Here is a 72,089-nt window from a genome sequence, read left to right as displayed (position 1 = left end):
AGCTGAGGACTGGTTGAGTGGAGTCAGAGATTTCCCTAGGGCAAGCCTAGGATGAGAGTAGCAGAGATCAGTAGTAGTAGAAGCGACTTGGTGGAGTCAAGGCAGTTCTTGAGGAAAGTATGGATAGATGTGGAAGGTAGTATGGGCCCGTACTACTGAAAGCAGAGGATCCGTACTCGAATCAAGGAAGGCCGAGACAAGACCAGGAAGCTAGTTGTAGCATCAATGATCCCTCGAGATATTTCAGTTTTCTGATGTCATTGTGATGTGTTTCAGAATGGTGGTTTTGCGTTCGAGACCAGCAGCCGGCAGTGGAGGTGCCGGGGAGGGATCAGGTTCAGGCTCGGGGGACGAGCGTATGGATGAGCAGACCCGAGAGTTTCTTTCTTCAGAGATTACTCGTATCATTATAGAGCAGACTCCTGTGATCTTCGGTTCGATCAAGGAGGGTATCCAAGAGCTGATGGATGAGAGGTTGGGCACTTTCCGTGCCGAGGTGGCGGCCATGACGGGTTCGCGCACACTTACTTTCAGGGAGTTCCGGACATGTGGGGCTTCAGACTATCATGGGGCGCGGGACCCCGTAGCGAATACGAGATGGTTGGCGGATGTTGTAACGCCTGTGTTTCGGGCTTGCCATTTTTAGCAATGTAATAGTCTAGGTTAACCTTTGTAACCCATTTTGAAGTAATAAGATTGTATTATTTGAGTATTTTGTGTTTTGTGCTTAATTGCTTAATTATGTGGTTTGATTAATTAAGAATAAAAATAAGCGTGAAAATTTAAGTGTAAAATGAACTTAATATCTTTGAATAATGCTGTAGTAGTTGAAACGAGGTTTCCGAATATATATAGAACGCCCAAATCTGACTTCGTATGAGGAAGTTATGATTTATCGAAGTTCCGGCTTAGCGGTATACAACCTGTTTTACTCGATTTGAGATCGAGCGGTTGTTAGCCGAAGCAATCTAAATGAGAATCGAAGATCTCATTGTTGGTATCGAAACGATAAAAAGTTAGGCGAGAACGGACGTCAAACGAAGAAGTTATGAATTTATAACGAAAGTTTCTGTCCCGGCCTATTAAAAATAATTAATAAAAATAAATTCAAAATTAGCCGACGGAGTCTAAACGAAAGTCGTAGAGCGTAGTCTCACCTTCGCGTGGATATAAAGAACGTCGAAAACAGAGTTCGTATGAAGAAGTTATGAATTTCCGAAGTTTATTAATCATTTTGTATTTATTTTTAATTCAAAATTCGGAAGCATTATCCGAACGAGTCATTGATCTGATCCGAGGTACGCGCCGCGTACTCGAGTACGCCCCGCGTACTCCGAGGGTGTCGACATCGCAGCAAGTGGCTTCGGATGACGCATGCGCTTACGATCATTGGAGCAGTACGCGCTGCGTACAGGCGTACGCCCCGCGTAATTGAGGCTTCCAGCCTCTATATAAAGGATCCGAAGACAGCCTTCTTTGTTGTTCAATTTCTTCTCTTCTCTCTAGTCTTTTGCATCGTTTTTCGTGCCGAAGCTATCCCGAAGTCCCGGTATCATACTCTAGCCCCGAGGCAAGTCCCGAGATCCCGAAGATCCCGAAAAGTGCGGTTCCCGAGTCGAAGCTCTGCCCGCGAGAAGTTCGATTTTCGAGGAGATCTTCCAGATCTGCTGAGGAATACTACTTCTATAAGCCGTAGTGCTGTCCGATCATCTTCTGATCAAGTGAGTGTGTAGTTATTTATTCTAATACAATAATACGAAGTATTTTAGATAAAAATACGTGCTATGTGTATATATTTGGTTGTGTTATGTGTGAATGAGTATTCACTCTCTTCTATCTTACAGATCTGCTTATTTCTATACGAGATATGTGTTATGTGTGTGTGCCTCATCTGTTATGTGATATATGTGTTGATTAAAGCATGCTATACAGGTTTTCTTTAAACTATGTATACAAATGTATATTTTTATCTACTAATATGTTGGGTAGAACATGGGTAGACAGTTGGTGTGTAATAAACAGATGAGAGGCCTCGTTGTTGTTTGATTGAGTCATCTAGCGGAGTTTAGATGACGACCACTGGCTATTCTAGACAGTCTTGTGGAAACATTAGCAGGTTCGCCACCTGTAGGTGTTAATGAACTTGGGTGTTCATTCGCTGTACTCCATCCCCCTCATGGTTGCCTTATTTGACTTATATTGCTGAGGTACCCCCGAAGCATGTGTTGTCGCCCCGATGAAATATTCTTAGACTAGGTCCCTTATGTTAGTTGTTTTTAGGGACATTAAAGTGAGAATAACGGGAATGGGTAATTGGGTTATTGTTGGTTGGTGAAAATTAAATATGATATTTATTGTGGGTTGAAAACCCTATATGCTCACCAGGCTCCCAAGCCTGACCCACTCAGTTTTAAATTGTATTACAGGTAGTGGCGGAAGGGCATGAGATGGATGAACCATCAAGTTGTTTTGTTTACAAGTCTGCATATGTTTATATTTGTTATATGACTTGTAATGTATTCGTTTATGCTTATTGGTCTGTATCGGAACATGACACCCCGAGTTTTGATTATAATGAAAATACATTTATTTTATGAAATGCTTCGGTAAACAATGTTTTATCATGTTTTGTTTTTGGGAACAAATTCCGCAACTCTTTCAAATCAAAAGGATTTACTCTGAAAATATTTAAAAGCATAAATGAAAATCGGTCTTTTCTGGCCGAGATTTCGGGGATGTCACAGTTGGTATCAGAGCATTAGTTTAAGCGAACTAGGAATTTGTTGGATTTCTAGACTTAAACTTAGAATGCTAAGTGAAGTTTTGAGATGCGTGTCTGTTATGTTTTAGACACGAGCACTAGTTTATTTTAGGAAAGTTGCCTAAAATGCTTTATGTGCTAAATGTTATATGTTGCCATATATGATATTATGTGTTCGGATCTATGGTCTGTTGCCGACCGGATCTAGAAACCTTATGTGTGTAGGATTCTAAGCGTACGTCTACGATATTAGAACTAGCATGTAAACGTTTCAGAGCGATAAGGATGATTTGAATATCTATCATGATTGAGGATCTAATTTCACCTTATTCGGTGTGTAGATCAAAATGGTGAGAACAAGAAGTGGAGTTGGAAATGCTGACGAAAACAGGAATCAACCACCAGTGATTGAGCCAATACCTATCGTAGCAGCAGCACCTGAGCCAATAACCATGGCTGGTGTGCAATTGATGATTCAGACGATGTTGGATCGTCAGATGGATGAAACTAGACGGTTGCTTCAACAAAATCGTGAAGAAATGTCGATTCGTGTGGAAGAGCTTGAACTGAATGAAGGGCACTCAGAAGGTGGAAACTTCAGTGGGTCTGTTGGTCCAGCCAACCCACCGATAGTTAGGCAAGATAACCATGATGGAAGGAATGATGGAATGGGATGCAAGTACAAGGACTTTTTGACTTGTAAACCATCGACCTTCAATGGAAAGGAGGATCCGATTGGGGTTATGGATTGGATCTCCGAAATGGAGCTAGCCTTCATGACTTGTGGCTGTAGAGGTAAATTACAGACTATCTATGCCGTGCGTCAATTCCGAGGTGGAGCCGTTCGTTGGTGGAACACTCTAGGGAAGACCTTAAGCCCTAATGAGCCACTGCAATTGTCATGGGCAGAGTTCTTGGTGCAGTTCAAGCGCAAGTTCTGCTCGGCTCAAAATCTGTTGGAGTTGGAGAATAAGTTTTTGACATTGACGAAGGGTAGCATGTCAGTTGATGAATACACCAATAACTTCGCCGATAAGATGGAGTTTGCCTTGCGTATCGTTCCAGACGAGCTGACAAAGGTGGATCGGTATGCGAAGGGACTTCCATGGGAGTACGAGGTGCCGGTACGTCAGGCACTTACTCTAGAGGCAGCTATCTGGGCTGCCAAGTCTGTGGAGAACAAGATCAAGGGGAGAACCACCGTCAAGGTTGAGGTTGGTGAGAAAAGGAAGTTTGAAGGAACATCTGGTTCCAGTAAGAAGAGCAAATTCTCGAAATCTGATTCGAAAAAGTTTGGAGGAAAAGGAGGCGAAGCAAAGTGGTGTGATAAGTGTAAGAAAAGGCACTTTGGGAAATGTAGCGAGGATGTGACCTGCTACAAGTGTGGAAAGGTTGGACATTTTGCCAATGAATGTCCGAACAACAAAAGGATGTGTTTTGGGTGTAATGAAGAGGGGCATATTTTGAAAGACTGTCCGAAGAAGAAGGAGGCAGCTAGGCCCAACATTCCACCAAAGTCGAAGGCAAGAGCCTTCCAGATGACACTTGAGGCTGCTAAAGATGAAGCTGATGTCGCTTCAGGTACCTTTCTCGTAAACGAATTACTTGCTCATATATTGTTTGATTCTGGAGCCAACTACTCATTTATTTCGCATGAGTTTGGTAGAAAGCTAGCTTTGCCTGTTGATAGACTAAATAATGCTTTATTAGTCGAAGTAGCTAGTGGCAAGTTTGTACCTGTTAGCCATCGTATGAAAAACGTCTTGATCGACCTTAATGGGAATAAGTTTCTCGAGAAATTATTGCCTATCAAACTTAATGGTTTCGACATCGTGTTGGGAATGGATTGGCTTAGCGCCAATGATGCCGAAATTTTGTGCAAGAAGAAGATAGTTAAAGTAAACCCGCCTGGAAAAGATTCGTTTATGGTGTATGGGGACAAACGCAGAGTGCATTCTGGGATCATTTCTCTAATGAAAGCCAGAAAGTGTTTGACCAAGGGATGTACATCATATTTAGCATTCGTGATTGATGCTAAGAAAGAAAAGAAGGTGATGCAGAGTATTCCAGTGGTGTGTGATTATCCGGAAGTATTTCCCGAAGATCTTCCTGGATTACCACCTGATAGACAAGTGGAGTTCAGAATAGACTTGTTACCAGGGACCACGCCAATAGCAAAAGCACCTTATCGATTAGCACCGACGGAGATGAAGGAGTTAATGATGCAACTTCAGGAGTTGTTGGACAAAGGTTTCATTAGACCTAGTTCATCACCCTGGGGAGCTCCGGTGTTATTTGTAAAGAAGAAAGATGGAAGCATGAGAATGTGCATTGATTACAGAGAGCTGAATAGGGCAACAATAAAGAATAGATATCCGTTGCCGAGGATTGATGACCTATTTGATCAATTGCAAGGTTCGAGCTATTTCTCGAAGATCGATCTTAGGTCAGGATATCATCAGCTGAAGGTAAGAGAGCAAGATATCGAGAAGACTGCATTCAGAACTAGATATGGACACTACGAGTTCTTGGTTATGTCGTTTGGACTAACCAATGATCCAGCAGCGTTCATGGATTTGATGAATAAGGTTTGTAACCCGTTCCTTGATAAATCCGTGATAGTGTTCATAGACGACATTCTGATTTACTCGAAAAGCCAGGAAGAGCATGGCAGACACTTGCGAGAAGAGGTCGTGATGCAGTGGGAGGTCCCAAAGTCTCCATCCGAGATTCGGAGCTTCCTAGGGTTGGCAGGGTATTATTGGAGATTCATTCAGGATTTCTCCAAGATAGCAGTGCCGCTCACCCGACTGACCAAGAAGTCGGTGGTATTTCGTTGGGGGCCTGAGCAGCAGGCAGCGTTCGAGACCCTCAGGCAGAGATTGTGCGAGGCTTCGATTCTTACCTTGCCAGAGGGAGTAGAGGATTTCGTAGTCTACTGTGATGCCTCGATCACAGGTATGGGAGCAGTGTTGATGCAGCGAGGCCATGTGATAGCTTACGCCTCGAGACAGTTGAAGCCTCACGAGGCTAATTATCCTACCCATGATTTAGAGTTGGGGGCGGTTGTGTTTTCCCTCAAGATTTGGAGGCATTACCTTTATGGGGTCCGTTGTACTATCTACACGGATCACAAGAGTTTGAGGTACCTTATGGATCAGCCGAGTCTGAACATGAGGCAGAGGAGATGGTTGGATGTGCTGAAGGATTATGACTGTGAGATCCTTTACCATCCAGGGAAGGCCAACGTGGTGGCCGACGCCCTAAGCCGCAAAGTGTCGGCAGCCCCTATCAGAGATTTGTGTTTGAGGATGACAGTGATCACTCCATTGTTGGAGCGGATCAAGGAGGCTCAGGTTGAGGGCCTCAAGGAGGAGAGGCAAAAGTGCGAGAGGATAGTGGGCAGAGTAGCCTCGTTTGATTATGACAGTCGGGGGTTGCTGACGCTTCACGGGAGGGTATGGGTACCGTACTGGGGAGGAGTACGACAGGTGTTGATGGGCGAGGCTCGTAAGTCTCGATTTTCCATCCACCCAGGGGCGACGAAGATATATCGAGATCTTCGACCCGATTATTGGTGGCCCTGCATAAAGCGGGACGTCGCTTGGTACGTGGAGAGATGCCTGACCTACAGGAAGGTCAAGGCGGAGCACCAGAGGCCTGATGGCAAGATGCAGCCGTTAGACATTCCAGTGTGGAAATGGGAGGACATCACCATGGACTTTATCACCAAGCTTCCCGGGACCGCACGAGGAGTAGACTCGATATGGGTAGTAGTGGATCGGTTGACGAAGAGTGCTCATTTTATTCCGATCCAGGAGAGTATATCGGCAGAGAAGTTAGCCGATATCTATGTGCGTGAGATCGTGGCACGTCATGGAGTGCCGGTATTGGTGGTGTCAAATCGAGATGTCCATTTTACCTCCAGATTTTGGAAGTGGTTCCACGACGAGATGGGTACTCGTATCCATTTCAGCACCGCTTTCCACCCTCAAACGGACGGGCAGAGCGAGAGGACGATTCAGACTCTCGAGGACATGCTCAGGGCATGTGTTTTGGATTTCGGTGGCAGTTGGGATATGTATCTTCCGTTAGCGGAATTTTCGTATAACAACAGTTATCATGCGAGCATTGATCGACCTCCCTTTGAGATGCTTTATGGGAGGAAGTGTAGGACCCCGATTTGTTGGGGCGAGGTCGGCCAGCGAGTCATCGGGAGCACAAAGGTGGTGCTCAAGACGACCGAGTTGATCCAGCAGGTCCGTAGTAGACTGCAGACTGCGCAGAGTCGGCAGAAGAGTTACGCCGATAGGAGGCGTTCAGACTTGGAGTTCCGGGTGGGTGACATGGTCCTTTTGAAGGTCTCACCTTGGAAGGGTGTCATCAGGTTCCGGAAGAGGGGCAAGTTGGGTCCCAGGTTTATCGGTCCTTTCAGGGTTTTGGCCCGGGTGGGTCGGGTTGCTTATCGGTTGGATCTTCCTGAGGAGCTTAATCAGATACACAACACTTTCCATGTGTCTCAGTTGAGGAAGTGTTTGGTGGACGAGTCAGCAGTTGTTCCCCTAGAGGATATTCAGGGTGATAGCAGCCTGAATTATATTGAGAGGCCGGTCGCGGTTCTGGACCGGAAGACAAAGACCCTAAGGAACAAGGAGATTCAGTTAGTGAAGGTGCAGTGGCAGCACCGGAAGGGGTCTGAGTGGACGTGGGAGGCTGAGGAGGAGATAAGGGAGCACTACCCGGAGTTATTTGCAGATTCAGCCGTAGCAGACTTCGAGGACGAATTCTGATACACGTGGGGGAGAATTGTAACGACCCGTCTCCGGTATGAAGATTCCATAGTATTTAATTAGAAGTTTGCAAGAGGGACTCGGCGAGTTCATGGCCTGACTCGCCGAGTAGGGATGCGATTTTATGCACGTGTTAGTCGGCGACTCGGCGAGTCCATATTCGGGACTCGGCGAGTCTGCCTGCCTGGAAGAAACCCTAAATCCCGGGGTTGCTCACTATTTAAACCATCTTATAGCCCCAATCTCGCCTCCTTCACCCTCAGAGAGCTGTGAGAAAACCCTAATCCATCCTTGAGTGATTTAAGTGTTCTTGTGTGAAATTTTGAAGGCTTGAAGAAGAAGAAGAAGAAAGGAACAAGGGGAAGAGGTGTAGAGCAAAGATCCAAGGGCAAACCAGAGTTCATTGAGGTATTCTTCGGATTTCCTCTCGTTTTATGCTTTAAACCTTCATTAGAACCCTTCTAGAAATAGTTTGATGCTTTTCTCAAGCCTTATGATTGTATGGATGCCCTAATAGGTCAAGATATCCTTAGATCTGTTCATTTAGGAGTTGTATAGCCCGGATCTATTGCCTTTTTGAAGATACTTTGCATGAAAACCTTAGATCTAACCTTTATTATGCTTTTTGAGCCATTTTAGCTTCATGGATGCATATGGGCACGTAAAGATAGAATCTTTACGTGCTAATCGAGTTAAGGGAGCCCAGATCTATAAGTTTTATACACTTGATTCAAGCAGAATTGAGTTTAGAGTTGCTGCATGCAAGCGACTCGGCGAGTCGAGTCGCGAGTCCCCGATTTTCCCGTTTTTGAGTGATGCCGAGTGGGACCAGTGAGTGGTAGAGTGGACTCAGCGAGTTTGAGGTCAGACTCAGTGATGGAGGGACTCGGCGAGTTGTTCATACAACTCGGCGAGTCCAAGGCAATCTTCTTAGCTCGAAGAACAACTCGTCGAGTTGTTCATACGACTCGGCGAGTCGGATGCAGATCGCCTGAGTGTTTGATTCGAAAGGGAACTCGTCGAGTTGATGCCATACTCGACGAGTAGCAGCGAGTAGGGTTGAGAAGTGAGAATAGGGACTCGGCGAGTTGGCGGCCCAACTCGGCGAGTCAGGTCAACTGTGGGTTGACTTTGACCAGGAGAGTTGACTTTGACCAAGGGTAAAAGAGTCATTTTACCCCAGTGCAGTGATTAGCATTTGATTGAGTGTGTTATGGATTTGTAGCCGGGGAGATACCGGAGCAACAACAGTTAGCTTCCAGAGCCATACACACAGCAGCCAGTTCACGAGGTGAGTTTCCTTCTAGTAGGAACGGGTCTACGGCCACAATGCCGGCCCGTTTAGTTAGTAGCAGTTCCGGACTTCAGTCCGAAGCAGTAGTTCAGTATGCATGATGTCTACGTGATTCAAGCACGTTGTGTGTTATATGTTTCGGACTACGGTCCGATGCAGTATGCAGTATATGTGTTTATGTTAGTTGATATGTGTTATGCCATGCTATGATGAGTAGTTCCGGACTTCGGTCCGATGCAGTCAGTTCCGGACTTCGGTCCGATGCAGTCAGTTCCGGACTTCGGTCCGATGCAGCTAGTTTCGGACTTCGGTCCGATGCAGTGGGCAAGGCCCAGTATGTGCTTTATATGTATTGTATGGTATGTGGTAGTTTGGGGGAGCTCACTAAGCTTCGTGCTTACAATTTCAGTTTTGGTTTCAGGTACTTTCACAAGTAAAGGGAAGAGCTCGGGATGATGGCATCGCACACACCACAATTTAGTTTTGTCCTAGGAGTTGATTCAACTTTTGATATGTTTGGATACAGTTATGATACATCTTTTTCACAATATTTTATCATGGTTGTTATTATGTGACACTCAGATTTATGGTTTTTGGTTATATTAAAAACGGAATTTTTGGGTAGTATTTTTGGGTCGTTTCACCCCGCGTACTCGTGTACGCCCCGCGTACTCCGAAGATGTCGACGCTCGCAGCAAGTGGCTTCGGATGACGCATGCCATGACGTTTCGGACCTGTACGCCCCTAGCCTCCTATAAATAGGATGCGAGGGCAGCTGACTCTTTTGTTCTTTTTCTCTCTTTTCTCTCCCGTTTTGCATCGTTTTGCGTGCCAGAAATACCCCGAAGCCCCGGTATTATTCTTGAGCCCCGAAGCAAGTCCCGAGATCCCGAAGATCCCGAGAAGTGCGGTTCCCGAGCCGAAGCTCTGCCCGCGAGAAGTTCGATTTTTGTAGAGATCTTCCAGATCTGCTGAGGATTACTACTTCTGCAAGTCGTAGTGCTGTCCGATCATCTTCTGATCAAGTGAGTGTATACTACCTTTCATAAACACGATAATAATACAAGTACGGTTTGAGTGTATTAAGTAAATTATGGTTTATATGTGTGAGGGTGTAGTTACTTTCTTCTAACGCGTAACTATGAAGTATTTTATATGATATACTTGTTATGTGTATATTTTGTGGTTATATGCGTGAATGGATATTCACTTTATTCTATCTCATAGATCTGATTTGTTTTCTATGAAATACGTGTTATGTGGTATGCATCATCTGTTATGTGGAATATATATTGAATGAAAATGATATACAGGTTTTAAACTATGTATGAAAATATATATTCTTATCTACTAATATGTTGGGTAGAACATGGGTAGATAGTTGGTGTGTAATAAATAGATGAGAGGCCTCGATGTAGTTGTTATTGTTGATCTAGTTATTCAGCGGAGTATGGATAACGACCACGGACTCTTTCTAGACAGTCCAGTGGAACGCTAGCAGGTTCATAACCTATAGGTATTGTGAACGATGTGTTCACCAGTGTACTCTACCCCCCTCATGGTTGCCTTTAGGATATCTATTGTTGAGGAAACCCCTTAGCAGTAATGTCCGTCCCGATGAAAATCCTAGATTAGGTCCCTTGAGATAGATGTTGTTTTAGGGACGTAAAGTGAGGATAACGGGAATGGGTAATCGGGATAGTGATTGGTTGGTGAAATTAAATATAACTTATTTATTGTGGGTTAAAAAGCCTATATGTTCACCAGGCTCCCAAGCCTGACCCACTCAGTTTTATTTGTATTGCAGGAAGTGGCGCAAGGGCGTTAGATGGATGAATCATCTTGTTGTTTTGTTTACAAGTCTGTATATGTAAATATTTGTTGAATGACTTGTAATGTTTATCGTTTATGCTTTATGGTTTGTATCGGAACATGACATCCCGAGTTTTGATTATATAATGAAAATGCATCTCTTGATGAAATGCTTTGATAAATATTATTTTATCATGTTTTGTTTTGGGAACAAATTCCGCAACTCTTTCAAATCAAAAGGATTTACTCTGAAATTATTTAAAAGCATAAATGAAAATCGATCTTTTTTGGCCGTGATTTTGGGGATGTCACATATGATGTCTCTCACTCAAAGTACATTCCTTTGAACATCCTTTTGCATAAAAGTTTCTAATCTAGACATAGATTTTCAATATTCAATTCCCAATACGGAAACCTTTCCATACTTACCATATCACAACTCATTCTTAATAAAATCTTATCTATTCATAATAATGTCGATATGGTCCATCCAATACTATACTTCTAACTACTCACAAGCGACCAATCCTCGGCAAACTTTGGATTGTCCTTTGATAGTTGTTTAATTATCTTAGTCAAAACCGATTCTTGTCTTTTTTCCCTCTAAATGCGCTAGACATTTGGAAAATTTTAGAATGGTCAAATATCATAGCATTTGCAATCGATCGTATATCCGAAGCGTATGGGACACGATGCATAATGTCTTACATAAAGATTTTACTTTATCAATCTTCTGCCATAATATTTTTATTTGCTATGTTCTCAAAATTCGAATTGTGAAGAGGAATGTCGTAATCATAATTGAAATTTTAAGAACACACTATGTTTCCTTGACTAAATTATTAACATTCCACAACCTAAGTCTTTAGATTTGAAATGAGGCATAATATTCTCTCCCTTAATTATAGCAAAACAACTTTACATCCTTACTACTTTGCAAAGTATACCTCTTGTTTTCTATAATTAATATTCCTAACTTGCAATATTGGCTTTAATAATCATACAATCATAACATTTATGCTTCCACTATCAAGATAATTATTATAAAAACATAACACTTATGCTCCCACTAGCTTCGACATGTATTCATAAACATCTTAACTTTCAGAAAAAACAATACCTATTGAATTTCTTAAGTCCATGTTTCTAGTACTTAGTGCTTTGATAATCTTTTATCAAAGCTTCTTGAACTTATACACCTTTGCCTTAGATAGTTCATATGTGTGTCTAAACAATTAAGACTAATTGCCAAACCTCATAACTCAAATCATGGAAAGGGATACCGTAACCATAATCGAATTTGAAAATGCAATTTTACAATCACTATCTTTTTAAAATCTTTCTTAGTGAAAGCATTTCCTCATAATCATTTTCATGAAGGAGGAAATCTTATGACACTTAGATTTAAACGGTGTATGTTTTCCTATCCATGTGAATTTGTTAAAACCAAAGTTTACGACAAATTCAAACTCATATGGACCGAACTTTCTTAATCTTGATTTCTTGCCTTATGGTAGCACAGCTGCCCACCATGTCTTCCAAGTAGTTAAGCAGTTCACCTTTGCCTATCAAAGTACTTTCCATTGATCAAGGTCCTTGCCTTTTGTGCATTCAAACGAGAACTCATAGGACCCATATGCATAATTAACTCAATTGGAATGGCATAGAAAACAAAATAGTGTCAACACGATAGGTTGTAAACCTCAACTCGTGTGCTAGTGATGATCGATAAGGTTTATTTGATTTGTTCTTGAAACCTTTCAAGACCATTAAGACTCCCACTGATTCCTTGACATATAAGATTCTCTTGTCAATAAACATTTATTGACAACCAAATATTCAAGAGTTAGTGTAGTTTTTATCATAACACTTCATAAAATGGTCCTAGTTGGTCTTTGTCTTATCCAAGACATCACAACTTTCCACATTTGATGAATGTTAAAAAACCTTCTTAATACTTGTCACTTATTGCCACAATCTTAACTTTAAGACTTGTTATTGGAACGAAGTATGATTGACTTTTTGATTTAACCATTTCTTCAATTCTTGATTCCTCTTCTTAGACATACAATTGTACTAAGACTCACTTAGAGAATCAATTGAGATATGGTTCTTAATCATTAAGACCTATCATAAAGCATAAAAGGTACTCTCCCTTCTTCTTAGAATGGAGAAACTTTTATCTTTCTGCCTACTTGATTCTTCTTATTCGTTTTGCTATTGATTTAACTTTTTCAATCAATTCAGAATTACACTTAATCTTATGAGTATAATCATATTTACTTAAACTTTTAGTAAACCATGACGAATATCTTGTTACTCTTATGGTGGACTTTGACCAACACACAACTTTGTGTACTCGATCTCCTAGTCTCTCACTTGACACTTTGTCAATGAATTAGTCCGATTTCCAAATATGAAATTTCTCATTCTTCGTGCAACCAAGTTGTATGATTCCAAATTTCTGTCCAATTGAAACTTGGGCGATGAGAAACTCTCCCTATTTGGTAAATTCTCGACTTTTCCATAAACACCATAAATAAGAATCATATCCATTTGTTGTAGAAATATGCAAACACCAATTTTCATAACGATTTCATTGCAACGAAATAAACAAATAAATAAATAAGTCAAACGAAAATTTATTTTATATATAAAAACAACAGAAAACATTTGTCCTTACAATGCAAAATCCATTGAAAACTATGTATTTCAAAAAGAAAATTTCTAACAACTCTATCATAACTATCTAAGCTCAAAATCTAATCTTCAAGTCCATGCGATCAAGATCCATTCCTTGTGATTAGATTCATCTTGCTCTTTCACCAAGCTTCCTTTCTTTTCACCGATCCTGCAAAACATTCAAATGCAATATTATCACATCATGTATTAAGAATCACTGAATAGGAACTTAATGGAGTTAGATAGTGGATTTTTTACCTGAAGCAAAGCCATACTCTTTGACTCTCCCATCTTTGGAATCTTCAGGCTCTTGAGGCAGGCTTCGATCCAACGCCCTTTCTCTTGGCAGCAAACGCAGGTCGCTTCTCTTATAACGTCCTCGGAAGCATGTTCGGTTGACTTTCCCAACAAATACGCTCCATTGATTCGCCAAATCATTTCTGATTCAGCAGCAATGAGCATGTAAGTTAGGTCAATGAGGTTGTCGTCATGGTCCATCATATAACACTTTCTTTTGAACTCATTATATGATTCAGGAAGTGACTGCAAAACCCAATTCACAGCCAACTCATCTAGGAATGATACACCCAACATTATCAACCTATCAATGTGTGATTTCATTCCTAGAACGTGGGCACACACGGGTTTACCATCTTCATGTTTCATTTCCAATAGGGCTTTAGTGATATTGAACCTTTCAATTCTTCGATCTTGTGGGTTAGGGAGAACAATTGGAGGAGGTGGAGGAAGTGAAGCATGATTTCTTGTTCCTCGATCGAATCGTGGAATACTATCTTCATGTGGAATGCTTGTTCCACGGGATTTGGGAAGACCATAGTTGTCGAACTTTGACATCTACAAACGGGAGAAAAACGAATTCAAGTTAGTTGATAGATTAAGTCCTTAGTAAATCACCCAAATGAAATACTAAGGCTAGGACCCAACACAATATTCCACAACTCAGGAGAGGGATGCCGTAACCCTAATTGCAGAATATTTGAAGGTAAGTGAATGACGATTCACTAATTTCCACCATGAAAACGAAAAAGAAATTTAAGTTTTAAATCTATGAAAACTCCTAGATCCTTTGAGATTCATTGAACTTTCAATGGCATGTTTAAATCTCGATATGCCCCTCTAGTTTGTGACTGGGATGCCGAGGATCACAAAGCGGGTGTGAATAATCATGCAAACTTACATGGTGCCCTCACATGTTACAGTCACCTATTCGATGTGCCGGTAAACCACACACGCTCCACCGAACTATGACAAACATTGAGTCACCCTTTGCTACCTTTGCTTAGAACCATTTAGTGTGTCGGTAAACCACACACGCTCCACTAACGTCTTCGCAAGGGCACAAAGTGTAATTTCATGGAATTGCATCAATTCACTTTGCCTAAGTAACTAAGATTGGGGATTTGTAAAACATTTAGTTACTTTTGTATTTCATTATACTTATAATGGAAGGTTTCGTCATATCCTACCCGTTCGGCTAACGACCCTCCACTAGTCAAGAGTGCGGTGGGTAAGAGTGGATACCCATTCAATCGCCATTTTATAGGCAATTTCCTTAAACACCCCTTATAGACCAGCTTTGTGAATGAGGCCTACTAACGGTAAGACTGACTTTTACCCATACATATATATAATGTTAGACTTTTAATGTTATATATAGTATAGGGTGTATTCTACACTTACTAGGTGGTCAAATTTAATAATTATACCTTTAATTCAATTAAATTGTAAACCAAAACTATTATGGATTTATTAAACCTCTTTTAATTATACTCCTCAATTAATTAATAAAACCATAAGGGTGTGATTTGAACTTTTTCAAAACAATACTAGGGTCTTAGAATTTAACATTCATAATTAAACTTTTAATCAACTTTTAAACTCCAAAACTTGAGGGCAAGTTTTGAAACATTTCAAAAAATTAGGGTTTAGAATTTAAATATACATCAAAATTAAACTATTAGTCAAAATTTAAATTCCAAAACTTGAGGGCAAGTTTTGAAACCTTTTTCAAAACATTAGGGTTTCAACTATTTAAATTTCAAAACAACAAAACTTTTGGGTTCAAATTTAAACTATAAAACCTAAAGGGGAAAATATGAAACTTTTCATAACAACAAGGATCAAATAACAAATAATCTTAATTAACATTTAATCACATAATTATCCATATTTGATTTATTTAATGATTTCTTGCAAAACAATTTACCAATTTAATCAAAATAATTAATCAATTATCACATAAGGAAACAAATATTTTATTAATATATAAATATCTTCAATTAGATCAAGAATATACTCAAATATATCAAAAAAACGGATTTATATTGATCTAATATGATAAGGCAAGTATCCTCACGCAAAAACAGCAAGAAATCCCGTTTTTCCCTCTTTCTGACCAACTGACTCGTCGAGTCAGGCATGGACTCGTCGAGTCAGCATGGACTCGGCGAGTTCATCTATAGACTCGGCGAGTTCAGCCCCCAGAATCCCAAAATTTCGATTTTTAAGCTTGAACAAACAAATAAAGCATCAATACAATAGAAACCAATCAAGGCTCTGATACCACTGATGGGTTTTGGTCATGAGAACATCCTATGTGCTCATACAAACCCTAATGCTTGGATCTAGGTTTCTCTATTGTACATGCAAGCTATCCAAGACTATAAACCCTAATTCTAGCATTCAAGTAATCATATTAACATGAGAATAGGTTTAAGATATTACCTTGATTGTTATGTAGCAATAACAATCCCAATTCCTTCTTGTATTGACTTTAGAAAGCTTAGAGTCACAAATGTCACTCCTCTATTGGTTCACAAACACCAAGAGCAAGAGGATGAAGAGGAGAGAGGATGGAGGCTGCCCTAAAACGTGTGAAACCCTAGAAGGATGCTTAGCCACATTTTTGGGTCATAAGGGATCTATATATATATATATATATATATATATATATATATATATATATATATATATATATATGAGGCTATTAGGGTTATCTAACAAGGAAACCCTAAATTGGATGCTTAAGCCCTAAGCAACCCATAGATTCCTTTCCTTAAGGCCTTGGACGATTTCCTCATGGGCTTTCCCATAGAATTCGTCCACTCCTTAATATAAGGCAATCCATAGCCCAAATTGCAATTATCTTATAATTACAATTCCATTCCCTTAAGTTTAATTAATCTCTTTTTAGTCACAAAACTAATTACCAATTAATTTTTGACTAATATTAATTTAAACAATATGATTTCTCCTTTAATATATTATTCTCATAATATATTAATAAATCATATTTAATCATTTCTCTCCATAATTCATCCTATCAAGTTGCTTTGGTGAAGGCAACCCAAAAGGACCATGCACCATCGGGTTAAGTACATACCAAAATAGTTATGGACTTAGACACTAATCCAACAAAAGTTTCCAACTTTATGGTCTAACATGGCTATTAAGTCCTTAACACCAAAAACCCTAGTCTCTTAACCCATTGAGACCATCTAGCACTTGCATGGAGGGAAACTAATGACCAAGAACCTAACTTTATGACTTAGTACCCCTTAAAACCTCTAAAAGGACAACTCAAATGCCTTGGAGTACCTTCTACTCATAATGACCAAGTTTGGGACCAAAAAGGAAATAACTGAGCAAAAACTAGATCCATGAGATTTCGACATCAAGTTTGAAACTTTTTACCTCCACAAGGTGCACAGGGGGGATAAGATGTATGATCCAAAGCCTTGAGTGAAGCACCACCACTTTAATGCTCTTCCTTCTACTCCAAAAGCTCCAAATGGAACCAAAACGACTTAAAAAGCTTCACAATGCACTAACACTCTTTAGGGTTTCGAAATGAGGATGGAGGTTGAAGGTAAGAAAGTACATGAGGCCATAAAATGTGTTTAAATAGGGTCCAAACCCTAAATTTAGGGTTTGCACCATGGATGCGTACGCCCTATGTACCTGTGTATACATAGCGTTCTAAGGCTCTTCGGAGTACGCCCTGCATACGAGGGTGTACGCCCCACATACTCCATAGAACTTCGAATTTACGAATTTGCCACCGGAGACTAAACTTGCAAATTAAACATAAATCAAGGGTTAAAACGAATACCTGAATTCTAGGTGTTACAACTCCCCCTTCTTGAACTAGACTTCACCCTAAAAGTTTGTTGTCGCGAATAAATCTAGGTAATGCTCTCGCATCTTCGCCTCCGACTTCCATGTCTATTCAGAACCCTTCCGATGTTGCCACTAGACCTTGACCAGTGACACTTCTTTGTTGTGTAGAGTCTTCGTCTTTCGATCTAAAATCGTCAACGGGGTCTCCACATAATTTAGGCGATCATCAACCTAAATTCCATCCAGATGAATAACTGTGGACTCATCGACCACACACTTCCGAAGTTGAGACACATGGAAGGTGTTATGAATATGGTTGAGCTCATTGGGCAACTCCAACTAGTATGCGATCTTGCCCACCCGGGCTGAAATTGTGAAAGGCCCAATGAATTTGGGGCCTAGCTTGCCCTGCTTCCTGAATCGGATGACACCTTTCCAAGGTGACACCTTTAGAAGCACTGAGTCTCCCACCTGAAACTCGAGATCTGAACGCCGCCGATCGGCATAACTCTTATGTCGGCTCTACGCGACCTGCAACCTATCGCACACCTATTGTATCAACTCCGTAGTCTTGAGTACAACCTCGATACTACCCATGACTCGATGCCCGATCTCCCCCCAACAAACCGGAGTCCTACACTTCCTTCCATACAACATCGCAAATGGTGGTCGGTCAATACTATCATGATAACTATTGTTGTAGGAGAACTCAACCAATGGAAGGTAAGTATCCCAACTCCCTCCAAAATCCAACACAAAAGCCTGGAGCATATCTTCGAGCGTTTGAATCGTCCGCTCGCTCTGGCTATCAGTATGAGGGTGGTATGATGTACTAAAGTGCAACTAAGTACCCAACTCCTCATGGAACTTCCTCTAAAATCGGAAGGTGAACCGAACATCCCGGTTAGAAATCACCAATATTGGCACCCCGTGCTGAACTACTACCTCCCAGACATAGATTTCCGCTAACTTCTCTACGGATATACTCTCAACAATCGGTATGAAATACGCACTCTTGGTCAACATATCAACAATGACCCAGATGGATTCATAACCCCATTCCATCCTTGGCAATTTTGTGATGATATCCATAGTAATTTCTTCCCACTTCCATATGGGAATGGGCAAGGGTTGCATCTTTTCGTGGGCTCTCTGATGCTCGACCTTTACTTTCCTAAAAGTCAAGCACCACTCCACAAACCAAGTTATTTTCCTCTTCATGCAGGGCCACCAATAGCTCAACCTCATATCTTTAAACATCTTCATGGCCCCTAGGTGGATAGAAAGCTTTGACTTATGCGCCTCCTCTAAAACCATCTATCTCACCCCACCCAATGTCAGAACCCAAACTATACCACCCTGAGTCAACAACCCCCGGTTATCTCTGACAAATAAGGGAACTTGTCCTCTAATCTGCTCGGTCTTTTAGTTTTTCTTTTTCAACCCCTCTACCCGAGCCTTCTTAATAGATTCCATCAAAGGCAAAGTGATAGTCATCCTCAAACAGGTATCTCGGATGAATGAACAGCCTTACTCGAGCCTTCTTAATAGATTCCATCAAAGGCAAAGTGAAATCATCCTCAAATAGGTATCTCGGATGAATGAACAGCCTTACGACTCAAAGCATCGGCCACCACATTGGCCTTCCCAAGGCGGTACAAGATCTCACAGTCATAATCATTTACCACATCCAAACCATCTCCATTGTCACATATTCAGATTCGGCTGGTCCATCAAAGAACTCAAACTTTTATGGTCAGTGTAGATAGTGTATCGAACCCTATACAAATAGTGTCTCCAAATCTTGAGGGAAAAAAATCACGACCCCCAACTCCAAATCATGTGTAGGGTAGTTCGCCTCATGAGGCTTTAGTTACCTCTAGGCGTAAGCAATCACGCGACCCCTCTGCATCAGAACCGCTCCTAACCATGAAAGAGAGGCATCACAATAAACCACGAAATCATCCAAGCACACAGGGAGTGTGAAAATCGGGGCCTCACACAATCTCTGCATCAGGGTCTCAAAAGCCTACTGTTGGTCAGGCCCCCACCGAAAGGTCATGTTCTTCTTTGTCAAACGAGTCAATGACAATGCAATCTTGGATAAATCCTAGATAAATCTCCGATAATACCCTGCGAGACCTACGAAACTCTGAATCTCAGATGCGGTCCTCGGAACCTCCCACCGCATCACAACCTCGATCTTGGCTGGGTCGACCAATATCCCCGTCTGGTTGACGATGTGTCCCAAAAATTGCACCTCGTGCAACCAGAATTCACACTTAGAGAACTTGGCATAAAGCCTCGCCCATCCTTAGGGTCTCCAGAACCTCTCACAGATGATCCTAATGTTGCTCCTTGGTCTCAGAATATACCAAAATATCATCAATGAATACAATCACAAACCAATCCAACATCGACCTACAAACTCGGTTCATGAGGTCCATGAACGTTGTTGGCATGTTTTACAGATCAAATGACATCACCACGAACTTGTAATGACCATAGCAAGTTCTAAATACCGTCTTTTGAACATCATCATTCCTGTCCCTCATTTGATGGTACCTTGATCGCAAACCAATCTCGGAAAACCAAGATGAGCCTTGAATCTGATCAAACAAGTCGTCAATCCCTGGAAGTGGGTAACGGTTCTTCACTATTAGCTTAGTCAACTCCTGGTAATCGATGCACATCCTGTGTGAACTGTCTTTCTTCTTCACAAACAGAATCGGTGTTCCCCACTGAGAACTGCTCGGATGAATAAAACCCTTTTTCTAGCAACTCCTGAAGTTGCGTAGACAACTCCTGCATCGCAGGTGGCGTCATTCGATATGGTGCCTTGGCTATTGGAGCCGCACCAGGGACCAGATCAATTCCTAAAGTCCGTCAGGCCGACGACAACCACGACAATCATACAGGGACTAACGATGTCTCTCTCTGAAACTCAACTTGCCTCACAGGAGGCACCCATGGTAAATCCTCATGAAACACATCGGGGAAATCACGAAAAATGGGTACCCCACTCAAATATGTCATATCCTCAACCTGAGTGTCCGCGACATAAGCTATAAACCTAGAACAACCCTACTGCAAATATCTCCTGGCCCTCACAACTAAATAGAAAGTTGGCCCATGCGAAGCTCCTTCTCCAAGGATAACCAGTTCTCCCCCACTTGAGGTTCAAACTCTCACCAACTGTCGCTTGTAATCAATCATGGACCCATTAGGGCCCAACCAATCCATCCCAATGATAACCTTTGTTCATCTCAAGGGAATCAACACCAAATCGATAGGGAACCTCTCGATGAATAGATTCAGGACACATCCGCGGAAAACCCTCGAAGCACTCACAGTACGACCATCCGTAATCTCAAACTCTAGAGGAGAATCCAAAGCCACAGAAGCATCGCAAAACTTCATGCTGAGTGCAAAAGATACAAAGGATCGGGTAGCCCCCAGATCAAACAAAACATGAGCAATCATACCATTGACCAAAAAGGTCCCTATACAGGATTAAGCATAAATAAGAGCATGAATAATGAAAACAATAAAAGATAGAAATAAGATATATACTCGCAACCACATCTGGTGTTGCACGGGCCTCATTGGTGGTCAGCTGAAATGCCCTGATCTTCACCCCAGGGGTGCAGGCATCACCACAACTCCCTCTGACAACCTCGGGCAATCAACCTTTCATGGTCGGTTTGATTGCAATGGAAGCAAATCAGAGCACTCCAGGGGAAATCCCTACTCATATGACCAGTCTGTCCACACCTATAACAATCCGAACCCACTGACTGACATGCCATACTATGCTGCTGGCCACACTTGCCGCAGCGGCCTCGACCCTGTTGGCCCCTAGAATGCAAATCGAAAACCTTGGGCTTCTTGATCTGGACCACAACAGTCTATACCTGCTCCGTCTTGCGCTTCGACCGAAGCTCCAACTCAATCTCCCGCTTATGGGCCCTCTTAATCATATCATTTAGGGTCTTGTACCTTAAAAAGCTCATAAATTCCCTTATTTCATTTCTCAGCATGTCATGATACCTCGCCTTCTTCATATACTTATCGTCTTCAGGAGTTGCTAGACCGAGGGTTCATACGTCCGAGCAGTTCCCCGTGGGGAGCACCAATCCTTTTCGTAAAGAAGAATGTTGGATCGCATAGGATGTGCATCGATTATAAGGACCTGAACAACTAACGGTGAAGAACCGTTATCCGTTGCTAAGGATTGATGATTTGTTCGATCATTTGAAGGGTGCGTCTTGGTTTTCCAAGATTGACCTTGGATCGGGATACCATCAGATGAGGATTCGGGATGAGGATATATCGAAGACGGCTTTCAGGACTCGGTATGGGCACTATAAGTTTGTGGTGATGCCTGCCGTTTGGGCTCACCAATGCCCCAACAGCGTTCATGGATCTTATGAACATGGTATGTAAACCGACGTTGGATCAGTCGGTGATCGTTTTTATTGATGATATCCTGGTCTATTCTAAGACCAGGGAGCTACATGAGCAGCATTTGAGGGAGGTACTGGAGACCCTGAGGGCAAAGTAGCTTTTTGCAAAGTTCTCCAAGTGTGATTTATGGCTGCGAGAGGTACAATTTTTGGGGCATATCATCAATCAGGAGGGCATTTCGGTTTATCCAACCAAGGTTAAGGCTATGATGCGATGGGAAGTACCGAAGAGCGCATCAGAGATTAGTAGCTTCTTGGGTTTAGCGAGCTATTATCGGATGTTTATCCAATATTTATCCAAGATTGTTGTTCCATTGACCCGTTTGACAAAGAAGAATGTGACCTTTCGGTAGGGCACGGATCAACATATGGTTTTTGACACCCTGAGACGGAGGTTGTGGGAGGCTTCAATCCTGGTACTATCCGATGGGTTAGACGATTTAGCGGTGTACTGCGACGCATCGAATTCAGGGTTAGGTGTTGTACTGATGCAGAGGGGGCACATGATAGCTTACGCCTCGAGGTAGTTGAAGCCTCATAAGGCAAATTACCCCACTTACGACCTGGAATTGGGGGCAGTGGTGTTTGCTCTCAAGATTTGGAGGCACTATTTGTACGAAGTGATGTGCACCATTTATACAGACCACAAAAGTTTAAATTATTTGATGGATTAGCAGAACCTCAACAAGCGACAACGGAGATGGCTGGACGTACTGAAGGACTATGATTGTGAGATCTTATACCATCCCGGGAAGGCCAACGTGGTGGCTGATGCCTTGAGCCGCAAGGCGGTAGGTTCCCCGATTGAGAACGTTTGTCTGAGGATGATCGTGATCTCCCCATTTTTGGATATGATCAAGGAGGCTCGGGTTGAGGGAGTGAAGAAGGAGAACTGGAAGATATAGTGGATTCGAGGCCAATATCCTTTATTCGTTAAAGATAGTCGTGGCCTCTTGACGCAGTGTGGCCAGGTGTGGGTACTGGTGACTGGGGGAGTGAGACAGAGGATATTAGAAGAGGCACATAAGTCCAAGTTCTCTATACATCCAGGGCTACGAAAATGTTATAGGGACTTGAGACTGAGCTATTGGTGGCCCTGCATGAAATGGGAAATCGTTGGGTTTGTCGAGCGGTGCTTGACCTGTAGGAAGGTCAAGACCGAGCATCAACAGCCTCATGGCAAGGTATATCCATTACCTATTCCCATGTGGAAATGGGAAGAGATCACTATGGACCTCATCATGAACCTACCGAGGACGGCGAGGGGCGTGGATGCCATATGGGTGATCGTGGATAGACTGACTAAGAGTTCCCATTTCATTCCAATTATGGAGAGTATATATATGTGCGAGAGGTGGTGGCTAGACACGGAGTGCCAATGTCTATAGTATCTGATATGGATGCTCAATTCACATCTAGATTTTGGAAGAAGTTCCACGAGGAACCGGGCACTCAGATACAATTTAGCACAACGTAACATCCCCAGACTGACGTTCAGAGCGAGAGGACGATCCTGACACTGGAGGTCATGCTTCGAGCATGCGTGTTGGACTTTGGAGGGAGTTGGGACACGTACCTCCCATTGGCAGTTTTTTGTACAATAACAGTTATCATGCCAGTATCGACCGAGCTCCATTTGAGATGTTATATGGTTGGAGGTGCAGGACTCTAGTTTGTTGGGACGAAGTTGGGTACCGGGTCATGGAGAGCATTGAGGTGGTGCTCAAGACTACCAAATTGATTCAGAAGGTGCACGACCGTCTGCGGGTCGCGTAGAGCCGCCAGAAAAGTTACACTGACCGGCGGCGGTCGGATCTTGAGTTCCAGGTAGGGGAATTTGTGTTGCTGAAGGTGTCGCCCTGGAAGGGGGTGATCAGGTTTCGGAAGAGGGGAAAGATAGGAACTCGGTATATAGGCCCGTTTAGGATTACGACCCGGGTGGGCAAGGTGGCATATCGTTTGGATCTGCCAGAGGAGCTTAGCCAGATTCACAACACCTTCCACGTGTCTCAACTTCAGAAGTGTGTCACAGACGAGTCCGTAGTCATTTCGTTGGACGACATTCAGGTGGATGAGAGTCTGAACTATATCGAGAAACCGGTTACGATTCTTGATAGGAATACCAAGGGTCTTCGAAATAAGGAAATAAGAATGGTAAAGGTGCAATGGCAGCACCGAAGGGGCTCCGAATGGACTTGGGAGCCGGAAGAGGAGATGCGAGAGCACTACCTAAAATTGTTTGGATCAGCTGACTTCGAGGACGAAGTCTAGTTCAAGTGGGGGAGACTTGTAATACCTATTCCAGGTATTACTTAATTTATGTAAGATTAGGGTTTTGGTGTATGGACTCGGCGAGTTAGGAGTCCAACTCGTCGAGTATAAGTCATTTTAGGGACGCGGAATCTACACCCTACTCGACGAGTTGGAAGTCCGACTCGGCGAGTAGGCGTTGTTAAGACAAAACCCTAATTTTAGGGTTTGCACCCTATATAATCTCCTTATGAGCCTTGAGGATGACCTCCCATCAGCCTCCCAACACTAAGAACGTCGATGTTAACCCTAATACCCATTCTCTTCCATTTTGTGAGCTAGGGTAACCTTAGAAGTTAGAAGCTTAAGAAGAAGGAGATAGTGAGGAGATCCAGCAAACCAAGCACCCATCATTGAGCTTAATCATCTTGTGCACTATTGTAAGTATTCACGACTCAATTTTTATCAAAGTATAAGGCTATATCTTGAGTTTACTCTTCATTTCCTACCCTTCTTGTTGAATGCATGCATGGGATTCGTAAAGTTTGCAACTTTATGAATCTCTAGGGAAAAATGGTCCCAAGGTGGGCTAGATCTGGCTTTTGGTTGAGTAAGGAAACCATGTAAAGGTTTTAGGGCATATTTCTCTATTTTTAGCCATTTTGACTTAGGGACATGTACTGGACATGCATGTCCATAAAGCTTCCATCTTTGGGACGTTTTGAGGACTAGGAAACCTCTCTGGAAAGGAGGGATTTTAGATTCCTAGAGTTTTGGATAAAATAGCAAAGCTTTAGAGCTTTCTAACCTTTATTAAAGACCTTAGAGCATTTGGAACGGTTCTAGAAGATAAAGTTGGAAACTTTATCCTTCTAGGTACCTTAGGGCTTCAGATCTAAGCCCTGGAATCCCTGCATGATCACAACAATCAAACATGGAGGGGGACTCGACAAGTTCCCCTATAAACCCGACGAGTCGACCAAGGAGTTCACGGTCAAGGGGTTTTCGACTAGATGGGTTTGCGGTCAGGAGTTTATGGTTGAGAGTTTACGGCCACAAATATTAGGGAACTCGATGAGTCATTCAAGTGACTCGGCGAGTTGACGAGTTATGCACGGAACTCGATGAGTGGCAGATTCTACTCGACGAGTTGAGGTCAACATGGACCGTTGACCTTGACTTTGACCTTGAATATGGTTTGACTCTGAGGGTATTTATGGGTTGGTGTTAAGTTAATCACTTAATGATTATAGGCAGTTGCGAAGAAGCAGCATGGGGCATATCTGACTTCAGCTTACCAGTTCAGCATTCCAGAGGTGAGTCTTCTCACCATACCAATAGGTCTAAGGTACCAAGACCGGCCCATTTTATGATATGTGGTACACTAGCTGTAGTAGAGATATGTGGTATGATAGTTAACTTTATGTTAAGTTGTATGCTAGTGAGTTTGTGATAATTGCATGAAAGACCATGGGGGGAGCCCATGACACTTGGATGTAAGACCATATGGGGGAGCCCATGGTTGTCCGACGGGGAAAGACCATGGGGGAAGCCCATGGCACTTGGGTGTAAGACCATGTGGGGGATCCCATGGCATCCTTACGTAGGGATATGTGGTAGAGATAGCTTTATAACTAATATGATATGTGATATGTGGACACTCTGATGTTTTTGAAAATAAAGTTGTAATGAATATGGAATTGAAGACAATCGTTTTAGAATTTCATGATTTATGGAAATGTGTTTGATTAATTAAAAATGAAAATATTCTTTGAAAAAGTGGGTCGTTATAAGCGTACTCGCTTGGAGGCTTGTACGATGTGCGTACCTGCTTGTACGCCCAACGTACTCACCCTCATTCAACCCAAAATCGATTTTCACTTAATCCATTAAGACGAAGCTTCCAAACAATAGATCTGACCTCCATAAGTTGGATTATGACATAAAGTTGCCAACTTTATGTCCATACATGGCTAAATGAATCTCTTAAGCTAAAAAAGGGACTTAATGGTTGACATAATTCATGCATGATACCAAAATACACATAAAGCTTGCACCTTTATGCTTAAGGATACCAAAACAAACTCATATATGAAAGGATGAATCCTTAAACAACCTAACTCATCCATAATCTCAAAAATAAGACCAAAATCATAATAAGCTAGCCATAAAGAGATCTAATCATACATAAACCAAGATGCAAACTTGTTACCTCAAAAAGCTCCCCCACAAGGTGATGATTTGGGATCCAAAGCTTTCCCAACAAGCAAAACAACTCCAAGCTTCTCTTATTTCCTTCCCAAGGGCAAACATGAGCATCAAATCCTCCCAATAGCTCAAGAACACCTCCAAGAGGCTACAAGGTCGATTTAGGGGTTTTAGAGGGTGGAGGCTGACTTAGAAATGAGGGAAATGGGTTAACATTAAGCTTATATAGGGTGCAACACATAAAACTCAGGTTTCTCACTAACCCTCGTACGCCCAGTGTACGAGGTCTCCCACCCCGCTCCCATCTCCAAAGTACGCTAAGCGTACACTCCATTACGCATGGCGGTCTTCCCTCAAACCCTAATCCATTCTGAATGCCATAACTTCTTTGATACAACTCCGATTCTGACCATCCTTATATCCATGAAAAGGTATCGAGAAGCTCCACACTATTATCAATTCATACTTGACATAAAGTTCACCGAACACATATTCCAATTTCCATAAAAACCCGCTGCCAATTTACCGAAATATCCTTGGCTCCAAAACTAACTCTGAATGCCTGAATCATCCACGTTTCATCACCCACGCCCAAATGGGTAACGATTTGAAACAGGGTGTTACAATCGAATCAAAACTTCCAATTTGCATATGCCAACACCTATAAGTTTCATAACATGCATGTCCTCTTAATTGTCTTTTAAGTACCAAGAACATGAAATATTCTAGAAAAAAGTATATGTACATCCCTTAAACTAATGTAGCATGTCATGTGAATTGCTTTATAAAACTTTTGAAGTCTACATATCGACAGATGTTTATAGACTCATACCTTCACTATAAACATCACATAAGCTCTATTCTTTATTTTTTTATAATTGAACATTGTACTATGTATAAGTGAAAGTCTCATCAAGCGCATCAACATACTATATGTAACAACATGTAATCACCACATCAACTACTAGTATTGTCGAAACATTAACTTATAAAATTACGAAGGTTACAACAAGTAGTCACCTGATTTTCCAATGGTTACCCACAACCAAAAAGTAGTCACAAATGGAATAAAGATTCAAGATCTATGTGAAATTCCATCTAAGTTAATAATCCTACAAACAAAAACCATGCAACATGGAATATAACTCGTTTACAAAAATTGTTTTGGGTACTGTCTCTTAACAAACTTCGCTGATAATTATGGCTGCAGATATCATAACAACCACAAGTACAATAACAATAATATACTAATAATTATAAATAAAATTTCATTCCTTTCAGAAATATCTTGTGTTCACTATATCATTTAATGGTCAAGGACAACTTAGATTATTTAATGTATTTACTGTTACAAATATATCACACATATCAAATATCTAAGAATCATTTTTTTGTTAGAAAATGATACGCTGAACAAAACCTATATACCATCCTCAAATGCCATATATAATGTGTAAAAATCGTTTTACTTCGACACTTTCAATCTTTTAAATAAAACCCCTTCAAATTTTCACCAAGTTTTAGCTAATTTTTATCTTAACCAGAATTAGGCTTTTGAAGACTAACCAACATGTAGTAAGCTCCACTAGGCCCTTTCGCTAACAATGAACTATGGTTACCTTTCTCGACCACCTTCCCTTTCTCCAAAACCGCAATCGTGTTGCAACTTTGTATGGTACTCAAGCGGTGGGCCACCACCACACTAGTCCTCCCGACCATCATTCGCTCTAATGCATCTTGTACTACTTTCTCTGATTGACTATCTAATGCACTCGTGGCTTCATCTAGTAACAACACTGATGGATTTTTTAATATGGCACGGGCTATAGCAACACGTTGTTTTTGTCCTCCAGAGAGTTGTATCCCTCGGTCACCACACTGTGTGTCATATCCGTCTTTCAAAACTGCTATGAAATCATGAGCATTGGCTGCTTTAGCAGCCTCAATGACCTCCGATTCACTAACCGTCTCGGATGCCCCGTATATGATGTTTTCACGTATAGTACCAGCGAATAACGCTGGCTCTTGGCTCACAAGTGCGATATATTTCCTCAAAGTTCTTAAATGGTATGCCCTTATATCTCTTCCATCGATCTTCACAACTCCTTTCATTGGGTCGTAAAAACGCTCAATAAGCCCGATAATGGTCGATTTCCCAGACCCACTTTGTCCCACCAATGCAGTTGATTTCCCAGCTTCAATATCGATCGAGAATCCTTTAAATACCATGACATTAGGCCGAGCAGGGTAAGCGAAGTCCACATCACGTATCTCTATGTGGCCTGTAATGATATCCGACTTTTTACCAGCAGCATCATCGGGCTCTATTAAGGTGTGACGGTCCAAAACCGCAAACACAGACTGCACCGCATCAGACCCTTTGGCTAAATCATTTGTCATGGTCCCTGCATCCGCAATTGTCCTGCCTGTGCTTACTAATATCAAATACGTCTGGAAAAGCGCTTTAGCTCCAAGTTGACCAGCGCTAATCAATTTCCCAGCATACCAAAAGTCTAGAGCCCAAGTACAAGGCATAAGACTTTGAGTAAGCGCGAGCCCGAATCCAGCATACCATGCTTGTCGGATGCTTTCACGCATTGGTGCTTTTTGGGTTTCTTGGAGCATCTTCAGGATTCGTGGTTGAGAAGAAAAGGCAGTAACTGTGCGCAAATTTGAGACGGCTTCCGCTGCTAGCTTACTACTTTCTTCTTGTGCTTTCATGGCTTTTTGTGACATAGTTTTTAACAAAACACGTTTGCTATAGAAGCCTATAATTACAAGTGGCTGAACAACAATCATAACTAATGCCAATCTCCATGCAATCACCAAACCTAATATGAAAGCAACCGTCACGGCAGAGAATGTTTGAATTAGAAGTGAACATCGATCACCCACCAAAGATCGCACCTGCAAAATCATTGTTGACATACTTTTAATTTATAAATATTGATAAACCTATAATCAAGTAACAAATAATTTTACAAAATTATTGTTAATATGTAAGGTTCTGTTAGTAACGTGAAACAAATCATAAATTTCATACCACATTGGCATCTTTAGCTAGCCTGGAACAGAGGGCTCCGGTTGAATTTTCATCCTGATCGAACCACCCGATTTCAAAAGAGAGTATCTTTGACAACATCTTTTCGCGGACCCTCTTGGTCAAGTGCTCACCCATGGCTGCAAAATTATAATGCTGAATGATGTTTATTACCATCGTGAAAATTGCTAGACCAGCAAACCATAGTGAATACATCGTCGTTTTGTGTTTGATCTCATCATGATCAACCAAGAAATACACTGATATCATAGACCCCATTCCAAAAGAATAAACTGGTTGAACTGCACCAAATAAAATAGCACCCAAGCTCCCATACAATGCTTGCCTAAATTCAGGAATATTCATTGCTAAAAGTCTCTTGAAAGAAGGTACCGGAAATACTTGGTTCGTCTGTGAAGCAAATTTGTCTTCTGCACCATGGTTGACCGAATTTGACCGACTCACATTAATTGACCTTCGACGACTGCTCGTGTTGTGGACATCATATGTGGAGGAGACCGATGAAGGTCCAAGTGGGGAATGAGTAATGGGTTCATCATTTTGTTTGGTTTCTTGGAGGCGAATGAGGGATGTGTAGAGACCATTTTCAAGTTGAATGAGGTGGTCATGGTGGCCAGACTCGACCACCTGGCCATCCTGGACCACCACTATCATGTTGGCGTTTCTAATTGTAGAAAGGCGATGAGCTATGATGATTGTCGTTCGACCAACAGACGCACGATCAAGTGCGTCCTGAACGACTCGTTCTGATTCAGAGTCTAGTGCGCTTGTCGCCTCATCCAAAAGAAGAATACGAGGCGACTTGATTATTGCACGGGCAATAGCAATTCTTTGCTTTTGTCCGCCTGACATCTGAATTCCTCTTTCTCCAACCTATTATTTACAACAGATACGTATATTAGTTATATAAATGGGTAATGAACTAACATTTTCATTTATAAAAAAAATATTATAAAAAGATAATCAATTGTAAACGTTTAACCAAATTACTTGTCCATGCAACAACTTTTTATTTAATTTTAATTTACTCACTAGTGTTTATGTTCATATATAATGCAACTACAACCGGTTTATGCAACTTGTAAACAAGAAACCACGTATGAGTATAACTTGACAAATGTTTTTAATTTTTTTTTTGACATGTTAGCTGCTGCTTAGTTTTATTCGAACAAATAAAAATAAAAAACAGAAGATTAGTTGTAATCTAACTAATAAAAAACAAGTAATGCACAGGTTGTCACCAACAAAACCATTAGGGTGTAAGTGCCATTATCTGAGAAAGATTAGCCAAATTGGATCATACCGTTTACAATTTATTTATTTATTTATATATTTTTTGTTTTAGTAGCTAAAATGCATTTAAGTAGTAAGTAGCAGATGACATATCCAATTTGTTTTATAAATTGCATCACAATGTACTCATAACTGATTACATGTTACTGTATAAATAAGTAATTAATGTTTTTTATTATATTAAAAAACCTTCTTCAATGTATGAAATTATGCAAAACATAGGTTGTTACTTTATGAGACCCAAAACATATAAATCTGTAAAATATTCACCCGGTGTTCTCATGCGATTTTTCCCCAGTATACTATTTTCCTTGTGGATCATGTGCAAGAGCGTTTTCATTTAAGCTATTTTTATCGAATTTTTTATATTACAATAATGTTGGTATGCATTCTGCATAGACCATCTCCAATGCATTGAACTCATATGAGTTTAATGGATTGACACATATACATTCCACTCAGTATACAACTTTACCCATTAAACTCTACATTTCATTAAACTCTATACAATTTAATGGATTGTCACATCATTTATCATTTTTTTATTTATTATTATTTTTAAAAAATTAATTAACATGAAATTAAAAATTAAAAACTACTATTAAAATTAACACTAATTAAAAAATTAAAATAAAAAATGATATATATATATATATATATATATATATATATATATATATATATATATGTGTGTGTATGTGAGAGAGAGAGAAAGAGGAGAGAGAATATAGAGTTCAATGGGGATTGAACTTAATGATATTAAACTTCCCATTAAATCCGAGTTCAATGGGGATTGAACTTAATGATATTAAACTTCCCATTAAATCCTCCATTGAACTTTTTTTTTTTTTTTTTTTTTTTAACATACTCATATAATATTAGACGGTGGAGTTGACATTTGTAACAATGATAGAAGATATGCGTATATTTCTTAAACAAAGTGTTTGCGTCACATGTTTGCCTTATTAGTTTATCGTTAAAGGACGCCATTCGATCCAGAGAATCAGGATAGAATCCCATCTAAATAAATTATTTTGTAAACCGAGATATTACATTTCATAAATGATGTAAATATTTTGTAAATCAATTAGAAACATGTTAATTTTTTTTAATATTATTTTTATCAGTTTGTTGACGTCTGTCACAATAATGACATAAAAATCGAATATTAAGTTTAAAATTTAAATTATTTACAAATTAGTGCTCAAATTAGTTTAATATTTGTATAATTGTGTGTGTGTGTGTTTTGATGGAAGTATGAAAAAGAACCTGTGTGTCATAGGCCTGAGGCAACTGGGAGATGAAGTTATGAGCGTTTGAAGCTTTGGAAGCTTCAATGATTTCATCCATGGAGGCATCTTCCTTGCCAAAAAGTATATTCTCTTTTACCGTTGTCGCAAATAGAGCGGGCTCCTGACTCACCAAACCCATTTGTGATCTTAGCCATTTTAATTGAAGCTTTTCAATTCTCAACCCATCAACACAAATCTCTCCTCCTTGAGAATCATAAAACCTCTGCAACAATGCAATCACAGTCGATTTACCAGATCCACTCCCACCTACCAACGCCACCGTCTTCCCTGCCGGAACTTTTAAGTTAAAGTCTTTGAATATCACCGATTCCGGCCTTGATGGGTACGCAAACTTCACGTTCTTGAATTCCACTTCTCCGGATACTTGTTGTAATATCTCCCCTTCCATGTTATCTGAATCGATCTCCGGAACTCTTTTGATCACTTCCCTTATACGTTCACTAGCAGCCATTGCATCGGAAAAGTACCTCACGTTCGATAATGCAGATCCCAGTGATCTGTCGTTATTGGATTCATTATTAAGATATCCTTAAAATCCATTTAAAAAAAAGATATGCAAGTATAATGCAGACAACCTGTTTGATGAAATAACAGATGGAAAAAAACTTACACTCCACCAAAGGTGATGACAGCTCCAACAGCAAACACAGTTCCACCTCTAGCTCCATGATACATCACCAGCCTACTACCATACCAAATCAAGAAAGACCAGACGATATAAGACACACTATTGCTGCCAATCGCTAATCCTTTGGCTAAACCCTGTTTTAAACCCAATTTAAAGCTTCCTTCAAGAGCAGCTGAGTACTCTGTTAAGCTCTTATTTTCACCAACAAATGAATAAACAGTCCTCACGGAAGAAATCGCCTGTTCCGCCACCGCACCAGCCTTATTGTACTCCTCCCTCATCTTTCTTGATAACCTCATCAGAACTCTTCCATAAATCAAACCAGGTATAACTAAAACTATAATAAATGGAAGCGCAACAATTGCTAGCCTCCATAGCAATATAAACGCCGCAGCATATGCCCCACAAAAAAGAGATACATACATCACGAACACCGGCACCTTTTCGCTGATGACTTCTTGAATCACGAGACTATCACTGGAAACACTTGTAATGATCTCTGCTGTGCTTGTTACATTCAAGTCGAAATACGCCACTTCTTGCCTTAAAACCGCTTTCAAATAATCCGCCCTCAATCTTGATGCTTGCCTCTCTGCTGTTCTTGCCCAGCAATACCCCTCTGCAAAAATCACGAAATATATATATATATATATATATATATATATATATATATATATATATATATATATATATATATATATATATATATATATATATATATTCTGATATATAGGAACGATTTAAAAAAATGGAAATCGATCAAAACCTACCAAGAAAACATGCTATAAATTTCCCAATAGCTAAGAAACAAAGATATTCTGCATTCTGTAAACATGAAAGTAAAACCCAGTTAGATTTGTTGACGACGATTTATTAATATATTGATTTAAGATTAACTGACCTTGTTGATTTTGTCGATGAAGACATCGTTGGATAAAGAAGAGAAGTCTCCAATGCTGTTCATGATGGTGCTGGTAAAATAAAACATGGTCGGCGTCGAAATTCCGTCGCCGACGGCACCTAAAAACCCAAAGGTCATCAAAAACATGTCGGCACCGTCGGCATGCATGAAAATCGATCGGAATGATCCATTGCTGACTTTCCTGCTGGTCTGGGTGTTGTGTTTACTCATATTGAGTATCGACAGGTGTGAAGAGTAAGAGCCCGAGAGGCACAGGAACAAAGGACGAATCGGACTTTTAAAGGGAAGTGAGATGGACTGTGCATTTATTTTTAATGCATGTATTAATTTGTGATAGGTTTCGCACGTGGAGTTTATTTATTTATATAAATAGGGTATTTGAGAAGTAGGATTTTATAAATGTCTGTGGAGATAAACTATCTTCGATTCATTTAAGTTTTAAAGTGTAACATATTGAATTTGATATATAGACATATCATTCTTCTTCTTTTTACTATTATTATTACTTATTTTAATAACATGATTAATGATCATATGAATTTCAAATATTATATTATTCGGAAATCTAATTATAAATTAAATAAAACTGTAAAAATGGTTTTTATGATTTATATTTTTTTTAAATACACATTCAAACTTTGAAAAAATTGAATGATTGTTAGTTTCATTTTTGTACTAGTCCCTCTTCAAATTAAAAAAACTGTTTAAATATCTGACCTCCCTCCTTCCCTCCCCCCCCCCTCTCTCTCTCTCTCTCTCTCTCTCTTTGATGTCATTCTTCCAACACCACTACTTAATTTTGATTTTTGAGTTCCATTGAAGACCTTCGTCTTCTTCTCCTCTTCAACATCAGAGCTCCATCACCAAACAACCTGTAAAAACTCATCACCACCTTCGTATCTACAAATTCAAACACAAGATCTCTCACACATAAAATGCACCCAGATGAAACCACAATAACCCCAGACTTTTGAAGATTTCATATGTAAAAAACAAAGTCATTGTTCAAGATCCACCATCTTCTTCAATTGAATCACCATCCGCAATCATCGATGAAACCTAGCATGACCAAACCCAAATCCTTCTTCTTACTCTTTTGTAACCCATCATCTGGGGATGGTGTCACGGTGGGATTTTAGCATGAATCACCATCCACAATCATTGATGAAACCTAGCATGACCAAACCTTGATCATTCTAAGCTTACATCTAAGTTTAGGGTAGATTTTAGCATCTTTTGGTTACATAACTTGGTTTCTTGGTGTATGAGCTACTCCAGGGCATTTGAGCTGTACTTTTGGACTCTTGGAAGTCTTTGGAGTCATAGAAATCGTATCTTGGAGGTTTATACTCAACCATGCATGTGTTAGTGACCACCTAAGTGTGTTAAAGGGCTTAATTCATAGTTTGACCCCCAACAAGGCATGTAAAAGCATAAAGTTTGCAACTTTATGGCTTAAGACATTATTATGAGCTTGGATCTAAGTTTTAGATGTTAGGGCTTAAGGGATTAAGTCATGGGAGCAAGTATGGGCTGACTAACCAGTACGTTGGGCGTACTCTACAGTACGTTGCACGTACTGGGCCAGTGCCCCAATTTCAGATTGTTATCAGCATATATTGGGCGTACGAGGCATGTATGTTGCGCGTATGCAGTCTGTGGACTTAGAAAAATTTTGGGCTCGATTATTGTTAGGCTTTTTGGACTTATTTAGGTTGGGCCTCGGACCCACCTTTTGTAGCAGGACATTTTTGGGCTTAAGGCCATGTTGGGTGATCTTAGTCCATATTGGGCCTTAGTGGCCTTGTAGTTGGGCTTGGATGCCTTTTTGGACTTTATATGGATTTGGGCCTTGGAGGGAGGGAGGCCCAATGAGGCAAGGGTAAAGAAGCCCTTTTTGCCTTAAGTCAAGAATTAGTGTTTGGATTGTCGGGTGAGAGTGTTGTCCTAATTTCTAATGAGGGTTTTATGTTTGTGTCTTAAGGAGAGGATTTCGTGAGTCACCCGCTGAGTGTGATTGTAACAATCAACTTTAGAGGTATTAATTAATTTTATTTCTTGAGTTTTAGTTGGGCTATGTTTGGAATTGGACATCTTGGATTGGATTGGGCCTTCTTGATTCTTGGGCCGAGTTGTAGGCTGCCCATAAGCCGTACGCGGGGCGTAACCTGTTGTACGCGGGGCATAGTGTCCCTAGGATGCGCAGGTTATGGAAGGCGTACGCGTAACGTACCCTAAGGTACGCTCAGCGTACACGACCAGATGACAAATCCTAATTTTAGGGTTTGAGACGTATTTAAACCCCATTATAGCCTCTCATTTGGCCTCCTCACATATCCTTTACTCTCAGAAAACCCTAGTTCGTCCCTTACCCCTTTGTTTGTGTGTGGTGGATCTTTTGGGTTCATTTTTGTGAAGAAAAGCTTGGAAGAAGAGAAGAAGATTGGAAGAAGGAGAACTTGAGTACCTTGAGCTCAAGGATCTGGGATCATTTCTTCTTTTGGCATCCAAAAGAGGTATAAAGCTTCCAACTTTCCTCTTGTAAGCTTTGATCTAGGAGTTTTTGGAAGTTTGGAACTTTTAGGTCCAAAGGTAGGACCTTTATCATGCAACTTCGTTTTGGAGCTTGGGATTGCTATCCTTGAAGCTCAAAGTGTCCCCATAGCAGTAAAGTTTCGATCTTTGAGGCTTTCATGAAGCCATGCATGAGATCTAGCCATCTTCTTGGAAATAGATGGTTGTTTTTAGAAGTTTGAGCTTATGGGAGTCTTGTAAGCCATCAAGTAAGCAACTTTATGGTTTAAGACGTGGGATAAGACCTGGATCTAAGATTGTAGCTTCTGACTCGGAGTATTAAGTACTTAATAGAGAAAGAGCTTATCAGGGTATTACGCTGAGCATACGTGTAGGCACGCCCAACGTACTTGCCATCAAGCCGTTACGCTAAGCGTACTCTGGAGTACGCCCCGCGTAACACAGTCAATTGGACGTTGAGTTTTGGGCCTCGGTGTGGGCTGTATTTTGGACCTAGGGCCTTAGTGGGCCAGTAGGAGTTAAATTATGGGCCAAGGGCAGTTTTCGGCTTATGAAGGGCCATGTGTGAAGTAGGCCCAATTTAGTATAACTGGGCCATTAGTGGGCCTTTAATGGCCCAGTGGAGGACTTAGAAAGAATTAAAGGGTTTAGGCCATGATTATGACCCACACCATAGTAGGGGTAAAATAGTCATTTTACCCGTTGAAAGATCCCCTTTTTGATTAAGTGTTTGATTGTCATAATAGTTGGAGAGCAGCCGGGACAGCAGTCAAGGATGTTTCACTCGGGTTTTCAGCAGTCAACTTTCTGAGGTGAGTTTCCTTCCAGTAGGAACGGGTCTACGGCCACAATGCCAGCCCGTTTAGTTAGCAGTAGTTTCGGAACTCGGTCCGAGGTAGTAGTTAGATTGCTTGATGTCTTTGTGATTCAAGCATGTTTTGTGTTATGTGTTCCGGACTCGGGTCCAATGCAGTATGTAGTATATGTGTTCATGCTAGTTGATATGTCTATGCTATGTTATGATTCAGTCAGTTCTGGACTTCGGTCCGATGCAGTTAGTTCCGGACTTCGGTCCGATGCAGGGGACAAGGTCCCAGTCAGTTCCGGACTTCGGTCCGATGCAGTTAGTTCGAGACTTTGGTCCGATGCAGTTTCCGGACTTCGGTCCGATGCAAAGGGCAAGGCCCTGGTTAGTTTTTGGAATTCGGTCCGATGCAGTTTCCAGACTTCGGTTCGATGCAGTGGGCAAGGCCCAGTATGTGCTTTATATGTTATTATATGGTATGTGGTAGTTTGGGGGAGCTCACTAAGCTTTGTGCTTACAAGTTTCAATTTTGGTTTCAGGTACTTTTGCCAGTAAGGGGAAGAGCTCAGGATGATGACATGACACACACTACAATTTCAGTTTAGCCTGGGCATTTACTCTGATATTTTTATATGATTGATACAGTCCTTGTTTTGAATACTGTTACTATGACTTTGGGTTACTCGTTCCATGGTTTTGTTATACATAACGTTTGTAACGTCCCGTTTATTTAAATAATTAGTAAATGTAAGTCCCGGACTAATTTGTGAAGAATTTTAGAAGTCGGGGGTTAAAAGAGTAAGTTTCGGATGTAATTTGAAAAGGGTTTTAGAATTGGGGGCTGCTTGGTAATTTTTAGGATCTAAATTGAAAGGAATTAGGAGTGTTGGGGGCTGAAGTGTAAATTACAGATTTGTTTTGAAGAGCTATGAGAAGGAGGGACTGGAAGTGTCAATTTCGCTTGAAGTTTGAATGAACACGGGATTGAACCCGGTGGTATATCATTCCCGTCATAAGTTCATCACTCCCAAAACCCTAACCCAAGCTCTCCTCCAGCCGCCATCACCGGCTTTCCCCATTGTGCTCCGACCAGATGGAGTTCCGACGACCGCCACCTACTGCCGTTCCCAATCGTCGAATTGCCGCCTCCATTCCCGTTGACGACGACAAGCCCGGCCTCCGCTGCTACCGTCGAGGTCGTCTAGCATAGCTGCTTCCTTTCCATTGGTCGCCGCCATGCCATGGAACTGCCACCATCGAGATGAGCTGCCGGCAAAAACGTGAGTCACCAAGAGACCGTCGAAGACCGGGAAGAACCTTCTGTCGCTGTGGTCGCTGCTGCCGTGTCGGACGAACATCGCCATTGCGACGCTGATTGCCGGAGGCGCTGGCTGCCGTTATTCTGTCGCTGTGCAAGTATTGGGCTGCCGAGAAACCTTCAGTCGATTCTTCTCTTTTTCCCTCTCGTTCCTTTTGTTGGTTTGACGCCATGTATGGCGGCGGTGGTCACCAGTGAGCCGTGAACCACCGTTTCAGATTGCTCCGGCGATAACAGCCTCCTAGTCGGCTGTTTAGAGCTTGGTTCTTGCGTCATTTCATGTGGACCGCCACCACCATTGGGTGGTGGCTAGCGTAACAACCGCCGCTGCTGTTGCTTTTTAGTGTTGCTGCCGCCACCGTGAGCCACCAAGGGAGGGTGGCTGGACCTTTGTGCAATAGAAATCGTATGTGTGTGTGTGTTTAATTTCATTTTAGTGGTGTTTGGGTGTTTAGTCTAGCCGGAAATAGCAAGGAAGCCACTACCACCACCGTGAGGTGGTGGCTGCCGCCCAGCACCACCGCCGGCCACCATGGTGTGGCAGTGTGTGTATTAGTTAGTGTGTTAGCGTGTGTGGTTATGTTTTGATCAAACATTGTAACTGTAATTAAATTGGTTAATAATAATAATAATTGAAACCACCACCGTAAGGTGGTGGCCGTCGCCGTGAGCCGCCATCGACCACCACTACCCGAGGTGGTAGTGGGTGGTGCCCCGCTAGCAAACCCTAATGGGCTTAGAGATTGGTTTGGGCCTATTGGGCCATGTTTGAGTGAAAACCCTAATTGTGAGTAATTGGGCCTTAGACTTATTGGGCCCAATTTTGGGCCATTGAGATGGGATTATGTATTAAGCCCAATCACTCCATCTCATTTATCTAGTAGAGTAAAGAACTTAATGGACTAAGTCCTTAATGAGCTGACTGAGAAAATACTAATATTTGAGAGATTATCAGCACGCACACGAGAATTATTTAATAAGTGAATATTAAATAATAATCATTGGCAGAAATTAATCTAAGCAATAATGGACTTAATGGATTAAGTCCTTAATGGATTAAGTCCCTAGTGTGTTAAGTCCTTAGCGGGTTAAGTAAGCAACACTTAACCCTAGTTATCATTTGATGTGAAACCCTAATTTCACTTGGGCTTTGTGTTGGGCCATCCGAGAAAAATCAAATGGACTAGAGTAATTAGTTGGGCTTTAAGGTAAAGCCCATATGAAAGATTGGGCCCAATTTGGAAAATTGGGCCATAGATGGGCCATAGTTGGGGCCGAGAGGATTGTATGATATTGGGCCCTTAGAATGGGACATGTTGGACTAGACTGGACATTTGGGCCTCAAGGGAAGTCCATGTAGAGGTTTGGGCCCAATTTGGAAAATTGGGCCATATGTTGGGCTTTGATCCCTAGTTGACTTTGGGCCTATGGATTGGGCCTTGGGCTTGGGTAAGCCAAGTTAGGGGTAATGTAGTAATTATCCAAAGCATGTATTTATAGTTATGCGTTAGAACCCAATTATTAATTGGGTGTTATTTGGTGTTGACAGTTCGGGAACCTGTCAACCAGTAGCTGGGGTGGACTCTGCGGGACTTCAGCAGTGTGGGATTGTGTCTACAGGACTTCAGCAGTGTGAGGTGAGTTTCCTTCCAGTAGGAACGGGTCTACGACCACAATTCCGGCCCGTTTAGTTAGCAGTAGTAGTTCCGGACTTCAGTCCGATGCAATAGTTTAGTATGCTTGGTGTCTTTGTGATACAGACAGGGTATGAGTTATGTGTTCCTGACTATGGTCCGATGCAGTATGCGGTATATGTGTTTAGATTATATGCTATGATTATGTTATGCTATGTTCAGTTAGTTTTGGACCTCGGTCCGATGCAGTAGTTAGAGTGCTTGATGTCTTTGTGATTCAAGCATGTTTTGTGTTATGTGTTCCGGACTCTGTTCCGATGCAGTATGCAGTATATGTATTCATGCTAGTGATATGTTTATGCTATGTTATGTTCAGTCAGTTCCGGACTTCGGTCCGATGCAGGGGACAAGGTCCCAATCAGTTCCGGACTTCGGTCCGATGCAGTTAGTTCCGGACTTCGGTCCGATGCAGAGGGCAAGGCCCTGGTTAGTTCCGGACTCTGGTCCGATGCAGTTTCCGGACTTCGGTCCGATGCAGAGGGCAAGGCCCTGGTTAGTTCCGGACTCCGGTCCGATGCAGTTTCCGGACTTCGGTTCGATGCAGAGGGCAAGGCCCTGGTTAGTTTCCGGACTTCGGTCCGATGCAGTGGGCAAGGCCCAGTAGATGCTTTATATGTTATTGTATGGTATGTGGTAGTTTGGGGGAGCTTACTAAGCTTCGTGCTTATGGTTTTCAATTTTGGTTTCAGGTACTCAGTTTTTAAAAGAGGAGTTCGGGAAGATTGCAGTGCACACACCATTTGTTCAGCCTGGGATGTTTATACTCTGATATATTTGACAATTGTTAAGATATTTTGAGATACATTCTTTATGATTCTTATATGACGATTGATGAACAAGGTTTTATTACTACTTTAAAACGAAATTTTCAGACTGTATTTTTGGGATGTTACAACGTTTGATGTTGTGATTTGTAGTAATATTAAAACAAAAAATTTTGGGTCGTTACAGTGATTCAATACCTTCAGTATGAGGTGAATTTTCTTTCAATGTATCCATGGGTCGAAGGCACCAATGTCGGCCCATTAGTTTATGATGTAGTGTGATGAATGTCTTTGTGACAATTGTCAGTTATGCCTATATTTTCTTGATGACTCTGTGACTCTTGTTATGATATTATGTGGTAGTAGTAAGGGTGAACAGGGGTGTAGCTAAGTTGAAGGTTGGTAGGTCCTAGGACCTACCTATTTTTCTTAATATTAATATTTAGTGTAAGATATATATATATATATATATATATATATATATATATATATATATATATATATATGAAAAAATTGGAGATTTAGCTTATTATTTTTATAGGACATACCTTGTAATCCACTTAAAATAGTTCACACTTTCAATCCATTTAAAATTTATTCATTAGCCAATAGCCCAATTCATTTATTTTATTTTTTAAAAAACTCACGAAACGTGATCACCGATCGACATATCTTAACGTTTGACGCCTCATCATGTTCTCGCCTGCCTGATCGGTCAATCGATCCCATTGTCCACCGTTTGGCCAGGCCACCTGCCACCGTCTCCCCTCTACCATGCGTCACTGACTCGTGCCCATATTTTATATTTTTCAATTTTTGAATGATAATTTAAGGTCGTATATTGAAAAAAACTGTTTTAGAAAATATCAATAACGATATAATTATGAATACATTTCAAGGTATAAACCTAGTAGAGTTTAAATGTAAAACTTTATTATAAATATTGAAGTTATGTTTAACTATTTAAAGGCATACGGCCCGACCCGACACCATTAGTATTTTTTTTAGTTTCATTACATAAGGAACCACGTGGTTTTTGGTTCTAGATTCGCCACTGGGGGTGAAATAGACCAGGTATCCGATTGAAATAGGCCGAAGGGGATTGTAAACACCCACATATGCTTGACAGTATCCGACTGAAATAGACCGAAGAGGATTGCAAGCACCCATATATGTTTGGTTGTATGTTTGTTTAGTATATGGTATTTTGTGGTCGGGAACTCACTAAGATTTGTACATATAATTTTCAGTTTATGTTTCAGGTACTTCCATTTCGAAGGGGAAGGGCCCGACCTGATCGCACCACATCACCCTATGGTTTCCGCATTTAGAGATTTTGAGAATTTGTATTTTTATAACATGTAGCTATGATACTCTTTTGACTATTTTGATATTAGTATCATGTGATTTGAATGAAATTAAAAAAAAATTCTTATCCGTATTTTTGGGTTGTTGCAAGTTGGCTACTTTGTAAAGGGATAGATATACACTAAAGTTCCAATATTTTCATCGATTTGACAAGATAGTTCTAAACTTTATTTTTTTTATAGTAAAGTCTTAACTGCCGACGGTTTTTTACACGTTTAAGATTTTTTCCGGTTAGCCGGTAATTAGGACTTTACTGTAAAAAAAAATAAAGTTTATGATTTTTTTGTCGAATCAACAAATAGGACTTTACTATCAAAAAAATAAAGTTTCGGACTTCCTTGTCAAATCGTCGAAAATATTAGGACTTTAGTGTACATATATCTTTTTTTTTTGTTAGAAATTTAAGGGAAATCTCCAGAAAAGTTCTAAAATTTTAGTCCAATTTATGAAAAAGTCTCAAACTAAATTTTATTTACAGAAAAGCACAGAATACCGGTTAAAACTTTGAAAAAACCTTTTTCGAGCAGTTTCGTAAATTTTGCCGGCATTTTGTCATTTTTCGTTAGTTTGCTCAAAATTTTGGGACTTTTCCAACAATTATTCTAGGAATAAATTGGTGGTCTAAGTATTCTATTGCGTCTTGGCCACTCAAACTCTCTACGTTCTTCCTGTGCATTGTTGTGGGTATAATGGTGAGATTAACTTAATTAGCATTCCTCTAATGTTGGTGTTCCTCTTTTGTTGTTTAATGTAACTACCAACCAACATTCATACCTTACATGTTAACAACCATCGGCCAACACACATCTATAAAATGTGAAAAGTGAACCGTCAATGATAATTTATATGGAAACAAGTGAATGGTTATTATCTACTTAAATTGTCATTAAAAGTTTACTTTTCACTCTCGATAGATTTGTGTAATTTTATGGTTGTTACCGGGTAATGTTTGGAGGTTAGGTGGTAGTTAAGTTAAAGAACATAATGAAAGATCTATATGTTCGTGTCAGGGGCGGACGCAGGATTTCATAGTAGTGGTTGCACGAGAAGATTAGGGGTTGCACGATAGTAGAAAAAATAAAAATTTAAAAAAAATTCGAAAGTTTTTCCAATGCGGCCAGAAAATTTAGGGGTTGCCGGTTTCACCCCGGAACCCCCCTAAATCCGCCCCTGGTTCGTGTAATGATATTTTCTAATAACACGTGATCATATAGCATCATGCTTAATAGCAAGTAGACTTATTGATTGTGTATTAATAAATATTATCAAATCTTGTATTGGTCACGCCTAATAGAGTACTTGACCCGATGGTGCATGGTCCTTTTGGGTTGCCTTCACCAAAGCAACTTGATAGGATGAATTATGGAGAGAAAGGATTAATTATAATTTATTAATATATTATGAGAATAATATATTAAAGGAGAAATCATATTGTTTAATTAATATTAGTCAAGAATTAATTGATAATTTATTTTGTAGCTCATAGAGATTAATTAAACTTAAGGGACTGGAACTGTAATTATAAGATAATTGCATTTGGGCTATGGATCACCTTGGAATAATAGGTTGGGCGAATTCTATGGGGAAACCCATTAGAAATCGTCCAGGGGATATTCTAAAAGGGTCCATGGGCTGCTTAGGGCTTAAGCAGTCAGATTAGGGTTTCCTAGTTAAAAACCCTAATAGCCTAAATGTATATATAGTACCCTTAAGCCCCAAAAACGTGGCTAAGAGTTCCACTAGGGTTTCTGGACGTTTTGGGCAGCCTCCTCTCTCCTTATTCTTCATCCTCTTGCTCTTGGTGTTTGTGAGCCATTAGAGGAGTGACAATTGTGACTCTAAGCTTTTTAAAGTCATTACAAGGAGGATTTGAGATTGTTATTGCTACATAACAATCAAAGGTGATTCTCTAAACCCTAATTTCAGTTTATAATATGTTAGATCTAAGATTGTAAGTCTTGGATACATTGCATGTACAATAGAGAAACCTAGATCCAAGCATTAGGGTTTGCATGAGCACATAGGATGTTCTTATGGCTAAAACCCTTCAGTGGTATTAGAGTCTTGATTGGTTTCTGTTGTATGTGATGCTATGTTGAATTATTAACTGAAAATCGAATTCTGGCCTTCTGTTCGGACTGACTCGGCGAGGTCCAATGTGTGACTTGGCGAGTCGGAGCGTCAGACAGAGGGAATTTCAGATTTTATTGCTGTTTTGCTTAAGGATAATTACCATATTCGTTTTAAACTTATAAAATACGATTTTTAATGTTTCTAAAAGATTATCCTTGCCAAGACACAAGATAATTACCAATTGATTAGATAATAACTTCCTTATATGATTAAAGATTGATTATTTGTATTAATTGGGTAATTTATCTTGCAAGAAATTGAAATTAGGTCAAATATAGATAATGACAAATTAATTGTTTAATTTCTATTATTTGTTATTTGATCCTTGTGTTGTGAAAAAGTTTCAATTGTGCCCATGTAAGTTTTATGGTTTAAATTTGAACTTAAAGGTTTTGTTTTGAAATTTAAATAGTTGAAACCCTAATGTTTTGAAATGTTTCAAAACTTGCCCTCAAGTTTTGGAATTTAAAAGTTGATTAAAAGTTTAATTTAGAAATGTTAAAATTCTAAAACCCTAGTATTGTTTTTGAAAAGTTCAAATCACATCCTTATGGTTTTATTAATTAATTAAAGTGTATAATTAAAAGAGATTTAATAAATCCATAAAGTTTTGGTCTACAATTTAATTAAATTAAAAGTATAATTATTAAATTTGACCACCCAGTGTTTTAAAAGTGTAAAATACACCCTATACTATATATAACATTAAAAGTCTAATATTATATATATGTATGAGTAAAAGTCAGTCTTACCGTTAGTAGACCTCATTCACGAAGCTGGTCTATAAGGGGTGTTTAAGGAAATTGCAAATAAAATGGCAATTGAATGGGTATCCACTCTTACCCACCGCACTCTTGACTAGTGGAGGGTCGTTAGCCGAACGGGTAGGATAGGACATAAACCTTCCATTATAAGTATAATGAAGTACTAAAGTAACCACATGCTTTTACAAATTCCCAATCTTAGTTACTTTAGGCAAAAGTGAATTGATGCACTTCCATGAAATTACACTTTGTGCCCTTGCGAAGACGTTAGTGGAGTGTGTGTGGTTAACCGACACACTAAATGGTTCTAAGCAAAGGTAGCAAAGGGTGACTCAATGTTTGTCATATTTCAGTGGAGCGTGTGTGGTTAACCGGCACATCGAATAGGTGATTGTAACATGTGGGGCACCATGTAAGTTTGCATGGTTATTCGCACCCGGTTTTGTGATCCTCGGCATCCCAGTCACAAATCGAGGGGCATATCGAGATTTATACATGCCATTGAAAAGTTCAATGAATCTCAAAGGATCTAGGAGTTTTCAAAGCATTTAAAACTTAATCTGTTTTTCGTTTTTCATGGTGGAAAATTAGTGAATCGTCATTCACTTACCTTCAAATGTTCTGCAATTTGGGTTACGGTATCCCTCTCCCAAGTTGTAGAATATTATGTTGGGTCCTAGCCTTAGTATCTCATTTGGGTGATTTATTAAGGACTCAATCAATCAACTAACTTGAATTTATTTTCTCTCGTTTTGTAGATGTCAAAGTATGACAACTATGGTCTTCCCAAATCCCATGGAACAAGCTTTTCACATAAAGATGATATTCCACGATTCGATCGAGGAACACGAGATCATGCTTCACTTCCTCCACCTCCTTCTATTGTTCTCCCTAACCCACAAGTTCAAAAGATTGAATAGTTCAAACTCATTCAAGCCCTTTTAGAAAGTAAACATGAAGAAGGAAAGTCAGTGTGTGCACACGTCCTAGAGATGAAGTCACACATTGATAGGTTAAGAATGTTGGGATCTGTTGTATGTGAGGATCTGGCTGTTGACTGGATTCTTCAGTCACTTCCTGATTCATATAGTGAGTTCGTAAGAGAGTACTATATGATGAGCCACGACATAACCCTCATCGATCTCACCTATATGCTTATTGCTGCTGAATCAGCAATGATTTGGCACACTGGAAAAGCAAAGTTGATTGGTGAATCTGCCTTCCAGATCTCTATGGATATAGGCAATGGAAACGAATGGCATGCCATGATCGAAAAGTTTGATCATAAGAGAAAGGCAAAGTCTGAAGTAGTTCCATGTGCTATTCCAAAAGAGTCAACTTGCTTTTATTGCCAAGAGAAGGGGCATTGGAGACGAAGCTGTCCTATTTACCTAAGAGATCTAAGAGATGGGAGAGTCAAAACGTGTGGCTCTACTTTAGGTAAATTCATTAACTAACTCTTTTGAGTTCCTATTCTAGATTCTTAATACATGATGTGATAAGATTACAATTGATGTTTTTGTAGGATCGAAGAAAAGAAAGGAAGCTTAAGGGAAGAAGTGAGCGGAATCTAATCGTGAAGAAATGGATTTCGATCGCATTACTTGAAGATTGGATTCTTGAGCTACTACTAAGAGTTAGAATAGATTGCTAAGAAATATGTGTTAACATAGTTTTTCATTGAATTGCATTGTAAGGACAATTTTTTACGCAATAAAATAAAATTTGATTTTATATTATATATTTATTCTTGCAATGACGTGTATGAAAAATTGATGTTTGTAAGTTTCTATTATTAGCAATAATGGATTTGATTCTTAATTATGTTATTTGTGGAAAGGTCAAGAATTTACCAAATAGGGAAAGTTTCTCATCGCCCAAGTTTCAATTGGATAGAAACTTGGAATCATGCAACTTGGTTGCATGATGAATGAGAAATTTCATATTTGGAAATTAGACTAATTCGTTGACAAAGTGTCAAGTGAAGGACTAAGAGATCAAGTACACAAAGTTGTGTGTTGATCAAGTCCACCACAAGAGTAACAAAGATATTCGTCATGATTTACTAAAGATTTAGTAAATATGATTATACTTATAAGATTAAGTGTAATTCTGAATTGATTGAAAGAGTTTAAATCAATAGCAGAACGGATAAAAAGAATCAAGTAGGCAGAAAGATAAAAGTTTCTCTATTCTAAGAAGAAGGGAGAGTACCTTTTATTATGTTTTATGATAGGTCTTAATGATTGAGAACCATATCTCAATTGATCCTCTAAGTAATTCTTAGTACAACTGTATGTCTGAGAAGAGGAATCAAGAATTGAAGAAATGGTTAAATCAAGAAGTCAATCATACTTCGTTCCAAAACAAGTCTTAGAGTTAAGATTATGACATTGAGTGACAAGTCTTAAGAAGCTTTATAACATTCATCAAATATGGAATTTGGAAAATGGTTTTTCTTATTCTTGTATATTTGAAATTGGAAAGTTGTGATGTCTTGGATAAGACAAAGACCAACTAGGACCAATTTTGTGAAGTGTTTTGTCTTGATAAAAGCTACACTAACTCTTGAATATTTGTTTGTTGAGAAATGTTTCTTGACAAGAGTATCTTACATGTCAAGGAGTCAGTGGGAGTCTTAATGGTCTTGAAAAGTTTCAAGAACTAATCAAGAATAAACCTTATTGATCATCACTAGCACACAACTTGAGGTTTACAACCTATCGTGTTGACACTATTTTGTTTCTGTGCCGTTCCAATTGAGTTAATTATGCATGTGAGTTCTATGAGTTCTCATTTGAACGCATAAAAGGCAAGCACCTTGATCAATGAAAAGTACATTGATAGGAAAGGGTGAGCTGCTTAACTACTTGGAAGACATGGTGGGCACTTGTGTTACCATAAGGCAAGAAATCAAGATTGAGAAAGTTCGGTCCATATGAGTTTGGATTTGTCACAAACTTTGGTTTTGACAAATTCGCATGGATAGGAACACATACACCATTAAAATCTAAGTGTCATAAGATTCCCTCCTCCATGAAAATGAATGTGAGGAAATGCTTTCACTATGAGAGATTTTAAGAAGATAGTGATTGTGAAATTATATTCTCGAATTCGATTATGGTTACGGTATCTCTTTCCATGATTCGAACTGTGAGATTTGACAATTAGTCTGAATTGTTTAGACACACATATGAGCTATCTAAGGAAAATGTGTATAAGACTAAGAAGCTTAGATAAAATATTATCAAAGCATTAAGTATTAGAAATATGAACTTAAGAAATTCAATAGGTATTGTTTTTCTGAAAATTAAGCTTTTTTTCTGAATACATGTCAAAGCTAGTGGGGGCATAAATGTTATGCTTATATGATAATAATCATCATGATAGTGAGAGCATAATTGTTGTGCTTGTATGATTATTAAGGCAAGTGTTGCAAGTTAGCAATATTAATTATAGAAAACAAGAGTTATACTTTGCAAAGTCCAAAGGGTTGAAAAGTTGTTTTGCTATAATTAAGGGAGAGAATATTATGCTTCATTTCAAATCTAAAGGCTTAGGTTGTGGAATGTTAATAAATTTAGTCAAGGATATATAGTGCGTTCTCAAATTTCGATTATGATTATGGCATCCCTCTTCATAGTTCGAATTGTGAGAATGTGACACATAAAATATTATGACACAAGATTGATAAAGTATCAGTTTTTTGTAAGACATTATGCATCGTGTCTCATATGCATCGTGTCTCATACGCTTCAGGTAAAGGATCGATTGCAAATGCTATAATATTTGACCATTCTAAAATTTTCCAAATTTCTAGCGCATTTAGAGGGAAAAAGGACAAAAATCGGTTTTGACTAAGATGATTAAACAACTATCAAAGGACGATCCAAAGTTCGCTGAGGATTGGTCGCTTGTGAGTAGTTGGAAGTATGTTATTGGATGGATCATATCGACATTATTATGAATAGATAAGATTCTATTCAGAATGAGTTGTCATATGACAAATATGGAAATGTTTCCATATTGGGAGTTGGATATTAAGAGTCTATGTCTAGATTAGAAAATGTTATGCAAAAGGATGTTCAAAGGAATGTACTTTGAGTGAGAGACATCACGTCTATGGAATTGTATTGTAACAATCTCAAATAGAGAACTTTGTAATTTCATTGGCAATAGTCATTGTGATTTTTGTGCTATGACATTACGAAAGGATCATTGCATAAAATGTTAGAATCTCGCATATTCTATAAGTGGCAAGAATTTGATGTTCTTTCACTTGTGAAAAGGATTGGGAATTGTGAAATGAGTATGATTGGAAATGTATTCATTTGATCTATTTCACAAAGTAAGGACCATAGGTGAACATTATGTGCATGCTAAGAGCATGGGACAAGTGTAGTTATAATTCAAGTAAAAAGTTGATTACCCGAAACAACAAATAATGAGTAATCAATATGGTGATTAAGTAAAATGTTTTATTTATACCCAGAGTTCGGGGCCATATGGGATTAGCATTATTCTTGTGTTTCACTTTGCATGTTTTGACTTCCTGAATAATTAAATTATTTCAGAATAATCAAATTACTCGAACGGACCATAGTCATTCATATGTTGGAAGTAGATATGAATGAAGACTGTCATGAATTGGTGTGTGGATTGTCTAAAGTGTATTAGACATAAGCAAATGTTTGCTGCAACGTTCATGAGTGCTTATGAATATGATTTGAGCATTGGATTAAACGCATGCTCACTTGGATCATTTCATGAATCGTATCACGAGTGATTGGTGAGTAGATAACATCTTATATTCTTGAAATCGAGATGTGTGAGTTGTATCTTGTGAGTCGGTTGCACATGGATAATATGTAAACGCACCAGTAACTTGGTGTTATAAAACATATTGTTGTGTGTGATTCGGTAAGTGAGTGCAAGCAAGAATTGAATCAAAGTTTATCCGTTCCTTTTATCCAAAGTAGGATAAAAGCGATATCTTTGGGTCCCTTGATGATTTAGTGATGGCACATAAGCGCTTGGCCAAGCCGGGACTAATTTGATGTGTTCAATTGTAGTCTGTTGTTAGTCGTCATAAATCGGAAGTCGAGAAATAGTATAGAGAGAATGATTAGAATTCATGTCTTATATCCATACGATATCTAGAATGGAGGAATATATGATCCCTTATCTAAAGGACAAGCGTATCTGATAAGATCAGAGTTGACAGCGGCTTTTGAAAGCTACGATTGTAGATCAGGATCTGAAGTCATACACAGAATAGTTGTTAGACTTTCCAAGTGGGAGACTATTGGATTAGTGTCTAAGTCCATAACTGTTTTGGTGTGTACTTGACCCGATGGTACATGGGTTAATTTATAAAAAAATTAAATATAAATGTCAAAATATTTGAAACTTTGAATTTATAAGAAAATAAAAAAATAATTATTTATTATAATAGAATTTTTTTTTATCTTTTAAATTTAAACAAATAATTTAAATAAAGAAAAAAAGATTAGTGAGCTTTAATTTGGAAAATTTGAAATTAAAAGGTAAGTTTATTAGTGAAATTAATATCTATTTATTACTATATTTATTGCAATTATTACATTAAAATATTATGTGGAATTAAATAAAATAGAAAAACTTGACATGTGGAAAAAAAATTAATTCAAAATAACCATAAAATGTATTTGACAAATTGAATAAGAGTGTGACAAATAATAAAAAAAAAATTTAATTTATTAGAAAGGATATTATGATAGCAAAACATATCAAGCTAAATCAAATAAGTTATAATTTGTAAAGAAAAAAACAAATTGGGCTAATCATCCTAAGGTTTTCCAAGATTCGGTAGGTATTATCAACAAAATGGATATATGGACTACAAAACAGGAGATGTTGTATGACCATTTGGGTTATCTCCTCACGTGGTTTACTAAAGAAACACAGTAGATGAGAGCCCTTTATCATCTACTCCATATCATCAACACCCTTGATCGCAACAACCCAACACCATCGCCAACAAGGATAAGAAACATAATTCAATATCTTCACACTTCACATGTTCACCATCTCAACCCTTGTTCTCGTTCTATTTTGCTTTTTTGACCACGCCTACAACAGAATCAAAGGAACAGTTGGGCACAAACTTTTTTCCTTCTGCTTTTAGACATGCAACTCGAGATTTGAATGGGAAATATGATGTTTTCTTTACTTGTATTGTACTCCTCGACCTAAAGGAAACACAACACAAACCTAGAGATTGACAGACAAAGAACACACATACATACACAATTACACACTATGGTGGGGTAAGTTGAGCTTATTTTCTTTTATTTGATCATAAACCATTTAAAAGAAAATATAAAATATCAGTAACGTTGTATTAATCGGTAATTTTACAAAAAACGTAGCTTTTATTTTTAACGGTGTTATCCATGTGGACTTGTGGTGCAATGTTTTTCAAACTTTAGCACCATCTATCTATGCAATAAATTCATCATAAGGCTAGGAGTGATGCCATTAAAACCGTACTTTCTTCACTGCCACATGTACACTACATCACTTTTTACCACACAAGTGTGGTTTCTTGCCACACCCAAAAAGTGGTGTCACACTTTTTTTTTTTTTAATAATTTAGTTAAATAAAACTTCATTTTTAATAAAAAAAACATAATCAATACTTCAAAATAACAAAACATTACATTGCATTATTAAAAATTAAAAAAAAAACATATACCATTAAAAAAATCCTACAAACTTAAGAAACACACATCAAACGATTAAAATAACTTAAAAAAACACAAATAAAACAACTAAACCATACTACATAAAGTCGTTCTCCGAGAACTCGTCTTCCGAGTCATCCGGTAGATCAAACTTAAGGTTAATGTGTTGAATCCCGTAAATGTGTTCCACCAAGTCCGTGCGAAGATTGTGAAATGTTTTAGTGCAACGTATCTCTACTCTCTTGTTCATATATTCTTCGCCACCAATTTCTATTAGTTGTGTATCGGGTATAGTTTCTTCCTCGTCAAACGCACATATCGCTCTTCCTTCGTCTTCAATAATCATGTTATGCAATATGAGACATGTATACATGATTTTTTGAAGTTTTTCCTTGCCGAAATAAATTGTTGGTTTTTTCAATATGAACCAACTTTTCTTAAAAGCTCCAAAAGTACGCTCGATATCCTTCCTAAGTCTTTTTTGAGCTCTCTTGAATTCTTTTCGTCTAGAACCATGTGAACACATAAACGATTTAACAAACACAACACACTCATGATAGATCCCATCAACTATATAATAACCATATTTATATGGCGTTTCATGCACTTCAAAAGAAGAATCTGGTGCAGATCCATCATATATGTTGTTAAATATAGGTGAACGATTAAGAACGTTGATGTTGTTACTCGAACCGGGAGAACCAAAAAAAGCATGTCAAATCCACAGATCTTATGATGCAACTGCTTCAAGTATGACCGTTAGGTGACCATGATCACCTCGGGTAAATTGTCCATGGTGTGAGGTAGGGCAATTTACCCATGTCCAATACAAACAATCTAAACTTCCTAACATTCAAGGAAACCCATGCACACTAGCATGATGAGCTTGCAATTGTAAGATGTCATTACTTGTAGGCTTACATAAATATTTTGGACCATAAAACTGAATCACAGTTTTGCAGAAATAGTGAAGACTATCTCGTGCAGTCGTAGCAGACATCCTAAAACTCTCGTCCAACGCATCAGGCATAATGCCATATGCCAACTGACGAAGTGCGGCCATATATTTTTGTAAGGGAGTGAAACCGGGTGTACCTCTAGTATCGTAACATTGTTGAAAAAAACTGCACTCCCTTGTTACATCTTCAACTATACGTTCGTATAAACGTTTGAACATTCTGAAGCACCTACAAAAATAGTACCCTTGATAAGTGGCATTCTCTTGAAAGTAGTCTCGTGTCAAACGTTGGTTGGCTTTTTCACGATTTCTACAAATATGTCTTCGTGTTCTCCATTGAGAACTTTCGGCTGCGTTATTACATAAAGTATTATATGTCTGTTCCGTCATTTGAGCACAAGCAATAGCAGCATAAAAAATAAATTGAAATTCTTTAAAAGATGAAGAGGATGACATTTTCTATTAATTTTAAGAGATAAAGCAATAGAGAAATGTAAAAGTTTGGTTTTGGTTTGAAAAACAATGAAGTATATGGTATAATTATAGGAAAGAAAAGGAAAAAAAATAAATAAATGTTAACATATTTGACCGTTCAACGGTTATTAACACCACCAGCCAATCAAAATTTGCGGCCAAAAAAAGGTGAGGTGCGCCCTAACTGCACTCGAAACCGCATGGGGGGGGGGGGGTGTTCCCCTGCCTATGTGGTAAGGAGTGCGATAGAAACCGCACCACTCCCTTGAGTCTAAAGACTATTTGTGAAATTTTGTCTAATACCAAAAATTATAAATTATAGTTATTGATTTATGTAATATGTGATGTAATTTTAGTTAATGTATTTTTTATCTGCTTTTTTAGTTTATTTATATTAATTTATTAATAACTAAGCTTGTTATTATTCATTTATAAATTTATATTATACTTCATTTGTGACAAAATTTTAAAAATTATCCTTATGTGATAGAAAAATAGCAAGGGGCGAGGGTGTGATGACTTTTATAAAAGGGGTAAATTTGTCGTTTAACGTATATTTAATCCAACTTCACCAAAGCAATGTTAAAATAACAAAGTTACAACTTTCCGAAACCACAGGACAACATTTGACACGTTTTTGAAAGATTTCATCACCTTGCCACTTTTCGGTAGTCATGGGACCAATTTTTGAAATTTTGTCTTATAATAGACTTAAAAAATTCATTATGCCATCTAGTTATTTACGCATTATGTCCATGTCACTATATCAAAATATAGTGAGAGTTTAACCGTTCAATATTATATCATATTATGCGTCTTTAATTGGCAACTCATTGATCCAGTTTTCACCTTTATCAACTTGCGGGTATTGTCGAATCAAAACTTGTAATTTGCATATGCTAACATAGTAACACCTCTAAGTTTCATAACATGTCCTCTGTATTGTCCTTAAAGTACCAAAACACGAAACATTTTAGAAAAAATATCTGGTACATCCCTCAAATCAATATAGCATGTCATGTGAATTGCTTTATAAAACTTTTTAAGTCTACATAATGATAGATGTTAATAGACTCATACCTTCATTCTAAACATCACATAAGGTCTAACTTTATTCTTTCTAATTGAGCATTGTACTTTGTACATGTTAAAGTCTTATCAAGTTCACCAACATACCATATGTAACATGTAAATACATATCAACTACTAATATTTTCCAAACATTATTAACTTATAAAATTACAAGTGTTACAACAAGCAGAGGATTTTGCTTAACCACCCAAAATATAGTCACAAATAGAACAAAGATTGAAGATCTATGGGAAATCCCTTCTAACTTAACAATCTTACAAACTAAAACCATGCAATATGGAATATAACTTGTTTACAAATACCATTTTGGGTTTTGTCTCTAACAAACTTCGCTAATGGTTATGGCTGCAGAGTATCATAACAACCACATATACAATAACAATAAAATAATAAACATAAACATAAGTGAGTGTTTTGGTCCTTCTTTTACATATGTCGAAAGATAAAATCGTTACACTCTGGAGAAATTATAAAAATACAAAGATAACCATTATTTATTGTTAAAATTATATCATGTTTTATGAAACACCCGTCCACACCAAAATGTTTAACAAATTCCAATTTCTTTAACAGATTTAATTTCTTTCGAAAACATCTTGTGTACGCTATATAACTTTGATTATTTAATGTACTTACTGGTTACAATTATATCGTATATATCAACTATTTCAGAATCAGTTTCCTGTTAGAAAATGATATGCTGAACAAAACCTATATACCATCATCCTCAGATGCATACATATAATGTGTAAAAATCGTTTTACACTTCAACACTTGCAATCTTCTATGTAAAACCCCTCCAATTTTCCACCAAGTTTTAGTTAATCATAATGTTGAGCAGAATTAGGCTTTTGAAGACTAACTAACGAGTAGTAAGCTCCGGTCGGCCCTTTCGCTAACAACGAACTATGATTACCTTTCTCGACCACCTTCCCTTTCTCCAAAACCGCGATCGTGTTGCAACTTTGTATGGTACTCAAACGGTGGGCCACCACCACACTAGTCCTCCCCACCATCATTCTCTCCAATGCATCTTGTACTACTTTCTCTGATTGACTATCTAATGCACTTGTAGCTTCGTCTAGTAACAAAACCGCTGGGTTTTTTAATATTGCGCGGGCTATAGCAACGCGTTGTTTTTGTCCTCCAGAGAGTTGTATCCCTCGGTCACCGCACCACGTGTCATACCCATCTTTCAAAACTGAAATGAAATCATGAGCATTGGCTGCTTTAGCAGCCTCAATGATCTCTGATTCACTAACTTCCCCAGAAGCCCCGTAGATGATGTTTTCACGTATGGTACCGGCGAATAACGCGGGTTCTTGGCTCACAAGTGCGATATATTTCCTCAAAGTTCTTAAATGGTACGACCTTATATCTCTTCCATCAATTTTCACAACTCCTTTCATTGGGTCGTAAAAACGTTCGATGAGCCCGATAATGGTTGATTTCCCAGACCCACTTTGTCCCACCAATGCAGTTGATTTCCCAGCTTCAATATCGATTGAGAATCCTTTAAAGATCATGACGTCAGGCCGCGCAGGGTACGCGAAGTCAACATCGCGTATCTCTACGTGACCTTTAATGATCTCAGGCTTTTTACCATCAGCGTCCTCGGGCTCAATGAGGGTGTAACGGTCCAATACCGCGAATACAGATTGCACCGCATCAGACCCTTTGGCTAAATCATTTGTCATGGTTCCAGCATCCGCAATCACCCTGCCGGTGCTTACTAATATCATAAATGTTTGGAAAAGTGCTTTTGAACCAAGATGACCATCGCTAATCAACTTCCCACCATACCAAAAGTCTAGAGCCCAAGTACAAGCCATAAGGCTTTGAGAAAACCCAAGCCCGAATCCAGCATACCAAGCTTGCCGGATGCTTTCACGCATTGGTGCTTTTTGCGTCTCTTCGAGCATTTTGAGGATTCGTGCTTGAGATGAAAAGGCAGTGACTGTACGTAGATTTGAGACAGCTTCGGCTGCGAGCTTGCTGCTCTCTTCTTGTGATTTCATGGCTTTATGTGACATGTTCTTTAATAAAACTCGTTTGCAATAAAAGCATACGATAATCAATGGCTGAACCGCAATCATAACCAATGCCAATCTCCATGCAATCACCAATCCCATTGTGCAAGCAATCAACACAGCGGAGATTGTTTGAATCAGTAGAGCGCATCGATCACCTACCAATGATCTCACCTGTAAAATCATTGTTGACATATTGGTTTATCACTTGTCCTAGAAACCGATATTTTTTAAAAAAGAAAATGACAAATGAACATAAAAATCCATACCACATTGGCATCTTTAGCGAGCCTTGAACATATAGCCCCACTTGAATTTTCATCCCGATCGAACCACCCGATTTCAAAGGTGAGTATCTTTGACAACATCCTTTCCCGGACTCTTTTAGTCAAGTACTCACCCATGGCTGCAAAATTATAATGCTGAATGATGTTTATTACCATAGAGAAAACCGCCAAACCAGCGAAACAAAGTGAATAAATAGCCGTTTTGCGCTTGATCTCATCATGATCAGCCAAGAAATACACCGATATCACCGACCCCATTGCAAAAGCATAAATTGGCTGAATTGCACCAAACAGAATCGCGCCAATACTTCCGAACAAAGCTTGCCTCCATTCAGGAAGGTTCATCGCTAAGAGCCTCTTAAAGGAAGGCACTGGAATTTCTTGGTCTGCTCGCATCGTAATGTTTTCACCTCCACCATGGTTGACTGAGTTTGCTGAGCTTGACCGGCTCACGTTAACTGACCTTCTACGACTACTTGTGTTGTGGACATCGAATCTTGAAGAAACCAATGAAGGCCCAGGTAGTGGGAAAAGATCATTAGGGGTTTGTTCATCGTTTTGTTTGGTTTCTTGAAGGCGGATGAGGGATGTGTATAAACCATCTTCGATTTGAATGAGATCATCATGGGACCCGGACTCCACCACCCGGCCCTCTTGAACCACCACTATCACGTCGGCGTTTCGGATTGTAGACAGGCGGTGAGCTATAACAATGGTGGTTCGACCAACTGCCGCTTGATCAAGTGCCTCTTGAACCACTCGTTCTGATTCAGTGTCGAGTGCACTTGTTGCCTCGTCTAAAAGAAGGATACGTGGGGACTTGATTATTGCACGCGCAATTGCGATTCTTTGTTTTTGTCCACCTGACATTTGAACTCCCCTTTCACCAACCTATTATTGATTTTTCCAACAAAGTTAGAATAAATTATGATATTTATGGAATTTTTGGAGAAGCATATTTTATAGTTTAGAGTTGACAAATTGTAACGTGTGGAGTTAAAAATCTATGGAAGTGAAAGGTGTACACAAAATTCATCGTATTATTATATTATAGTCATAGTTATAATAAGATATATGGATGTCTTGATTCAGAGTTTGTGTCAAGTTTTGCCACTACACCGCTTGGAGCTTGTTCCCCTTTGGATTAATTTATGCTTAAAGCAGGGATCTTTGACGAAAAAAAATCAAAAGATACGATCATGAATGACTAAAATAGAGCCTAACTTATCTTCATAGGGACTCTTTCTAAACCCCAATTCACTTTCTCACAAGTACTTAGAAACTACCAAGAAACTAGTGATGATCTTTAGCCAATTCATTTTTATGATATTAAACGAACCAAGGCAAGAAACACGTCCATAGCTTTTTCTTACTTTTTGTCGGCATCTCTTTTATGTTACTTGCTCAAGTTTCATTTTTCTAAGTCCAGTTTTTTACTTTATTTTAAATAATATTTGATTATGGAAACATCAAAATATTTGTGATTATTAATATATACTAGAAAAGAGAAAGATGGAAAAAGAACCTGGGTGTCATATGTCTGAGGCAACTGGGTGATGAAGTTATGAGCGTTTGAAGCTTTGGCAGCTTCAATGACTTCATCCATGGAGGCATCTTCCTTGCCAAAAAGTATGTTCTCTTTTATGGATGTCGCAAATAAAGCAGGCTCCTGACTAACCAACCCCATTTGTGATCTTAGCCATTTTAGTTGAAGCTTATCAATACTCACCCCATCTACACAAATCTCTCCTCCTTGAGGATCATAAAACCTCTGCAACAATGCAATTACAGTCGATTTACCAGACCCACTCCCACCTACCAACGCCACCGTCTTCCCCGCCGGAACTTTTAAGTTGAAGTCTTTGAAGATCACAGATTCCGGTCTCGAAGGGTACGCAAACTTCACATTCTTGAATTCGACTTCCCCAGAGACTTGTTGTAATATCTCCCCTTCCATGTTATCTGAATCGATCTCCGGGACTCTTTTAATAACTTCCTTTATACGTTCACTGGCAGCCATGGCATCGGAAAAGTACTTCACGTTCGACAGTCCAGAGCCCAATGATCTGTCGTCATCGGATTTATTAAAGATATTCTCAAAATCCATCATTGAAAACGACACGATATGCAAGTGCAAAGTAAATAAGCAATTGAATGGGCTATCAAATCAATAAAAAATGGAAAAAAGTCAAACATTACCATTATTAGAGTTTTCTTTTCACATGGATAGACACAATAAATGTAGATAACAGAAAGGCTGCTATCATAGAAACTAAATTATTCCTTTATGAAACGTTAAAAGTCCAAACAATACACACAAGTAACCCGTTTGATGAAATAATCGAAGCAGAAAGAAACTTACAGTCCACCAATGGCGATGGCAGCTCCAACAGCAAATACAGTTCCTCCGCTAGCTCCATTGTACATCACCATCCTACTACCATACCAAGACAAAAAAGACCAAACTGCAAAAACGACGCCGTTGCTGCCAATCGCTATTCCTTTAGCCAAACCTTGCTTTAAACCTAATTTCACAGTACCTTGAAGAGCAGCAGAGTACTCTGTTATCGTCTTGCTTTCACCCACAAAAGAATAAACAGTCCTCACGGATGAAATCGCCTGCTCCGCCACTGTACCAGCCTTATTGTACTCCTCCCTGATCTTTCTCGACAAACTCATAAGAACCCTTCCGTAAATCAAACCAGGTATAACTAAAATTATAATAAACGGAAGCCCAACAATCGCTAGCCTCCATAGTAATATAAACGCCACAACATACGCCCCTCCAAAAATTGACATGTTCATCAAGAACACAGGTACCTGCATTTTTATTTCCACTTAAAAAGTCAAACACTTGTAATGATTTTAGACTCATGGAGTCATGGTCATGAACGCACCTTTTCGCTGATGACTTCTTGAATCACGAGACTATCACTGGAAACACTTGTAATGATCTCTGCTGTGCTTGTTACATTCAAGTCGAAATACGCCACTTCTTGCCTTAAAACTGCTTTCAAATAAGCCGCCCTTAATCTTGATGCTTGTCTCTCTGCTGTTCTTGCCCAACAATATCCCTCTGCAACAAAAATCATTTCATGATCTGAACAATATAAAGAAACCTCTCGCTTGTTTAAATGGTTAAAATCATGGGTTTTCTTGAATGATCGAAGCCATGTTGAGGAATGCAAATTCTTAATTTTTTTTTACAGGGCTAGATTATCAAGTCGATAAAATGCTTGAAGCATGTTACTTGCGCCGTAATTCATCAGATAATATTATAAATCCCACGTTTTTATTGAGAAAGACATGAGTGAAATTGAAAATATTATCTGAAAGACTGAAACCTACCAAGAAAACACGAAACCCAAATCCCAATAGCCATGTAACAAAGATTCACTGCATTCTGCAACCGAAAAGTGGAAGCCGGATTAGATTTCTGCAGCTTAATCCGTATAAACTTGATTTGTTTGATTGTATTGTATATATGTACGTGTTTGTAATTTATAATATTGACCTGGTTGATTTTGTCAGTGAACGCAGTCATGGATGAAGATGAAGAATCTCCAATATTGTTCATGATTTTGCTGGTGATAAGTAACATCGTCGGCATCGAAATTCCATCGCCGACGGCGCCTAAAAACCCAAGGGTCATCAAAAACATGTCGGCACCGTCAGCATGCATAAAAATCGATCGGAATGATCCATTTCTGACCTTCTTCTTTGTCTCTGTGCTCTGTTTACTCATATTGACGGACGAATTTTGAAGGTGTCAGGTGTGAGAGAAACAGGGACAGAGGACAAATCGAAGTTTAAGGTAAGTAGGAGGGGACTCGGTGTATTTATATTCGTGTCAAATATATAAGGAAACGGGAAATAAGGTTAGCATGTGAAGCGTTGTATGATAAGTAAGGTGTGGTGTCATGAATTAAAATAAAGTTTTTGACTTTTTTTTTTCTTTTTTAAAATTTAGTTCTGCCAATAGAAGTAGGATTTCAAATTGTTCGTCACTAATGACGACTTGCGTTTAAGCATCTTCAACTCATAACGTAATCTTCTAATCTTATTCTCAGTCCCCATCACTCGCAATTCAATTTTACGCATAATGTATAGATGAAACCATCATGTGATTGAATTCTAGTGGTCAGGGAATGAAATTATGTATGAGAGTATGACCATGCACAATATATGGTTCAATAGAACTTATAGAGGTGGTGAATGAGTTGGAATGCTAAGTTCAACTATAAGATTATGTCAAGTTGGAATATAATGAACAAAATAAATTTAAAAAAAAAAATAGCCCACATTCTTAATTATTTAATCATAAAATTATACACAAGGACCAATCATTTTAGTTATTTTAAAAAAATAATTAATGCATATTACATGTTGAAGATATAATAGGTATTAATTACATCTTCAACATTTAACATGCATTAATTACTTTCTTAAAATAACTAAAATGATTGGTCCAGAATCAATCATACAGGCACACAATAGATAGTGAAAACATTTGAACCTAACTCTCCCTCTCTCTCTCTCTCTCTCTCTCTCTCTCTCTCTCTCTTACTTCGCCCATCTTGGAATACCTTCAATCCTTGATTATTCATACCGAACACCAATGTTTTGCCTAAACGTTCTTCCTTTCGGTCATTCTTATCTAAAGCTTCCTCCTGAGCTTTCTTGATGCTTTCCACAATCGTTGTGACAACCTCTATTGATTGTTTCAATTATCTTTCACTTCAATCTTCTGGCTTAAATCAGATGCTACATCGAACTTGGTTCTCTGAACCACGTAACATACTCATCTTAGTCGGACTCAATTTGATATGACCACTAGGTTTAGAATAACAATCATATTCTTAGTCATTACCGAAACGATGATAACGACGGACATGAACAAAACTGTCACAACTTGCATTTTGCTAGGAAATTCTATTCCCATGTAAACATCATCCGTTGTAAAAGCTTGTACTCTAAGTGAATACTATACTCTATTCCTTAATGTCACAATTGACGTTAGACTAAACCCTAGTGGTATTGATACTAGGTTTTATCGAAGGAAAGTTTTGAGAGTATCGAAGCGCTGTCCGAGTTCTGAATCACCACCTTTCAAGTGAGTGCATAGTCCCTTTCATCTTACACATAGATATGAAGTATTTTAATATAAATTACGTGCTATGTGTGCATATTGTCTGAATACTTGTTGTCTATGCTGATGAAAGAATTTTATACATGTTTTAAATGATGTAAGCTGTATAAAGTATTTTATATCTACAAAATATGTTGGGTAAAAATGGGTAGATGAATAATGAGAGATAAAAGCTGAAATAGAGGAACATTAGTAGTACGGACCTAGTGCCCTATAGGTATACATTGACAGCAGTGGACCTAGTACCCCATAGATGAGCACTGACAATTGCGCCACAACCCGTAGATGATTTAGATCTACGGTAAACATCCTAGCAGCTGCGCTCTAAGGATAGTATCGGCAGCTGCGCCTAATAGGGAGCCTTATGACCATGACAGTAGCGTTTAAAGGTCAATACCGGCAGAAGCGCCTCATAGAAAAAGTCCCAATTTTGGCAGCTGCGCCCAAGTGATAACATTAGCAGCTGTGCTTGACCACTGTGTCATTGGCAACAATGGACTTCATGTTGTTTCCTTAGGATGATCCTTAGGAATGAATGAACGAGGGTTAGCTGATCCTTAGGGTAAATCCTTAAGAAGATAAGGGGAATGGGAAATTGGGTTGATTATTTGATGTTTAAATATAATAATTATATTATTGTGGGTTGAAAACCCTATGTACTCACCAAGTTTCCCAACCTGACCCACTCAGTTTATTAATATCACAGGTGTTGATATGAAGTCACATTACACTGAGAGATTTAAAAGAGATGTAGATCACTAGTGTAAATGAATGTAAGTTCTGTTTATGCTTATGTTTCTGTATTGACAATGACATCCCAAACGTTTTAAAATGAATAAAATACGTTTCTTCGAAAATGTTTTGATAACGTATTTATCGTGTTTTCTGGGAACAAATTCCGCAACATTTTTATTAAAAGAGGTACTCTGATTTTTATAAAGCATAAACAAAATCGGTCTTTTCTGGCCGTGAAAATGGGGATGTCACAACATGTTATGCTGTATATGTGCTGGGGTAAGTCCGATGTCGGGATGAGCCCGATGCGGTCAGATGCCGGGGGTGAGCCCGATGCCGGACAAGAGTTCGATGTCGGGTAAGCCGATGCCATGATTTGTCCCGATGCAGCTGGGAGTAGTACCAGAGTTATGTTATTTGTTATATGCTAAGTGTATGGTATGTGGTAGTTTGAGGGAGCTCACTAAGCTTCGTGCTTACAGTTTCAGTTTTGGTTTCAGGTACTTCAGCTAGCAAGGGGAAGGGCTCGGGTTGATGGCATGGCACACACCACAGTTCTTTAGTATGGGAGGTTACTTTGATATTTCATATGAGATTGTGATATGCTGACAGATATTATGACATTTTAGACACATGAGTTATGATTTGATATTATGGTGATGATGTTTATGTTTATTAACTGATTTTGAAAACGAAATTTTTGGACCATATTTTTGGGATGTTACATAAGGCTAAAAAGCACTTTATCGTAAACTCACCTTTTGCGTCACGTAGTGTCGTGCCGGTTCAGTCGTGAAATTTCGATGAGCCAAAACTTCTTCTTTATAACTCGGATTTCGACGTTCTTTATATCTCCGGAATCCTTGTCACGACTACTAGAATTTTCTTCATAGATATCGGGTTTATCTTACATTTGATTTTTGACGCTTATTTTCATTCTTCATTTATTATATCTTTATAAACAAGTATATAAGCACATAATTCACGTAATTCACATAATATTCAAGTAATTCCTCTTTATTACTTCAAAATATGTTACAATGGTTGACCTTGACTATTACATCATCATACTAATGCTTAGTCTCGAAACACAGGCATTACAGATTGTTGGTCAGGAGAAGATGGCGGAGGAAAAATGAACGGGTTGTGCTGAATAACCATTTATGATTATAACTCTCCCGTCGCGCCGATACACCAGAGTGCTAAAATGGCTAATGAAAAATATGTGGCTGATGTTGAATCTAAATATCTATATTTTTTTTTGAAATCTCAATGGAACCTACTTATATATATATATATATATATATATATATATATATAAAGAAAGAGAGAGAGAGAGAGAGAGAGAGAGAGAGATAAAGAGAGAGGTTCAAATGTTTTATGCATCTATTGTGTGTATGAATGCTCCAATCAAAATTTAGGAAAAAAGAAAATCATTAATTAAATAATAAATGGTAGTTTAGTCAATATATGTATACAATTAATTATATTTTAAAATTATAATCCCTAAAATAATGAGTCAATTTCCCTTAAATACAGTGCCTCTGAATAAACCTAAAATAGTCACCAGACAACACATCTTTGTTTCCCCTTTGTGGGCCTAAAACAAAGAACGTCTCCAATAGGTGTGTCTCCTTCTCTGTCTTTAGCCATCCTTAACAGCAAGTTTCCAGCGATCACAATAAGCTCCTCGGTGTCGGCTATCCTCTGTCTATCGGTATGTCTACTTTCCTTACTTTTTATTCATTTGCAGTTTCTTCATCTTATTTCATTTTCTATGGATTTAACTTTATTGATTTTTGAGTTTTCACTTCAGCAAGCATATTATGTAATACCCTTACACGTATGTTATCAAGCACCAAACCAATGGCCTATCCCTTCATTCCCCATCACCGCTATCACCATCCTTCTTCCTACTGGCACTATGTGTTCTTTCCCTGGATGAACGATTAAGTTTTGATTCATGTAACCTAGAACGACGTTGATTACTTTTTTTTTCCTATAGTCTCTTTTCTTGTGTGGTTGATTCCCTTCTCTCAATTTTTCTATTACTTTCAACTTGAATTTTTCTGTTTTCCTTAATCGTTTTCATGTCATTGATCACAATCTTTTTTTAACTCCATCGATGCATTGTGGTTGTTGAATTCTTACTGATTACAATAACTGCCTACAAATTCACTCAGAAGAAGAATATGTGCTGATATGGAATATACAATGACGATTCAGACATCTCGATCTCACAATCACTATGAAGTTATAATCCACTCATCATGGTAAGTTTTTAATTATTTCTTGTGTTCTAATCTTTCCTGAATAATTAAACAAACAAAAGACTTATTTTTATGGTAGATTTTTTTATTTATTTCTAAAATATTTAAAGCTTCTTTCCACATTTTTTTGTTTTTTATTCAAAATTGGGGCTAAATCTTTGACCATGAAAATGAAGGGGTGGGGTGATATGTTGGGTGGGGTGATATGTTGGTTTTCCACTTAGGTTATGAATTATGTCATAATTGTAAAAAGGGCAACAATTAAGTACTAATATGATCAATGAGTATAAATAAACTAGTTTTCTTGTTTATTCTGTATTTGTAATTTATTAGCGGTTGTGCCCATCTGGAGTTCGAACAGGTCAACAACCAATCCAATAGGCATGTTATTCTTACATAGCTGGGCAAATTAGAAGAAAAAACTATGATTTAAGTGCACTATATAGTGTATTCTGTCAAAATTTAATTGTATAAATGCATTATGTTAGAATGGAATATTGAATTCCAATTATGTCAGAATAGAATAGTAAATTCCAAGTTAACTTCAGCAGTGAATTACAAAACACACCACATAAATAGAATCTCGTAAGATTTGCATTTTGATTTTGGTTAAAGGATATTAGGGTTAGGCCTTTAGTTTTAATTATGTTGTTACAATCTTTATTTTAGGTTTCAATATTGTTGCTACTTTATCATTTTTGAGTTTTGATTTGGTTCGTGTTTTACTTCAGGATCCTTTCACTCAAAATACAACAAAGTTGTTTGGAACATGGAGAACAAACGTTTATTCTAGCAGCATGTATTCAGCCAGAATGTATAAAACGATTATTAGCAATGATATTCTTAGAATACACTAAATTTTATAAATTTTGAAAGTTAATTATGTTTTCTTTGTGGATTTAGTTTTTGAAGAGGCTATCATTGATGTGGAAAAGAAAGAAAAATATGGAGAACGAGAGTGTTCTAGCAGAATGTACAAAGTGTTTCTTAACAATAATATTTTTTCAGAATAAATTAGTGTTTTTGTTAGATTTTGATGTTCTTTTTTTTAACCATTCTTAGTTTTAATCTTTAAAAATAAATGTAATTCTTAAATCATTATTAGTCATATTTTTTCAAAATGAATGTAACAATGATTTATAGTCTTATTCTTTATGAATTAATGTAATTAATTCTATAAGAACAAAATATGTATTCTTTACAAAATATTATTCTTCATAATATGTTGTATAATTCTTTAAGAATGTTAGTTATAAAAAAAATATCTTGCATGGAACCATATTCTGAAAAACTTAAATTAAAAATATCAGATTAATTATTAAAAATATCTAAATTGGAACTATATTCTGCAAGATCAATATTGAAAATATCTTTATTAGTTTTTTAGTTGACATTCTATCATTCTGACAGAATAAAATCGGACTTTAAAATTTGAATTAATTTAAAAAATTCAGAATTTTAAAAATAAGGGAATTAATTATCCCTTAAAATCCGGAAATTTCCTTTTCTAATATAGGTAAATTGACCAAAATACCCTTATGCTGAAATTTGTATATTTATGTGGAAAATGTTACATAATTGTAATATCATAGACTCTCATATTATGACCATTGAATATATTCCATCCGTTGGTCCAAATTTGTGTTTACGATCACACAATAGATGTTAGGAACAAATGAACCTAACCATATATATATATATATATATATATATATATATATATATATATATATATATATATATATATATATATATATATATATATATATATATGATTGAGTTCAATGAGAACAATTTTAGATCATAAAACCAAGCAATCAATCTTGGCCTTTAGAGAACAATTTATGAAAAGCTAAAAAAGTGGTTGTATATTCAAAGGTTAGACGCACCGGATCATAGTAGAAAATCCACAATTTTTTGTTTTTTATATTTTTATGATTTATTTTTTACTCAAAAAAACCAAATATACCAAAATTCATAAAATTTTATCTACTTTTAACAGACATTCATAACAATATATAGAGTAAATTACTAAAATCGTCCCTGTGGTTTGGTTAAAATTGCATATTTGGTCCCTAACTTTTATTTTACACTCGGATCGTCCCTATGGTTTGAGTTTGTAGCATTTTTCGTCCCTGTGGTTTGGTTGAAATTGCACATTACTTTATGTATCTAAGGGACGAAAAACGCAACAAAATCAAACCATAGGGACGATCTGAGTGCAAAAGAAAAGTTAGGGACCAAACATGTAATTTTAACCAAACCATAGGGATGATTTTAATAATTTACTCTAATATATAAAAATGAATTTTTTAATGCACTTTATTTTTTTAATATTTACACTTATTTTAAAAAAATAAAGTAAATATATCTAAATTTATAGATATTTTTATTTTTTAAATAGACAATCATCAATGTAATTTCATGTTGCAGATCAGAATAATAGTATATAATTTTTTTGGCATTCACAACGTGAATCTGACTTACTATTTTAACACGTTTTATCATTCACAAATTAATTTAGTGAAATTTAAATGTGAATCGAAGTATATTTTCTTATAGTTTTATAATATTTTAACGTTTTAATTACTCATAAATTGGTTTTGTAAAATTCATAAGTGAATTTATTCACACTATGAATCTAGACTGTATATAATTAAATTTTCAAAAATTCACAATGTTAATTTGATATACTATTATTGACACTTTGAATTTGAATTGTATATATATAGTTTAGATTTCAGCATTCACAATGTTAATTTGATTTACCATTATTCACATATTAATGTCTATTTAAAAAGTAGCAAAAATTATGAGTTTTGATATATTTATTTTACTTTTTTTTTCGATAAAAAACAAGCTTAAATGTTAAAAAAAACTAACAAAATGAATGGGTTTTTTTTGAAAAAAAAATTTATTTTTTGTATATCAGTATGAATGTGTAAGGAAAGATGATAAAAAATTCTGAATTTTAGTATATTTAGGTTTGTTTTTCCATAAAAAATTGTAATAAAAAACGGAAAAAAGAAGTGAGTTTTTTGGTATGATCTGGTGCAAGTGCATTCAATCGCTTAATGTGTGTCTATTATTTTAGCCCTTGATCATTTTCTTTCTAAGGGTCAAGATTGGTTCCTTAGTTCCATGTCTTAAAATGGTTCCTTATTGAACTTTTGCATATATATATATATATATATATATATATATATATATATATATATATATATATATATATATATATATTATACCTTAATATGCATCTTTGGTCAAATGCTGAATTTTAAGAGGTACAAGCCATAATGCGATTTCTACAATGAATTTATGCATTAACAAAAAACTGAATCTTATCTGGCCAACAGGTTATTGAATTACGCACGTTTTGAATATGTGTTGGCTCTCATCTTCAAATTGAACTGGTAAATAGTCAAAGATGAACCAGTATTCCTCAAGTTTTGCCAATGGAATTGGTCAAGTGGAAATACTCAATAAAGTCACCTTCTTCCACCCATATTTGCCGCTACAAAAGAACCAAGAGGCTTGATTGTGTTGTATGTGGCTTCGTTCTTATTTTACAAATCTGACATTTGTATGTTTGTTTGTTGTGCATCTTCAAGAACAAGGAATTTCATTTTCATCCATGGTCCATCTCTTCAGGTTTGATCTATCTCTGTTACGCCCGGTTCCCGGTATGTATTTTAAATCAATTTATTGATTTTTGTACAGGAACTCGATGAGTTGGAGGCCCCAAACTTGTCGAGTAGGAATGGATTTTGGACATGGAACTTAAATTCTAATCGACGAGTTGAGGGACTCAACTCGACGAGTAGGGCTGCCACAATGAAACCCTAATTTTCAGGGTTTAGCATCCTATTTAAACACCTTAACCTCCAAAGGATGGCCTCATTTACAACCTCCTCATCCCAAACCCTAGCCACGAAACCCTAATACGTTTTTGAGAGTTTTGAGCCATTTTTGGTGCATTCTTAAGATTTGGAAGAAGAAGAGACTTAAAGAAGGAGCAATGATGTGAAGGAGAAGAGTAGATTCAGAAGTTGAGCTCCATTTCTGGTTCATTGGAGGTATAAAGCTCCTATCTTGTCTATTCAATGTTTAGATCTAGTTTTGGAGCAATTTCCCTATGTCTTGGTCAAAGATTGCTAGCTTTTGAGATTTGGATGTCCCAAGTGATTACTCTTTTAGATCTGTGGTCTAGAAGAACTTTCATGGCATAAAGGTGCAAACATCATGGCCACGGAAGTCCCATGCAAGCTTTGGGATGCCATTTTGGCCTTTTATGCTCCAAAAGGCCATGCATGGAAAGAAAGTCAGGGACTTTACATGTTCTTACGGTATCTAGGGTCTAGATCTTAGTTTTTATGCTTTAGTTTGAAGTATTGTGGCTTTTGGATGAAGATCTAGTCTTAAAGAATTAGGGTTTGGGATAAACCCATTAAGTAAGGATATTAACAGGTAAAGTTGGAAACTTTACCCTTAAAAGGAAACTTTCAGTATGTGGATGAAGTATGGGGATTAGATCTGAAGGATAAGAGATTAATCTATTAAGATGGCTCAACAGACTGAGAACTCGTCGAGTCCATAAAGGAACTTGACGAGTTGGGTCGAAGTATCCCAAGTCTGTAAAGGGCAAAACTCGACGAGTTGATTGGAGAAGTCCCGATTCTGTTATAGGGAGAAACTCGATGAATTCATGTAAAAACTCGACGAGTTGGATCGCGATTTTCAAGGCTTTATGATTCTTGAAACTCGACGAGTTGATGGACTAACTTGGCGAGTTGAGTCAACCAGAATGTTGACTTTGACCAGGATGTTTAATTTGACTTTGACCTCGACCAAAGTTGACCCTTAAGGAGAGGGGGGGGGGGTTGTGAGTATGAAAAGGGTAATTAAAGGAAATGTTTATTTGTAGGAGTTTGAGAGGGGTTGATTTTAGAGCAAGAGTTTTTGCAGCTATTCGCAGTTATCGAGGTGAGTTACCTTCCAGTAGAAGTGGGTCGAAGGCACGAATGTCGGCCCACTATTAGTTGTTTATACTTGAGATGATTGTCTTTGTGATAATTGTCTGGTATGCCGCTATCTGTTATGTTTTATGTGATAGTATGTTATCATATTATGTGATAGTGGTAGCAGGGTTGAAATAGTCCCTGGTTACCGGTTGAAAGAGACCGAAGGAGTAGACAGTACCTATATATGTCTAGCAATATGTGTTGGGTTTTGAGCAATCTAACACTTCCTAAGTGTGCATGCAACCCTAATAAACCTTGGATCTATGTTTGTCTAAATACATGCAAAATAATAATTTTCCAAGGTTTATAACCTATCTAACATGGCATGGGGAACATTTCAACATAAAAGAGTTAGAAGAGATTACATACCTTTTGATGAGTTTGGTTCTAAGGAGTTTGAGGGCCAAGCACCAATAGTGTGAATGCCTCAAATGGAATCACAAAACACCACAAACTCTTGGAAAACTTTGAGAGAGTATACACACTTGTATAATTTCGGCCACACACAAGCTCACACACTAGTTCACTAGTTTCCATTTCATGCTCCATAAGCATGCTTATATAGTGTGCATGGTTAGGGTGAAACCCTAATAACCCATGTCTTTTCCTTTCCAAGGATCCATGGGTTAAAAGCTCCATGGATCATCCATGGACTTCCATGTAAGCCTAGCCCATTAACAAATGAGTATTAGCCCACACCATATAAAATCAATAGCCCATTATCTAATTAGTCTTCCTTTTAATCTCTAAATTAATTCATAATTAATTTAAGACTAAGACTAATTAAATAACATAACTTCATATTAATATATTATAACTTATAATATATTAATAAACATATGTGTATAACTCTCATAAAATTATCCATAATAGTTTGGATGAGATGCAACCCAAATGGACCATGCCGGTCGGGTCAAGTATATACCAAATAAGTTATGGACTTAGACACCTTATCCAACAGACTCCCAATTGGATAAGTCTAATAACTCTATTTGCCTATATAAGTTCAGGAACCAACCAACAATCGTAGCTCTCGAAAACTCCGTCGAACTATGAAGCGCCATTTTAAGACAAGTGATCATATAATCCTCTGCTCTCATGATATCAGCCGGACAAACACATGGAACTACGTCTTGCTTATTGTCTGGCAGTTGTTTCTCGATTTCCGATTTGTTTGAAAAAGAACTTTGTTGAACACATCAGTTTAGTTCTGACCGGGCCCGGTACATGGATCAACACAAAATCATCGAGGGGCCCAGATATCGCTTCTATTTCTAGAAGGAACAGATAAACTTCGACTCATATGCTTGTTCTACTACTTGTTGAATTGTACACAAAGGCACGTTTTATAACATCAAGTTACTGATGCGTTTACGTGCAATCAATGCACAACCAACTCATAGGAAACAACTCATATCTCTAGGTTTAAAGATTTATATTATATTATCGTCTCACGATCACTCGAGATAAATTCCATGAAGTGATACAAGTGAGCGTGGGTTTATACCAATACTCATAACTTATGAGTACTCATGAATGTTGCAGCAACCATTGCCATGTCTAAACACCTTTAGCCATCTACAAACCCAATTCATGACAATCTTGATTCATACCTACTTCCGACGTATGATCGATTGTGGAGGTTTGAATAAATTAATTATTCTGGAAGTCAAAACATGCAAAACTGAAACAATAGTAAATAATTGACAATGATAGTAACACTTTACTCATGAATAAATCACAAATTTTATTCATCATCAAACGTCGATTACATTTTACAAGTTCCAGGAAAAACTATCTAATCTGTAAAACTAATATCGTCCCTCAGCCCGATGCGCCTCGCATGCTGAAAATGCTTAACCCTCGTTAGTCCCTTCGTAAGGGGATCTGCAGGGTTCTCATACGACGATATCCTCCTTGCCACGAGGAGTCCTTCAATCTTGTGTCTTATGAAGTGATATTTTCTGTCAATGTGTCGGGATCTGCCATGATCTCTTGGTTCCTTGGCTAAGGCAACCGCACTATTGTTGTCACAGAAAATCTCCATAGGTTCCTTAATAGCTGGTACAACTCCAAGGTCTCCGATGAAGTTCTTTAGCCATATCGCCTCCTTCGCCGCTTCACTCGCTGCTATATACTCTGATTCACAAGTCGAATCAGCCACCGTCTCCTGCTTGGAACTCTTCCAAGAAATTGCCCCTCCATTTAAGGTAAAGATCCAGCCCGACTGAGAGCGGAAATGATCCCTATCAGTCTGAAAACTAGCATCACTATACCCTAATACTCTCAAGTCATCACTCCTACCAAGGGTAAGGACCCAGTCCTTAGTCCTCAGCAGGTACTTGAG

At 38.4% G+C, this 72,089-nt stretch overlaps 2 protein-coding genes across 2 annotated transcripts; both read right to left on the bottom strand.

Annotated features, from left to right (window-relative positions):
* Positions 1-27,726: 27,726 nt before the first annotated feature.
* LOC145087710 (ABC transporter B family member 15-like) lies at positions 27,727-33,889 on the bottom strand. The gene is made up of 6 exons (XM_079025746.1): positions 33,600-33,889; positions 33,469-33,523; positions 32,681-33,317; positions 32,027-32,567; positions 29,447-30,337; positions 27,727-29,310 (listed from the first exon to the last, which is right to left on the bottom strand). Exons 1-6 carry the CDS (start codon positions 33,828-33,830, stop codon positions 27,940-27,942), a joined length of 3,726 nt encoding a protein of 1,241 aa, XP_078881872.1. The 5' UTR covers positions 33,831-33,889; the 3' UTR covers positions 27,727-27,939.
* Positions 33,890-54,796: 20,907 nt separating this feature from the next.
* LOC145087709 (ABC transporter B family member 15-like) lies at positions 54,797-60,407 on the bottom strand. The gene is made up of 7 exons (XM_079025745.1): positions 60,082-60,407; positions 59,916-59,970; positions 59,465-59,643; positions 58,930-59,387; positions 58,093-58,633; positions 56,550-57,458; positions 54,797-56,454 (listed from the first exon to the last, which is right to left on the bottom strand). Exons 1-7 carry the CDS (start codon positions 60,310-60,312, stop codon positions 55,072-55,074), a joined length of 3,756 nt encoding a protein of 1,251 aa, XP_078881871.1. The 5' UTR covers positions 60,313-60,407; the 3' UTR covers positions 54,797-55,071.
* Between the last annotated feature and the right edge of the window lie 11,682 nt (positions 60,408-72,089).

This window comes from Lactuca serriola, chromosome 2 (assembly GCF_051521515.1).
Source record: "Lactuca serriola cultivar US96UC23 chromosome 2, Lser_US96UC23_V15, whole genome shotgun sequence".
NCBI classification, from domain to species: Eukaryota; Viridiplantae; Streptophyta; class Magnoliopsida; order Asterales; family Asteraceae; genus Lactuca; species Lactuca serriola.
Note: the sequence above shows the minus strand (reverse complement) of the source record. Positions and strands in the feature narration are given on the sequence as shown.

What these genes read in the sequence shown, in the direction of transcription:
- LOC145087710 (XM_079025746.1), bottom strand. Translation starts at nt 33,830, where the DNA reads ATGAGTAAACACAACACCCAGACCAGCAGGAAAGTCAGCAATGGATCA. An exon ending in CTCAGGCCTATGACACACAG is followed by an intron (nt 30,338 to 32,026) that starts GTTCTTTTTCAT and finishes TGTAAATAATAG; the next exon opens with GTTGGAGAAAGAGGAATTCA. An exon ending in TAGCTAAAGATGCCAATGTG is followed by an intron (nt 29,311 to 29,446) that starts GTATGAAATTTA and finishes ATGATTTTGCAG; the next exon opens with GTGCGATCTTTGGTGGGTGA.
- LOC145087709 (XM_079025745.1), bottom strand. Translation starts at nt 60,312, where the DNA reads ATGAGTAAACAGAGCACAGAGACAAAGAAGAAGGTCAGAAATGGATCA. An exon ending in TCACTGACAAAATCAACCAG is followed by an intron (nt 59,971 to 60,081) that starts GTCAATATTATA and finishes TTTCGGTTGCAG; the next exon opens with AATGCAGTGAATCTTTGTTA. An exon ending in AAGAAGTCATCAGCGAAAAG is followed by an intron (nt 59,388 to 59,464) that starts GTGCGTTCATGA and finishes ATAAAAATGCAG; the next exon opens with GTACCTGTGTTCTTGATGAA.